The sequence below is a fragment of the Stenella coeruleoalba genome (genome assembly GCF_951394435.1).
Source record: "Stenella coeruleoalba genome assembly, chromosome: X".
Classification (NCBI taxonomy): domain Eukaryota; kingdom Metazoa; phylum Chordata; class Mammalia; order Artiodactyla; family Delphinidae; genus Stenella; species Stenella coeruleoalba.
The window spans coordinates 64585028-64657116 of record NC_137152.1 but is presented as its reverse complement, the minus strand read 5'-3'; positions in this window follow the sequence as shown (position 1 = coordinate 64657116).

Genomic DNA, 72089 nt, shown 5'->3' with positions numbered 1-72089 from the left:
GGCTTTGACTAAACTGAAATACCTTTTCCTATGTGCTTGGAATTCAGACACTTAAAAATAACCAGTAATTTCTATTGGGACTTCTTTACTAGTCTAGTAAATAGTACTTGTCATTGACTCACAGCTTCCTCTGAATTAGGAGTTGAGGGATGTGCTGGTGAGACTAATCACTGCAGCATCACTCACCCCTCTTAGCAAATTCACCTTTGGGCAGCTTTCCAGCAGGCATAGAATGGGATGGAGGAGTGGTAGGAGGAAACATGCTGAAGATATAGCCAGCAGAGATGGTACAAGCCAGATGTCTGTTGTGAGTGTCTTGCTAAGCCCACCCACACAACTGTTTATTTTTGGCAACAAATCTGGCATTTGACTTCTTATCGATTGGTGCCAAACACCTGCCTGCAGCCAATTCAGACAGTTAGGCACAGAGGCAGAATAACCAGCCACCCAATGAAAGTGTGTTTTCAGGGATGACAGGAAGTAATCAACGACAGAAGAATATACACATATGTGTGTGCACATGCATATTCATTCTTTTACAGCCAAGTTCCTTTGCCAGAGTACTTTCACTTCCCTCTGATATATTAGCCTTTAACTGAAAATCCCTTATTGGAGACAGAACACATTTATACTAAGATGTAAAAGACTAATAGCAGAACCTTTCCCCAGGATTATTTTTTGCTAGTCAAAAGCTGCTGAGACACTAAAAAGGGAGAGTTTTAAGCCTCAGAAGGAAAAAAGGTAAAGAAAGTGTACTAAAGTTGTAGTAGGCACACTTCAGCTATTTTGGCAAGGGTCAAGCTTAATGATTAAAATACAATTTAGTAGTATCTGGAAGGAAAAAGAATCTGGCCAATAAACATGGAATATTATGAGACATAAAAATGAGATATATTCAATCTATTGTTAGCAATCTTATAATCTAAAATAATAATGATATTCACTTTATCTTCTTACCATCTGGTAGAAAAATAATTCAAGGCAGGAATAACAATTATAATCCAAACTCATATTTTATCATACTTCATATTTGAGAAAGTTTTTAAATATTTACTCTCTAATTTAAAATGATTGGTAATGACTCATTGTCAAAAAGTGAGTGGAATTATATTTAAAAATAACAAAACCAATTTAATCAATCTTTTGTCTGAGAATGTTTCTAAACCAAGCAGCTTATACAGTCTCCTTTCTTTTAAATTTTTGCCTACATTCTGAACTCTTGTCTATGGTTTTAACCTACAATCATAGATGATGAACTTGTTATTAAACTCGCTTGCAGCTAATATCAGTTTATTCCCAAGCATCAGACGCCAGATGTTTTTGGTAAGAAGAAAATTAATGGCCTAAATAATGAATCAATTGAGGAGCAGTGGCCATAATCCATCTGCTCTTTAAGCTAAGGCCCTGAGTCAGGCTGGCTTCTGGCTACACAGAATATTAATCAGTTGAAGAGTTAAACGGAGGACTCAAAGCCATTGTTTTGAGATGCCTCCGGGCACCCCAAAGCCACTCCTTCTATAGGCTAGTCTTTGTACAGGAAATGAATAGGCAAACAAAAAGCAGGAGACTGAGAGAGAGCTGTATAGGATGAGTAATTTTTATTGACTGCCCCTTGTGTGCCCAAGGAGAGAATGACTAAATACGGACAGTGAGAGTCCAAGCCAAGCCTCCTCTATTTGGATGAAATAATATTCCCTAAACATATAATCCATTTTGATGACAGTGAAATTATTTATTTATTGGGTTTCACCCATTTGCCATTGTTGTCTTTACTCCTTTAACATTCCCTCCCAGTCTATACACTGATATCTTATTGTGGTTTAATGTGAGGAATCAGTTTATATCAAACAAAATTCTTGCATATACATAAATTTTCTGAGGGCTTGAGGCTTCAGCCTATGACTTCTTGTTTTTTATTTCCATTTTTTTCTGGATACTTGAAAAGCAAATTATAAGGGAGGCAATGAATGGCCTAATCAGGCACTTCCTCAAATGATGGTATGTGACTTGATTCATTCCTTTTTAAAGTCCTAAACTAACTTATGTCATAGGCTTTACAGGGAAAACACAAAGCAGCTTTGATACTTCTTTTAAATTCTTTTTTTTTTTTTTCCTGTATGCGGGCCTCTCATTGTTGTGGCCTCTCCCGTTGTGGAGCACAGGCTCCGGACGCCCAGGCTCAGCGGCCATGGCTCATGGGCCTAGTCGCTCCGCAGCATGTGGGATCTTCCCGGACCGGGGCACGAACCTGTGTCCCCTGCATTGGCAGGCGGACTCTCAACCACTGCGCCACCAGGGAAGCCCAACTTTGATACTTCTTTTAACCTTTTGGAAAGATATGTGTTTGAAAGAAGACAGCTAGTAAGCTAGCTAGCTAGATGATAGATACATAGATAGATGGATAGATAGATACATAGATACATAGATGATAGATATTAGTATAGAACAGAATCCAAATAACTTTATCTTAACCTCTATCTCCTCAGTTCTTTCAAAATTTCTCAGAAACATTTGCAATGGTGGTGTGAAGCATACTAGAAAAAAAATATTTGGCAACTAGTGCATACTTTTACCTATTCCTGCTTTTGCCCTTCAACTACATAGGTAGCAAATATAGAAGAAAATTTAAAAATTCAAACCAAGATTGCTAGAGAAGGCCAAAATTCCAGATAATAAAAATTAATATAAACAATTTTGCTTTTGTGGAGCCATTGGCCAGAGGCATGGATAAAAAATTAGCGATTGGGTGCACTGCCTAGTCACCATGACAAAAACATGCCAAACAGGAAGCTGGGTCCCCTGACTATGAGGATAGCTATATAGATTAATTTGTGTATATTGCATCATGTCCTAAAGTGGAAATGATGCCCCTAGACACATGAGTAGAAGTCAGTGGTAACATGAGTTCCACTTTGTAAATTACAACTAATCATAAGGAGGCTTATGCTTTGTCAGGTCTGTGGTCAACTTACCTCAAGTCAGCAAGAGTTTATTGAGCTTCCTTTTTATCCACAACATGTAGCAGTCTGCACTGGTTGAAAGGGATTATTTTAAATAAGACCAGCCTTGCATAGGGATCAATAAGTAGCCATTTATGCCTATGAGAGGTGTTTTTTGAGGGGTCTCAAAAAAAAAACTGCACAACTCATTGCCTCATCATTTTAGGCTTTAATTGCCTACACTTTCCTATTTTCCACTGGGAAGGATCCTACCTAATAAACAATAACTACTCATTATCAGATAGTCCTTTGATAAGAATTAATTGAGAGGCATCAGGAAATAAGAGGAACATGGATTAGGGAAAAGGAAGGAAAGCTCTGTAAGAAATGAAGAGATGTTTATTTATTTTTTTAACATCATTATTGGAGTATAATTGCTTTACAAAGCTGTGTTAGTTTCTGCTTTATATCAAAGTGAATCAGTTATATATATACATATGTTCTCAATATCTCTTCCCACTTGTGTCCCCCTCCTTCTCGCCCTCCCTTTCCTACCCCTCTAGGTGGTCACAAAGCACCAAGCTGATCTCCCTGTGCTATGCGGCTGTTTCCCACTAGCTATCTATTTTACGTTTGGTAGTGTATATATGTCTATGCCACTCTCTCACTTTGTCACATCTTACCCTTCGCCCTCCCCATATCCTCAAGTCCATGCTCTAGTAGGTCTGTGTCTTTATTCCCGTCTTGCCCCTAGGTTCTTCAGGACCTTTTTATTTTTTTTCTTAGATTCCATATATATGTGTTAGCATACGGTATTTGTTTTTCTCTTTCTGACTTACTTCACTCTGTATGACAGACTCTAGGTCCACCCACCTCATTACAAATAGCTCAACTTCGTTTCATTTTATGGCTGAGTAATATTCCATTGTATATATGTGCCACATCTTCGTTATCGATTCATCTGCCGATGGACACATAGGTTGCTTCCATGTCCTGGCTATTGTAAATAGAGCAGCAATGAGCATAGTGTGATTGCTGGGTCGTATGGTAGTTCTATTTTTAGTTTTTTAAGGAACCTCCATACTGTTCTCCATAGTGGCCATATCAATTTACATTCCCACCAACAGTGCAAGGGTGTTCCCTTTTCTCCACAGCCTTTCCAGCATTTATTGTTTGTAGATTTTTGATGATGGCAATTCTGACCAGTGTGAGATGATATCTCTTGGTAGCATTTTTTAAACACCTTTATTAGAGTATAATTGCTTTACAATGGTGTGTTAGTTTCTGCTTTATAACAAAGTAAATCAGTTATACATATACATATGTTCCCATATCTCTTCCCTCTTGTGTCTCCCTCCCTCCCACCCTCATTATCCCACCCGTCTAGGTGGTCACAAAGCACCGAGCTGCTCTCCTGGTGCTATGCGGCTGATTCCAGCTAGCTATCTATTTTACGTTTGTTAATATATATATGTCCATGCCACTCTCTCACTTTGTCATAACTTCCCCTTCCCCTTCCCCATATCCTCAAGTCCATTCTCTAGTAGGTCTGTGTCTTTATTCCTGTCTTACCCCTAGGTACTTCATAATATTTTTTTCTTAATTTCCATATGTATGTGTTAGCATATGGCATTTGACTTTCTCTTTCTGACATACTTCACTCTGTATGACAGACTCTGGGTCCATCCACCTCACTACAAATAACTCAATTTCATTTCTTTTTATGGCTGAGTAATATTCCATTGTATGTATGTGCCATATCTTCTTTGTCCATTCATCCGATGATGGACACTTAGGTTGCTTCCATGTTCTGGTTATTGTAATTAGAGCTGCAATGAATATTTTGATAAATGACCCTCTTTGAATTATGGTTTTCTCAGGGTATATGCCCAGTAGTGGGATTGCTGGGTCCTATGGTAGTTCTATTTGTAGATTTTTAAGGAACCTCCATACTGTTCTCCATAGTGGCTGTATCAATTTACATTCCCTCCAGCAGTGCAAGAGTATTCACTTTTCTCCACACCCTCTCCAGCATTTACTGTTTAAAGATGATTTGATGATGGCCATTTTGATCAGTGTGAGACGATATCTCATTGTAGATTTGATTTGCACTTCTCTAATGATTAATGATGTTGAGCATGCTTTCATGTGTTTGATGGCAATCTGTATACCTTCTTTGGAGAAATGTCTATTTAGGTCTTCTGCCATTTTTGGATGGGATTGTTTGTTTTTTTTTGTTATTCAGCTGCATGAGCTGCTTATAAAATTTGGAGATTAATCCTTTTTTCAGTTGCCTCATTTGCAAATATTTTCTCCCATTCTGAGGGTTGTCTTTTGGTCTTGTTTATGGTTTCCTTTGCTGTGCAAAAGCTTTTAAGTTTCATTAGGTCCCATTTGATTATTTTTGTTTTTATTTCCTTTTCTGTAGGAGTTGGACAAAAAGTATCTTGCTGTGATTTATGTCATAGAGTGTTCTGCCTGTATTTTCCTCTAAGAGTTTGATAGTTTCTGACCTTATATTGAGGTCTTTAATCCATTCTGAGCTTATTTTTGTGTATGGTGTTGGGGAGTGATCTAATCTCATACTTTTACATGTAGCTGTCCAGTTTTCCCAGCACAATTTATTGAAGAGGCTGTCTTTTCTCCACTGTTTATTCTTGCCTCATTTATCAAAGTTAAGGTGACCATATGTGTGTGGGTTTATCTCTGGGCTTTCTATCCTGTTCCATTGATCTATATTTCTGGTTTTGTGCCAGTACCATACTGTCTTGATTACTGTAGCTTTGTAGTATAGTCTGAAGTCAGGCAGCCTGATTCCTCCAGCTCGATTTCTCATTCTCAAGATTGCTTTGGCTATTCGAGGTCTTTTGTATTTCCATACAAATTGTGAAATGTTTTGTTTTAGTTCTGTGAAACATGCCAGTGGTAGTTTGATAGGGATTGCATTAAATCTATAGATTGCTTTGGTTAGTAGAGTCATTTTCACAATGGTGATTCCTCCAATCCAAGAACATGGTATATATCTCTCCATCTATTTGTATCACCTTTAATTTCTTTCATCAGTGTCTTATAATTTTCTGCATACACTTCTTTTGTCTCCTAAGGTAGGTTTATTCCTAGATTATTTATTCTTTTTCTTGCAAAGGTAAATGGGAATGTTTTCTTAATTTCAGTTTCAGATTTTTAATCATTAGTGTGTAGGAAAGCCAGAAATTTCTGTGCATTAATTTTGTATCCTGTTACTTTACCAAATTCATTGATTAGCTCTAGGAGTTTTCTGGTAGCGTCTTTACAATTCTCTTTGTATAATATCATGTCATCTGCAAACAGTGACAGCTTTACTTATTTTCCGATTTGGATTAATTTTATTTCTTTTTCTTCTCTGATTGCTGTGGCTAAAACTTATGAAACTATGTTGAATAATAGTGGTGGGAGTGGGCAACCTTGTCTTGTTCTTGATCTTAGTGGAAATGGTTTCAGTTTTTCACCATTGAGGACAATGTTGGCTGTGGGTTTGTCATATACAGCCTGTATTATTTTGAGGAAATTTCCCTCTATGCTTACTTTCTGTAGGGATTGTATCATAAATGGTGTTGAATTTTTTCAAAAGCTTTCTCTACATCTATTGAAATGATAATATGTTTTTTCTCCTTCCATTTCTTAATGTGGTGTATCACGTTAATTGACTGGCATATATTGAAGATTCCTTGCATTCCTGGAATAAACCCCACTTGATCATGGTGTATGATCCTTTAAATGTCCTGTTACGTTTTGTTTGCTAGTATTTTGTTGAGGATTTTTGACTCCATGTTCATCAGTGATATTGGCCTGTAGTTTTAATTCTTTGTGACATCTTTGTCTGGTTTTGGTATCAGGTGATGGTGGCCTCATAGAATGATTTTGGGAGAGTTCCTCCCTCTGCTATATTTTGGAAGAGTTTGAGAAGGATAGGTTTTAGCTCTTCTCTAAATGTTTGATAGAATTTGGCTGTGAAGCCATCTGGTCCTCGGATTTTCTTTGTTGGAAAATTTTTAATCACAGTTTCAATTTCAGTGCTTGTGATTGGTCTGTTCATATTTTATATTTCTTCCTGATTCAGTCTCGGCAGGTTGTGCGTTTCTAAGAATTTGTCCATTTGTTCCAAGTTGTCCATTTTATTGGCATAGAGTTGCTTGTAGTAAAATCTCATGATCCTTTGTATTTCTGCAGTGTCAGATGTTACTTCTCCTTCTTCATTTCTATTTCTATTGATTTGAGTTTTCTCCCTTTTTTTCTTGATGTGTCTGGCTAATGGTTTATCAATTTTGTTTATCTTCTCAAAGAACCAGCTTTATGTTTTACTGATCTTCACTATCGTTTCCTTCATTTCTTTTTCATTTATTTCTGATATGGTCTTTATGATTTCCTTCCTTCTGCTAACTTTGGAGTTTTTTTGTTCTTCTTCCTCTAATTGCTTTAGGTGCAAGGTTAGTTTGTTTATTTGAGGTGTTTCCTGTTTCTTAATGTAGAATTGTATTGCTATAAACTTCCCTCTTAGAACTGCTTTTGCTGCATCCCATAGGTTTTGGGTCGTCCTGTCTCCCTTGTCATATATTTTTAGGTATCTTTTGATTTCCTCTTTGATTTATTCAGTGATCATTTTGTTAAGTAGTGTGTTGTTTAGACTCCTTGTGTTTGTATTTTTTACAGAACTTTTCATGTAATTGATATCTAGTCTCATAGCATTGTGGTCGGAAAAGATATTTAATATGATTTTAATGTTATTAAGTTTACCAAGGTTTGATTTGTGACCTAAGATATGATCTATCTTGGAGAATGTTCCAAGAGCCCTTGAGAAAAATGTGTATTCTGTTGTTTTTGGATGGAATGTCCTAAAAATATCAATTAACTCCATCTTATTTAATGTATCATTTATAGCTTTTGTTTTCTTATTTATTTTCATTTTTGATGATCTCTCCATTGGTGAAAGTGGGGTGTTGAAGTCCCTTACTATGATTTTTTTACCATCAATTTCCCCTTTTATGGCTGTTAGTATTTGCCTTTTGTATTGAGGTGCTCCTATGTTGGGTGCATAAATATTTACAGTTGCTATATCTTCTTCTTGGATTTGTCCCTTGATTACTAGGTAGTATCTTTCTTTCTGTCTTCTAATAGTCTGTTTTAAAGTCTATTTTGTCTGATATGAGAATTACTACCTCAGCTTTCTCTTGATTTCCATTTGCATGGAATATCTTTTTCCATACCCTCACTTTCAATCTGTATGTGTCCCTAGGTCTGAAGTGAGTCCCTTGTAGACAGCATATATATGTGTCTTGTTTTTTTTATCCATTCAGCCAGTCTGTGTGTTTTGGTGGGAGCATTTAATCCATTTACTTTTAAGGTAATTATGGATATGTATGTTCCTATTGCCATTTTCTTAATTGTTTTGGGTTTGTTTTTGTAGATCTTTTCCTTCTCTTGTGTTTCTTGCATAGAGAGTTGCCTTTAGCATTTGTTGCAAAGCTGGTTTGGAGGTGCTGAACTCTCTAAGCTTTTGCTTCACTGTAAAGGGTTAATTTCTCCATCAAATCTGAATGATATCCTTGCTGGGCAGAGTAATCTTTGTTGTAGGTTTTTCTCCTTCATCACTTTAAGTATGTCCTGCCAGTCCCTTCTGACTTACAGAGTTTCTGCTGAAAGATAAGCTGTTATCCTTATGGGGATTCCCTTGTGTGTTATTTGTTGTTTTTTCCCTTGCTGCTTTTAATATGTTTTCTTAGTATTTAATTTGTGATAGTTTGATTAATATGTGTCTTGTCATTTTTCCCCTTGGATTTATCCTGAATGGGACTCTCTGTGCTTACTGGGTTTGACTGACTATTTCCTTTCCTATATTAGTGAAGTTTTCAACTATAATTGCTTCAAATAGTGTCTCAGTCCCTTTCTTTTTCTCTTCTTCTACTGAGACCCCTATGATTCAAATGTTGGTATGTTTATTTTTGTCCCAGAGGTCTTTGAGAGTGTTCTCAGTTCTTTTCATTCTTTTCTTTTATTCTGCTCTTGGGTAGTTATTCCCACTATGTTATATTCCAGGTCACTTATCTATTCTTTTGCCTCAGTTATCCTTCTACTGATTCCTTCTAGAGAAGTCTCCCTACAATCCACCTTCTCTCATTGTAGTTATGTTTTGCATTTATCTAATGATTAATGATGTTGAGCATTCTTTCATGTGTTTGTTGGCAATCTGTATACCTTCTTTGGAGAAATGTCTATTTATGTCTTTTGCTCATTTTTAGATTGGGTTGTTTGTTTTTTGAAATTGAGCTGCATGCATTGCTTGTATGTTTTCTTGATTAATCCTTTGTCAGTTGCTTCATTGGCAAATATTTTCTCCCATTCTGAGGATTGTCTTTTCATCTTGTTTATGGTTTCCTTTGCTGTGCAAAGGTTTTAAGTCTCATTAGGTCCCATTTGTTTATTTTTGTTTCTGTTTTCATTTCTCTAGGAGGTGGGCCAAAAGGATGTTGCTGTGATTTCTCTCATAGAGTGTTCTGCCTATGTTTTCCTCTATGATTTTGATGGTGTCTGGCCTTACATTTAGATCTTTATTCAATTTTGCATTCATTTTTGTGTATGGTGTTAGGAAGTGTTCTAATTGGATGCTTTAACCTGTAGCTGTCCAGTTTTCACAGAACGACTTATTGAACAGGCGGTCTTTTCACCACCGTATATTCTTGCCTCATTTAGAAAAGATAAGTTGTCCATATGAGCATGGGATTATCTCTGGGCTTTCTATCCAGTTCCATTGCTCTATATTTCTGTTTTTGTGCTAGTACTATACTGTCTTGATTACTGTAGATTTGTAGTATAGTCTGAACTCAGGGAGCCTGATTCCACCAGCTCTGTTTTTCTTTCTCAAGTTTGCTTTGGCTATGAAGGGTCTTTTATGTCTCCATACAAATTGTGAAAGTTTTTGTTCTACTTCAGTGAAAAATGCCAGTGGTCCTTTGATAGGGATTGCATTGAATCTGTAGGTTGGTTTGGGTAGTACGGTCATTTTCACAATGTTGATACTTCCCATCAAAGAACATGGTATATCTCTCCATCTATTTGTATCATTTTCATTTTTTTCATTATTGTCTTACACATTTCGACATACAGGCCTTTTGTATCTTTAGGTAGGTTTCTTCCTAGATATTTTACTTTTTTGTTGCAATGTTAAGTGGGAGTGTTTTCTTAATTTCACTTTCAGATTTTTCATCTTTACAGTATAGTAAGGCAAGAGATTTCTGTGCATTAATTTTGTATCCTGCTACTTTACCAAATTCATTGATTAACTCTTGTAGTTTTCCAGTAGCATACTTAGGATTCTCTATGTGTAGTATCATGTCTTCTGCAAACAGTGACAGCTTTACTTCTTCTTTTCCAATTTGGATTCCTTTTATTTATTTTTCTTCTCTGACTGCTAGGGCTAAAACTTCCAAAACTATGTTGAATAATAGTGGTGAGAGTGTGCAACCTTTTCTTGTCCCTGATCTTACTGGAAATGGTTTCAGTTTTTCACCATTGAGAATGATGTTGGCTGTGGGCTTGTCATATATGGCTTTCATTATGCTGAGGAAAGTTCTCTCTATGTCTTGTCTCTGGAGTGTTTTTATCATAAATGTGGGTTGAATTTTGTTGAAAGCTTTTTCTGCATCTATTGAGATGATCATATGGTTTTTCTCCTTCAATTTGTTTATATGGTGTATCACTTTGATTAATTTACGTACATTGAAGAGCCCCTCTTTTCCTGGGGTAAACCCTACTTTATCATGGTGTATAATCCTTTAAATGTGCTGTTGGATTCCATTTGTTAGTATTTTGTTGAGGAATTTCTCATCTATGTTCACCAGTCATATTGGCTTTTAGTTTTCCTTGTGACACCTTTCTCTGGTTTTGGTATAAGGGTGATGGTGGCATCGTTGAATGAATTAGGGAGTTTTCCTCCCTTTGTTATTTTTCGAAGAGTTTGAGAAGGATAGCTGTTAGCTCTTCTCTAAATATTTGATAGTGTTCACCTATGAAGCCATTTGTTTCTGGGTTTTTGTTTACTGGAAGATTTTTTTATATTAACATCTTTATTGGGGTATAATTACTTTACAATGGTGTGTTAGTTTCTGCTTTATAACAAAGTGAATCAGTTATACATATACATATGTTCCCATATCTCTTCCCTCTTGCATCTCCATCCCTCCCACCCTCCCTATTCCACCCCTCCAGGCAGTCACAAAGCACCGAGCTGATATCCCTGTGCTATGCGGCTGCTTCCCACTAGCTATCTACCTTACGTTTGGTAGTGTATATATGTCTATGTCTCTCTCTCGCTTTGTCACGGCTCACCCTTCCCCCTCCCCATATCCTCAAGTCCGTTCTCCAGTGGATCTGTGTCTTTATTCCTGTCTAACCCCTAGGTTCTTCAGGACATTTTTTTTTTTCTTAAATTCCACATATATGTGTTAGCATACGGTATTTGTATTTCTCTTTCTGCCATACTTCATTTTGTATGACAGACTCTAGGTCTATCCACATCATTACAAATAGCTCAATTTCGTTTCTTTTTATGGCTGAGTAATATTCCATTGTATATATGTGCCACATCTTCTTTATCCATTCATCCAAAGATGGGCACTTAGGTTGTTTCCATCTCCGGGCTATTGTAAATAGAGCTGCAATGAACATTTTGATACATGACTCTTTTTTTTCTTTTTTTTACATGACTCCTTATTAAGTAGTGTATTGTTTAGCCTCCATGTGTTTGTAATTTTTACAGATCTTTTCCTGTAATTGATATCTAGTCTTATGGCATTGTGGTAAAAAAAAGATACTTGATACAATTTCAATTTTCTTAAATTGCCAGGGCTTGATTTGTGACCCAAGATATGATCTATCCTAGAGAATGTTCAATGAGCACTTGAGAAAAATGTGTATTCTGTTGTTTTTGGATGGAGTGTCCTATAAATATCAATTAAGTCCATTTTTTTAATGTATCATTTAAAGCTTGTGTTTCCTTATTTATTTTCATTTTGGATGATCTGTCCATTGGTGAAAGTGGGGTGTTAAAGTCCCCTACTATGAATAGGTTACTGTTGATTTCCCCTTTTATGGCTTTTAGTATTTGCCTTATGTATTGAGGTGCTCCTATTTTGGGTGCGTAAATATTTACAATTGTTATATCTTCTTCTTAGATCAATCCCTTGATCATTATGTAGTGTCCTTCTTTGTCTCTTCTAATAGTCTCTATTTTAAAGTCTATTTTGTCTGATATGAGAATTGTTACTCCAGCTTTCTTTTGGTTTCCATTTGCATGGAATATCCTTTTTCCATCCCCTTACTTTCAGTCTGTATGTGTCTCTAGGTCTGAAGTGGGTCTCTTGTAGACAGCATATATATGCGTCTTCTTTTTGTATCCATTCAGCCAATCTGTGTCTTTTGGTGGGATCATTTAGTGCATTTACATTTAAGGTAATTATCAATATGTATGTTCCTATTCCCATTTTCTAAATTGTTTTGAGTTCGTTATTTTAGGTCTTTTCATTCTCTTGTGTTTCTTGCCTAGTGAAGTTCCTTTAGCATTTGTTGTAAAGCTGGTTTGGTGGTGCTGTACTCTCTCAGCTTTTGCTTGTCTGTAAAGGTTTTCATTTCTCCATCAAATCTGAATGAGATCCTTGCTGTGTAGAGTAATCTTGGTTGCAGGTTTTTCTCCTTCATCACTTTCAGTATGTCCTGCCACTCCCTTCTGGCTTGCAGAGTTTCTGCTGAGAGATCAGCTGTTAACATTATGGGGATTCCTTTGTGTGTTATTTGTTGTTTTTCCCATGCTGATTTTATTATGCTTTCTTTGTATTTAATTTTTGACAGTTTTATTGATATGTGTCTTGGCGTATTTCTCCTTGGATTTATCCTGTATGGGACTCTCTGTGCTTCTTGGACTTGATTAATGATTTCCTTTCCCATAGTGGGGAAGTTTTCAACTATAATCTCTTCAAATAATTTCTCAGTCCCGTTCTTTTTCTCTTCTTCTTCTGGAACCCCTATAATTTGAATGTTGTTGCATTTAATGTTGTCCCAGAGGTCTCTGAGACTGTCCTCAGTTCTTTTCATTCTTTTTTCTTTATTCTGCTCTGCAGTAGTTATTTCCACTATTTTATCTTCCAGGTCACTTACCCATTCTTCTGCCTCAGTGATTCTGCTATTGATCTCATCTAGAGTATTTTTCATTTCATTTATTATGTTGTTCATCATTGTTTGTTTCATCTTTAGTTCTTCTAGGTCCTTGTTAAATGTTACCTGAATTTTGTCTATTCTATTTCCAAGATTTTGGATCATCTTTACTATCATTATTCTGAATTATTTTTCAGGTAGACTGCCTATTTCCTCTTCATTTGTTAGGTCTGGTGCATTTTTACCTTGCTGCTTCATCTGCTGTGTGTTTTTCTGTCTTCTCATTTTGTTTATCTTATTGGGTTTGGGGTCCCTTTTCTTCAGGCTGCACATTCATAGTTCCCATTGTTTTTGCTGTCTGTCCCCAGTGGCTAAGGTTGGTTCAGTGTGTTGTGTAGGCTTCCTGGTGGAGGAGACTCGTACCTATGTTCTGGTGGATGAGGCTGGATCTTGTCTCTCTGGTGGGCAGGTCCACGTCTGGTGGTGTGCTTTGGGGTGTCTGTGGACTTATTATGTTTGTAGGAAGCCTCTCTGCTAATGGGTGGGGTTGTGTTCCTGTTTTGCTAGTTGTTTGGCATAGGGTTTCCAGCACTGTAGCTTGCTGGTCGTTGAGTGAAGCTGGGTGCTGGTGTTGAGATGGAGATCTCTCGGAGATTTTCACCATTTGATATTATGTGGAGCTGGGAGGTCTCTTGTTGACCAGTGTCCTGAATTTGGCCCTCCCACCTCAGAGGCACAGCACTGACTCCTGGCTGCAGCACCAAGAGCCTTTCATCCACACAGCTCAGAATAAAAGGGAGAAAAAGTAGATAGAAGGAATTAGTAGAAGTAGGAAGAAAGAAAGAAAGAAAGCAAGGAAGAAAGAAAGAAAGAAAGGAGGAAAGAAGGGAAGGAAGGAAGGAAAGAAGGAAGGAATGAAGGAAAGAAGGAAGGAAGAAAGAAAGAAAGAAGAAAAGGAAAGAAAAAAGGAGGGAGGGAGGGAGGGACTGAGGAATGGTGGGAGGATGGAAGGAAGGAAGGAAAGAGGGAAGGAAGGAAAAAAGAAAGAAAGAAAGATGATAAAGTAAAATAAGGTAAAGTAAAATGTAATAAAGTTATTAAATTAAAAAATAATTATTAAGAAAAAAATTTTTTTTAAAAAGTGGATGGATAGAACTTTAGGACAAATGGTGGAAGCAAAGGTATACAGACAAAATCTCACATAGAAGCATACACATACACCCTCACAAAAAGAGGAAAAGGGGAAAAAATCATAAATCTTGCTTTCAAAGTTCACCTCCTCAATTTGGGATGATTCGTTGTCTAAAGGAGGGAAGGAAAGAAAGAAAGAAAGAAAGAAAGAAAGAAAGAAAGAAAGAAAGAAAGAAAGAAAGAAAGAAAGAAAGGGGATAAAGTAAATTGAAATACAGTTATTAAAATTAAAAGTAATTATTAAGAAAAAAAAATTTAAAAAAATATGGATGGATAGAACCATAGGACAAATGGTGGAAGCAAAGCTATACAGACAAAATCTCACACAGAAGCATACACATACACACTCACAAAAAGAGGGAACGGGGGAAAAAATCATAAATCTTGCTCTCAAAGTCCACCTCCTCCATTTGGGATGATTCGTTGTCTATTCATGTATTCCACAGATGCAGGGTACATCAAGTTGATTGTCGAGCTTTAATCTGCTAGTTCTGAGGCTACTGGGAGAGACTTCCCTTTCTCTTCTTTGTTCTCACAGCTCCCAGCGCCTCAGCTTTGGATTTAGCCCCGCCTCTGCATGTAGGTCGCTGGAGGGCGTCTGTTTTTTGCTCAGACAAGATGGGGTTAAAGAAGCCTCTGATTCGGGGGCTCTGGCTCACTCAGGCCGGGAGGAGGGAGGGGCACGGAGTGCGGGGCGAGCCTGCAGCGGCAGAGGCCGGTGTGACATTGCACCAGCCTGAGGCCTGCTGTGCGTTCTCCCGGGGAAGTTGTCCCTGGATCCCGGGAACCTGGCAGTGGCAAGCTGCACCGGTTCCCTGGAAGAGGGATGTGGTTAGTGACCTGTGCTCACACACAGGCCCCTTGGTGGCGGCAGCAGCAGCCTTAGCATCTCCTGCCCATCTCTGGGGTCCACGCTTTTAGCCACAGCTTGTGCCCGTCTCTGAAGTTCCTTTAAGCAGAGCTCTTAATCCCCTGTCCTTGCACACCAGGAAACAAAGAGGGAAGAAAAAGTCTCTTGCCCCTTTTGCAGCTCCAGACCTTTATCCGGACTCCCTCGTGCTGCACTAACCCCTTCAGGCTGTGTTCCCACAACCAACCCCAGTCCTCTCCCTGTGCTCCAACCAAAGCCCGAGCCTCAGCTCGCAGCCCCGCCACCGTGGTGGGTGAGCAGACAAGCCTCTCGGGCTGGTGAGTGCTGGCTGGCACTGATCCTCTGTGCGGGAATCTCTCTGTTTTGCCCTCCACACCCCTGTTGATGTGCTCTCCTCCATGACTCTGAAGCTACCCGCTCTGCCACCTGCTGTCTCCACCTGCGAAGGGGCTTCCTAATGTGTGGAAACCTTTCCTCGTTCACAGCTCCCTCTCACTGGTGCAGGTCCTGTCCCTATTCTTTTGTCTCTGTTTTTTCTTTTTTTCTTTTGCCCTACTGAGGTACGTAGGGAGTTTCTTGCCTTTTGGGAGGTCTGAGGTCTTCTGCCAGCATTCAGTAGGTGTTCTATAGGAGTTGTTCCACGTGTATATGTATTTCTGGTGTATCTGTGAGGCGGAAGGTGATCTCCGCGTCTCACTGTTCTGCCATTTTCAGAATACCTCTACTGGAAGATTTTTAATCACAGTTTCAATTTCAGTGCTTGTAATTGGTCTGCTCATATTTTCTATTTTTTCCTGGTTCAGTCTCAGAAGGTTGTGCATTTCTAAGAATTTGTCCATTTCTTCCAGGTTGTCCATTTTTTTGGCATATAGTTGCTTGTAGTAATCTCTCAGGATCCTTTGTATTTCTGCAGTGTCGGTTGTTACTTCCTCTTTTTCATTTCTAATTCTACTGATTTGGGTCTTCTCCCTTTTTTTCTTGATGAGTCTGGCAAATGGTTTATCAATTTTTTTTGTCTTCTCAAAGGACCAGCTTTTTGTTTTATTGATCTTTGCTATCGTTTTCCTCATTTCTTTTTCATTTATTTCTGATCTGATGTTTATGATTTCTTTCCTTCTGCTAACTTTGGGGTATTTTTGTTCTTCTTTCTCTAATTGCTTTAGGTATAAGGTTAGGTTGTACATTTGAGTTGTTTCATGTTTCTTAAGGTAGGATAGTATTGCTATACACTTCACTCTTAGAACTGCTTTTGCTGCTTCCCATAGGTTTGGGTTGTTGTGTTTTTATTTTTTTATTTCAAGGAGTATTTTGTTTTCCTGTTTGATTTTTTTGGTGATCACTTGTTTACTAACTAGTGTGTTGTTTAGTCTCCTTGAGTTTTATTACTTACATATTTTTTCCTGTAATTGATACCTAGTCTCATAGTGCTGTGATCGGAAAAGATACTTGATACAATTTCAATTTTCTTAAATTTAGCAAGGCTTGATTTGTGAACCAAGATATGATCTATCCTGGAGAATGTTCCATGAGCACTTGAGAAGAATGTGTATTCTGTACTTTTTGGATTGAATATCCTATAACTATCAATTAAGTCCATGTTGTTTAATGTATGATTTAAAGCATTTGTTTCCCTGTTTATTTTCATTTTGGATGATCTGTCCATTGGTGCAAGTGCGGTATTAAAGTCCCCTACTATGATGGTGTTACTGTCAATTTCCCCATTTATGGCTGTTAGTATTTGCCTTATGCATTGAGGTGCTCCTGTGTTGACTGCATAAATATTTACAATTGTTATATCTTCTTGGATTGATCCCTTGATTCCTATGTAGTGTACTTCTTTGTGTCTTCTAATAATCTTTGTTTTAAAGTCTATTTTGTCTGATATGAGATTGCTACTCCTGCTTTCTTTTGATTTCCATTTGCACAGAATATCTTTCTCCATCCCCTCACTTTCAGTCCGTATCTGTTCCAGCGTCTGAAGTGGGTCTGTTGTAGACAGCATATATATTGGTCTTGTTTTTGTATCCATTCAGCCAGTCTATGTCTTTTGGTTGGAGCATTTAATCCATTTACATTTAAGGTAATTATTCATATGTATGGTCCTATTATCATTTTCTTTATTGTTTTGGGTTTATTATTGTAGCTCTTTTCTTTCTCTTGTGTTTCCTGCCTAGAGTAGTTCCTTTAGCATTTGTGGTAAAGCTGGTTTTAGTGGAACTGAATTCTCTTAGCTTTTGCTTGTCTCTAAAGCTTTTAATTTCTCCATCAAATCTGAATGAGATCCTTGCTATGTAGAGTAATCTTTGCTGTAGGTTTTTCTCCTTCATCACTTTAAATATGTCCTACCACTCCCTTCTGTTTTGCAGAGTTTCTGCTGAAAGATCAGCTGTTAACCTTATTGGGACTACCTTGTGTGTTATTTGTTGTTTTTCCCTAGCTGGTTTTACTATTTGCTTTTTGTAGTTAATTTTTGATAGTTTGATTACTCTGTGTCTAACCGTGTTTCTCCTTGAATTTTTCCTGTATCGGACTCTCTATGCCTCCTGGACTCGATTATTTCCTTTCCCATATTAGGGAAGTTTTCACCTATAATCTCTTCAAATATTTTCTCAGTCCCTTTCTTTTCCTCTTCTTATTTTGGGACCCCTATTATTCGAATGTTGGTACATTTAATGTCCCAGAGCTCTCTGAGATCGTCCTCAATTCTTTTTATTCCTTTTTCTTTATTCTTCTCTGCAGTAGTTATTTCCACTATTTTATCTTCCAGGTCACTTATCCGTTCTTCTGCCTCAGTTATTCTGCTATTGATCCCTTCTACAGTATTTTTAATTTCATTTATTGTGTTCTTCATCATTGCTTGTTTCCTCTTTAGTTCTTCTAGGTTCTTGTTACATGTTTCTTGCATTTTCTCTATTCTATTTCCAAGATTTTGGATTATCTTTACTATTATTATTCTGAATTCTTTTTCAGGTAGACTGCCTATTTCCTCTTCATTTGTTAGGTCTGATGGGTTTTTACCTTGCTCCTTCATCTGCTGTGTGTTTTTCTGTCTTCTCATTTTGCTTATCTTACTGTGTTTTGCATCTCCACTTCACAGGCTACAGGTTTGTAGCTTCTGTTGTTTTTCTTGTCTGTCCCCAGTGATTAATTTTGGACCAGTGGGTCATGTAGGCTTCCTGGTGGATGTGACCAGTTCCTGTGTTCTGGTGGATGAGGCTGGATCTTGTCTTTCTGTTGGGAAGGTCCATGTCTGGTGGTGTGTATAGGGGTGTCTGTGGCCTTATTATCATTTTAGGCAGCCTATCTGCTGATGGATGGGGTTGTGTTCCTGTCTTGCTAGTTGTTTTCATAGAGTGTCCTGCACTGTATCTTGTTGGTCGTTGTGTGGAGCTGGGTCTTGGCACTGAGATTGGGATTTCTGTGAGTTTTTCGCCATTTGATATTATGTGGAGCTGGAGGTCTCTTGTGGACCAGTGTCCTAAACTTTGATATCCCTCCTCCATGGCAGAGCCCTGACACCTGGCTTTAGCACCAAAAGCCTGTCCTCCGAACAGCTCAGAATATAAAGGAGAAAAAAAAAGGAAAGAAAGAAGAACATAAAGTAAAATAAAATAAAGTAAAATAAAACAAAGAAATTCTTAAAATAAAAAAATAAAAAGTAATTATTAAGAAAAAAAATTGTGTAATTAAATAAAAAACAAAACTGACAGAGAGAACCCTAGGCCAAACGGTGAAAGGAAAGCTATACAGACAAAATTGCATACAGAAGCATACACATAAACACTCACAAAAAGAGAAAAAGGAAAAAAAATATATATATATATATCATTGCTCACAAAGTCCACCTCCTCAATTTTGGATGATTTGTTGTCTATTCAGGTATTCCACAGATGCAGGGTACATCAAGTTTACTGTGGAGATTTAATCCGCTCCTCCTGAGGCTGCTGAGAGATATTTCCCTTTCTCTTCTTTATTCACACAGCTCCCAGGGTTCAGCTTTGGATTTGGACCCACTTCTGTGTGTACGTTGTCTGAGGGCATCTGTTCTTCGCTCAGATAGGACGTGGTTAAAGAGCAGCTGATTCAGGTTCTCTGGCTCACTCATACCAGGGGAAGGGAGGGGTACAGAGGAGTGGCGAGCTTCCAGTGGCAGAGGCTGGCGTGATGTTGCAACAGCCTGAGGAGCATCATGTGTTCTTCCGGGGAAGTTGTCCCTGGATCACAGGACCCTGGCAGTGGTGGGCTGCACAGGCTCCCAGGAGGGGAAATGTGGATAGTGGCCTGTGCTTGCACACAGGCTTTTTGGTGGCTGCATCAGCAACCTTAGCGTCTTATGCCCATCTCTGGGGTCTGCACTGATAGCTGTGGCTCGCGCTCATCTCTGGAGCTCCTTTAAATAGTGCTCTTAATCCCCTCTCTTCGTGCACCAGGAAACAAAGAGGCAAGAAAAAGTCTCTTGTCTCTGTGCCAGCACCACTTTTTGAAGAGGCTGTCTTTTCTCCATTGTATAGTCTTCCCTCCTTTATCAAAAATTAGGTGACCATATGTGTGTGGGTTTATCTCAGGGTTTTCTCTCTTGTTCCATTTATTTATATTTCTATTTTTGTGCCAGTCACATACTGTCTTGATTACTGTAGCTTTGTAGAATAGTCTGAAGTCCAGGAGCCTGATTCCTCCAGCTCCATATTTCTTTCTCAATATTGCTTTGGCTATTCATTGTCTTTTGTGTTTCCATACCAATTGTGAATTTTTTGTCTACTTCTGTGAACAATGCCATTGGTAGTTTGATAGGGATTGCATTGAATTTGTAGATTTCTTTGAGTAGTATAGCCATTTTCACAATGTTGATTATTCCAATCCAAGAATATGGTATACGTCTCCATCTGTTTTATCACCTTTAATTTCTTTCATCAGTGTCTTATAGTTTTATGCATACAGGTCTTTTGTCTCCTTAGGTAGGTTTATTCCTAGGAATTTCATTCTTTTGTGGCAACCATATATGGGAGTGTTTCCTTAATTTCTCTTTCTTATTTTTCATCATTAGTGTATAGGAATTCAAGAGTTTTCTGTGCATTAATATTTTATCATGCTACTTTACCAAATTCGTTGATTACCCCTAGTAGATTTCTGGTAGCATCTTTAGGATTCTCAATGTATAGTATATTGTCATCTGCAAACAATGACTGCTTTAATTCTTCTTTGCCAATTTGAATTCATTTTCTTTTTCTTCTCTGACTTTTGTGTCTAAAACATCCAAAACTATGTTGAATAATAGTGGTGAGAGTGGACAACCCTGTCTTGTTCCTGATCTTAGTGGAAATGCTTTCAGTTTTTCATCATTGAGAACGATGTTGCCTGTGGGTTTGTCATATATGGCCTTTATTAAGTTGCCATAAGTTCACTCTATGCATACTTTCTGGAGGGTTTTTCTCATAAATGGTGTTGAATTTTCTCGAAAGATTTTTCTGCATCTATTGAGATGATCATATGTTTTTTCTCCTTCCATTTGTTAATATGGTATATCACATTGATTTGTATATACTGAACAATCCTTGCTTTCCTGGGATTAACCCCACTTGATCATGGTGTATAATCTTTTAACTGTGCTGTTGGATTCTGTTTGCTAGTATTTTTTGAGTATTTTTACATGTATGTTCATCAGTGTTATTGGCTTGTAGTTTTCTTTCTTTGTGACATCTTTGTATGGTTTCAGTATCAGGGTTATGGTGGCTTTGTAGAATGTGTTTGTGAGTGTTCCTCCCTCTGCTATATTTTGGAAGAGTTTCAGAAGGATAGGTGTTAGCTCTTCTCAAAATGTTTGATAGATTTCACCTGTGAATCTATCTGGTCCTGGGCTTTTGCCTGTTGGAGGATTTTTAATCACAGTCTCAATTTCAGTGTTTGTGATTGCTCTGTTTATCTTTTCTATTTCTTCCTGGTTCAGTTACAGAAGGTTGTGTTTTTCTAAGAATTTGTCCATTTCTTCTGGGTAGTCCATTTTATTGGCATATAGATGCTCGTAGTAATCGCTCATGGTAATTTGTATTTCTGTATTGTCAGTTGCTATCTCTTCTTTTCATTTCTAATTCTATTGATTTAAGTCTTCTCCCTTTTTTTTGATGCATCTGGCAAAAGGTTTATCAATTTTGTTTCTCTTCTCAAAAAAAACAGCTTTTTGTTTTATTGATCTTTGCCATCATTTTCTTCATTTCTTTTTCATTTATTACTGATCTGATCTTTATGATTTCTTCTGCTAACTTTGGGGTATTTTTGTTTTTCTTTCTGTAATTGCTCTAGGTGTAAGGTTAGATTGTTTATTTGAGTTGTTTCTTGGTCCTTGAGGTAGGATTGTATTGCTATAAACTTCCCTGTTAGAACTGCTTTTGATGCATCCCATAGGTTTTTGGATTGTCGTGTTCCATTGTCATTATTTTCTTGTTATATTTTGATTTCCTCTTTGATTTTTTCAGTGACCTCTTGGCTATTAAGTAGTGTATTGTTTAGCCTCCATGTGTTTGTATTGTTTACAGATATTTTCCTGTAATTGATATCTAGTCTCATAGCATTGTGGTCAGAAATGATACTTGATGTGATTTCAATTTTCTTAAATTTACCAAAACTTCATTTGTGACCCAAGATATGATCTATCCTGAAGTATGTTCCATGAGCACTTGAGAAGAAAGTGTATTCTGTTGTTTTTGGATGGAATGTACTATAAATATCAGTTAAGTTCATCTTATTTAATGTATCATTTAAAGATTGTGCTTCCTTATTAATTTTCATTTTGGATGATCTGTCCATTGTTGCAAGTTGGGTGTTAACGCCCCCTACTATGATTGTGTTATTGTTGATTTCCCTTTTATGGCTGTTAGCATTTGCCTTATGTATTGAGGTGCTCCTAGGTTGAGTGCATAAATATTTACAATTGTAATATCTTCTTGGATTGATCCCTTGATCATTATGTAGTGTCCTTCTTTATCTTTTGTAATAGTCTTTGTTTTAAAGTATTTTGTATGATATGAGAATTGCTACTCCAGCTTTCTTTTGATTTCCCTTTGCATGGAATATTTTTTCCATCTCCCCACTTTCAAACTGTATGTGTCCCTAGGTCTGAAATGGGTCTCTTGTAGACAGCTTATATATAGGTCTTATTTTTATTTCCATTCAGCCAGTCTGTGTCTTTTGGTTGGAGCATTTAATCCATTTACATGTAAGGTAATTATCAATATGTATGTTCCTATTACCATTTTCTTAATTGTTTTGGTTTATTATTGTAGGTCTTTTCCTTCTCTTGTGTTTCCCGACTAGGGAAGTTCCTTGAGCATTTGTTGTAAAGCTGGTGGGTGGTGCTGAATTCTCTTAGCTGTTGTTTGTCTGTAATGGTTTTAATTTCTCTGTTGAATTGGAATGAGATCCTTGCTGGGTACAGTAATCTTGGTTGTAGCTTTTTCCCTTTCATCAGTTTAAATATGTCCTGCCACTCCCTTCTGGGTTGCAGAGTTTCAGCTGAAAAATTAGCTGTTAACCTTATGGGTATTCCCTTGTATGTTATTTGTTGCTATTTCCTTGCTGCTTTTAATATATTTTCTTTGTATTTAATTTTTAATAGTTTTAGTAATACGTGTCTTGGTGTGTTTCTCCTTGGATTTATCCTGTATGGGACTCTCTGCATTTCCTGGGTTTGACTGACTATTTCCCTTTCCATATTAGGGAAAGTTTCAACTATAATCTCTTCAAATATTTTCTCAGCCCCTTTCTTTTTCCCTTCTTCTAAGACCTGTATAATTCAAATGTTGTTGCATTTCATGTTGTCCCAGAATTCTCTTTGACTGTCCTCAATTCTTTTCATTCTTTTTATTTTTTCTGCTTGTGGTAGTAATTTCCACTATTTTATCTTCCAAGTCACTTTTCCATTCTTCTGCCTCTTTTATTCTGCTATTGATTCCTTCTAGAGAATATTTAATTTCACTTATTTTGTTGTTTACCATTGTTTGCACTTTAGTTATTCTAGGTCCTTGTTAAAGGTTTCTTGTATTTTCTCCATTTTATTTCCAAGATTTTGGATCATCTTTACTCTCATTACATTGAATTATTTTTCAGATAAACTGCCTATTTCCTCTTCATTTGTTTGGTGTGGTGGGTTTTTTCCTCTCTCCTTCATCTGTTGTATGTTTCTCTGTCTTTTCATTTTGCTCAACTTAGTGTGTTTGTGGTCTCCTTTTCACAGGCTGCAATTCTGTAGTTCTCATTGTTTTTGGTGTCTGGTCCAGTGCCTAAGGTTGGTTCAGTGGGTTGTGTAGGCTTCCTGCTCTAGGGGAGTAGTGCCTGTGGTCTGATGGTTGAGGCTAGATCTTGTCTTTCTGTTGGGCAGGACCGCGTCCAGTGTTGTTTTTGGGGTATGTGACCTTGTTGTAATTTTAGGTAGCCTCTCCGCTAATGTGTGGTGTTGAGTTCCTGTCTTGCTTGTTGCTTGGCATAGTGTGTCCAGCACTGTAGCTTGCTGGTAATTGAGTGGAGTTTGGTCTTAGCTTTAAGATGGAGATCTCTGGGAGAACTTTTACCCTTTGATATTACATGGAGCCAGGAGGTCTCTGGGGGACCAATGTCCTGGACTCGGCTCTCCCACCTCAAAGGCACAGGACTGACACTTGGCTGGAGCACCAAGACCCTGTCACCCACATGGCTCAGAAGAAAAGGGAAAAAAAAAGGAAAGAAATAAAGAAATGTAAAATAAAATAAAATAAACTTATTGAAATAAAAAATGATTATTAAAAATTAAAAAGTAACCAGAAAAAAGGACAGACAGAACCTTTTGACAAATGGTAAAAGTAAAGCTATACAGACAAAATCACAGAAAGAAGTATACACATACACACTAACAAAATGAGAAAAAGAGAAAAAAATATATATCTATATATAGAAAAAAAGGAGTTAGAGAACAACCAAATCAATAAACAAATCTTCTAATGATATTAAACTCTAAATAGTAAACTAAGATAAACATTAAACCAGGAACAAGTTAGATGCAGAAAGCAAACTCCAAGTCTACAGTTGCTCCCACAGTCCAATGCCTCAATTTTGGGATGATTTGTTGTTTCTTCAGGTATTCCACAATACAGGGTACATCTAGTTGTGGAGATTTAACCTGCTGCTCCTGAGGCTGCTGGGAGAGATTTCCCTTTCTCTTCTTTGTTTGCACAACTCCTGGGGTTCAGCTTTGAATTTGGCCCAACCTCTGCATATTGGTCGACTAAGGGTGTTTGCTCTTCACTCAGACAGTATGGGATTAAAATAGAAGCTGATTAGGGGGCTCTGGCTTCCTCAAGCTGGGTGAAGGGAAGGGTATGGAATGCAGGGCAAGCCTGTGGCAGCAGAGGCCAGCATAACGTTTCATCAGCCTAGGGCACACCGTGTGTTCTCCCTGGGAAGTTGTCCCTGGATCATGGGACCCTGGCAGTGACGGACTGCACAGGCTCCCAGGAAGGGAGATGTGGATAGTGAGCTGTGCTTGCACACAGGCTCATTGGTGACTGCAGCAGCACCCTTTGCATTTCATGCCCATCTCTGGTGTCCATGCTTATAGCCACGGATAGTGCCCATCTCTGGAGCTCATTTAGGTAGTGCTCTGTATCTCTTCTCCTCATGCACCCCAAAACAATGGTCTCTTACCTCTTTGGCAGGTCCAGACTTTTTCCTGGTTTCCCTCACACGTAGCTGTGGTGCACTAACCCCCTTCAGGAGGTTTTCATGCAACCAACCCCAGTCCTCTCCCTGGGATATGAATTCTGAAGCCGGTGCCTCAGCTCCCAGCCCCCACCCATCCCAGCGGGTCAGCAGACAAGCATCTCTGGCTGGTGAGTGCTGGTTGGCACTGATCCTCTGTGTGAGAATCTCTCCGCTTTGCCCTCTGCACCCCTGTTGCTGCTCTCTCCTCTGTGGCTCTGAAGCTTTCCCCCCGCCCACCCTCCATCTCCACCAGTGAAGGGGTTTCCTAGTGTGTGGAGAATTTTCCTCCTTCACAGCTCCCTCCCAGAGGTGCAGGTCCCGGCCCTCTTCTTTTGTCTTTGTTTTTTCTTTTTTCCCTACCCAAGTATGTTGGGAGTTTCTTGCCTTTGGGGAAGCCTGACGTCTTCTGCCAGCCTTCAGTAGGTGTTCTGTAGGAGTTGCTCCACAAGTAGATGTATTTCTGTTGTATTTGTGGGGATAAAGGTGATCTCCATGTCTTACTCCTCTGCCATCTTGAAGGTCTCCTCCGTGAAGGAGGAGTCTAAAACTATTTAAATCAGAGTCTAAATCAGAGTTTAAATCAGAGTCTAAAAACCTCAAAATACCAAAAGCAAATTTTACTTCTTCATATAGCACTGCTCTAAGAAACCACTGTATCTCTCACCTGTACCTCCTATCTTCTGCTAAACTCACAGAAATAGGGTCATAGTGAGAATACCCAGTCTGACCCTTGGTTGGAACACTGTTGATAAATCAGCAGTCTCCAGGACATAGAAGAAATGAGGGTCCCATGATCCCTCCTTGGTTCTAGCCATTGCCTAAAGATTGCCTGGCTCCCAGGTGAAAGTGGTCAGTTTTCCTCAACACAACGTGCTGCATGGTTGCCTACACAAACATGCCCACACACACGCACAAACACACATCTCATCCACAAAAGTCGTCAAAACGTCCCTGTTCATGATCAGGATTTTGTATGCCAGTGGGTCCTCGGAAATTATCTGGTTAGAGGTGGACCACATTCCATTGGTCTAAGTAAAGTGTCCCTAACATAACTCCACTCTGCCTACTACTTATGGGTGCAGGAATGTGGAGCTATGACTTTCCACATGCAGAAATTGTACCACCAGATAAACACTCTTTGACATCAGATTTCACTTATTTAGTTACCACTAGCACTTAAAAATCTTTCTATTTAAAAGCTTTCTAAAATATCAGCAGTTTTGGTCACTTTTTAAACTGGTTAATATTTTTCAGGTTTGGTAAGTGAGAAAATAGAGAAAAGGAAAAGATTTAGTAATATTGCTAAATAGAAGAATTCGATACCTGGATGCTATTTTGAGATGTGGAAAGGACAGTGTGACTTAAAGAAGTGAGCCTAACTTCCTTATTCCTCGAGACTGCTACTTTGGGCAGCTCTGCAAGCAGAGCTCATTGTGATTGGCTTCCTAAGAAATAAAAAGCTGTTTATTTTGAAATGCATGTGTACCATTTTCTCATAGAAATATAATCATGTATTTTTTGGTAGGTGGAGGGAGCATCCAGAGAGACTGTTTTGATCACAATCACCCTCAACTCAGGTATTACAACTGAGTTCTTTGAAACTGGAAGTGTTTTTGTTTACATCATGAAACAAGCCTCAACTATGGCAGCAATGGTGTGAGTAGCTTTTCTTTCTTAAAATTCAGTCCAAAAAGCCAAAGTAAAATGTTGTCTCAAAACTTTTTTCAATCATCATATTTGGCTTAGTTGTGTTTCATTTATTGTATGCATAATTCTAAGGAAGATTATGAGTTTGCTTACTTCTAAGTGAAAGAGAAAGAAAGAAAAAAAAGAAAGAAAGGAAGGAAGGAAGGTGCTACAACATCTAAAGGTTTTTTTTTTTATGTTGTTGTTGTTGCTGTTGAGTGACTTCTATATCCATTCTTATATGCATTAACACTTTCAAAACCTCAGTTAGTGTATTTTCCTCTTTTTAATCCTTTGTGTAAATTATCTTCTTTAACACTGATTTTAATGCTTTAAAAATTGAATTTTTCTGATTTGCCTCCTTATCTTGACACATCAGGTAGTCTCCCTGAGAAAATTATATTTTCTTTTAGGAGTTGTCTGTATTTTGGTGAACCATAACAATGTTGAGTGATCTGGTTATTAAAATACAGAATGTGAGTTTAACCAGGGATCTATTTTAAAATTAAACAATCAGGTAAAATGGCATCTTTTAGATCAAATTTGTGATTTGTTTGTACTTTTGATCAGGTGTATAATTTTATCAGCCTATTTTTGCTTTATAAAAATCAACAACTGAGTATAAATGTATGATAAACAGAATGTGAAAAAATTTCCAATCCTAGTGCCTCATTTTGATCTTCATACAAAAAAATTATTTCCCACTCAATTTTACTTGTTTGAAATTTAATGTAAATTCTAAATAATATTCTAGAAGATAAAATACTAATTTTTTCTTTCTACCAATTAAAAAACTAAAATGAGATTATCAGTAGAGAAAAAGAGAGGCTCAATTGCATTAGGGAAAAAAATTCAAACAGTTCTTACAGAAGTCCATTTTCAAGGATCAACTAATTAGATTATCCCCCTTTCATTCACACACCCTGCTCTAGGCACCCCTGAATATCAGTTCACCTTCTGTAATATTTCTATGGGTCTAACCAGCCTAGGGAATGAAAAGGAAAAAAAAAGTTGCTTATAGACATGAATTAACTATTTCAGACCTTGAGATTACCAAGAGGGCACTTAGGAGTCCGTTTTTTATTTTACTCTTCTCTCCTCTTCAAAAGACCAGGTTTTTTTTTTTTATCACAAAAGAATCTTGTTCTTTTTCTAGATATTTCAACCATTACCATTGTTTCCCTGTGAGTTGGTTATTATTGAGCAGAACATAATGAAGTGAGGATTTCTATGTCTACTTCCTTCTGAGGAGGCCTAATCACTTGTCCCACCTCTCAGTGAATATCCCTGTGAGACATGTGTGGTTACACTCAGTCCGCTGACAGAGGAAGGGAGGCACAGTGAAGTGGCTAGTGATAGGCCTAAGAATATGACCCTACGCTCCTAATCCCTTAGCCTGGGTTCTTTTGTTAAACTACATTGGCCAGTGACAGAATTTCTGGAATTTGTTTTCCCTTTCTTTAATTGTAAACTTTCTTGCTAAGAATGAAACTCATCAGCAGCCCTATGCATCTACAGATACATTGAATTTTATTTGTCATCAAGTGACAATACTTCCCTAGTCTTTCAAGGTTAACTACTTCAGCAATAATTTTGTTTCAGTCTTCTCTGTGGCCAGCCAGCAACCCCCTCCTTCCCTGCTCCAGTCTCACCCTACAACAGTACTAAACACTGGAACTGGTTGATTTTTTTTTCTCAGTGTTTGCACACTGACAGCAGTATTGTAATTCTGCTGCTTCACATTGCAATAGACTCCTAAGTAGCCTATTTGGTCTAGACTTCCACCTATTTTAATGCAGCACTACAAACATGGCCAGAAATTTTATCTTTCTATGGTATCGTTTTGATCATATCCTTTATTTAAAGACAGTCGATCTCTCCTCTTTACTTACAAGATAAAATCTGAATTTCTCATCTGGTATTTATGGCCTACTTTTAGAACACAGAGCTTGCACCACAACCACTCACCACATATAACTATTACAGATATTTGTAAAATCATTTAGCATTTTTGGTTCCTAAAGTTCAGAGACTATGTTGTTTTCAACTTTAGACTTCACATAACACCTAACATAGTGATGTGTACATCAGAAATGTACAAGAAATATTTTAGAATGAATATATGAAAAAATACCTAAAGTTTTTCACTTCAACTTACTACTTGTCTCACTATTCTCAAAACTGTAAATCAGAATGGTAAATTTTAAAAGTTTCAAGTGGTGCCTATATAAAGAAAGAAAATAAGTATGTGGTAATACCAGAAACACAATTTAAAAAATGACGTGCTCATCCTACTAATGTATTGTAGAAAATGTAGGAAATTCAGATAAGTACCAAGTACAAAGAAAGTACATAAAGTTACTCAATGTTAAGATTTTGGTGTCTAACCTTCTAACCTTTTTTTTTGTTTTTCTTCTACTGGTAGGCAGAAGCTCTGAGATGAAAAAGATCAGAAACTTCTCTTCTGTTCTAAGTGGAATTAATTATCTCTTTCTATGGATTTTCTGTGTGGTTATGATTTTTAGTAAGGTGAAGTGTTTTTGAGTTTGCAACTAGAAATATAATGAATATATTCTTGTATTCTTACATATAAATCTGTCTACTATTTTTCCTGTCACTGAAATAAATTAGATCTTCAGAGGAGAAAGGACAGAAAGTTGTATTTCCCCATACTATTTCTGATACAGAAAATATTTAAATATTTCAATCCCCCACAGGAAAGCAGAAAACAATCTCAAATTTCATGTAAAGATTGATACTGGCAAGTTTCTCAGGGATGTTTCAAATGGACAGTAGCATTTGTATTATCTTGTTATTCATTTTTTAAAAAGAAGGAAGTTAAATTTTCCATGTGGATAAAGAATGACAACTCTTACTGAAGTAAAAGAAACAGAATTTATTGTTTCAAATATTTCTTTAGTGCTACTTTATCTGAGCATTCCTCTGTTAGTTGGTCTCCTTAAGTTAAAAAAAAAAATCAGTGCAACATTTTATTTTCCCAAACAAGAAGGAATGTTTTCCCTCCTCAGTCACTCTCCCTGCATACTTGTCAGACAACTGCATTACAGGGAAAAGGCAATGGGCTTGGAAATAAGTTGTTCCTCTGCCTCTGGCTATGTGTAGAAATTCCATTTCTTCTTTTTTTCTGTTTCAGATGTATAATAAGTTTTCTTCTCCTTAATAAAAAGTTAGCATCAAATTACCTCATTTAATAAATATCCTCTTATTTGTCTCAGACTGAACTTCACATAGTATTAAGTTCCCTTGAGCCTATAAATAATAATTTTCTTGGTTAAATGAGCAGCAGTTCAGATCAATGACACATGTGTAATTAAAAGGTTTTTGCTGCCGCAGGTAAATGAAAGGAACACTATGGTTTATAATATTAAAATATCTCCTACTACCAAATTATAGGTTTGTCTTAAGTAAGGAGGTACTCATTGTCGATATTGACAACTGTTAAAATACACTTTTTGTCAAAGAATTTGAATCACATGTATGACATAAAAGGCAAGCATTTATTCACTGCAGTGGTATAAAGGCTTTTTGTAAATAGTGTGTGTATTGGGGAGGTCTCTCCTTTCAGATTTCAAAGCTGTAATTTTCCATTTGACTAACAAGGAAAGCAATATTACTGTAAAAAGATAAATGGAGAGAAAAGTTCTATGTTACAGTTCAACTACAAGAGGCTAATTCTTTTCATGCACAAGAAAAATGTTGCACTGAATATTATTTTTAAATAGTCTTTCCCCTTTCAACATGACCTGGGACTTGGACGATGTCTCATTGTATTGAGATATAAGTAAGTTTTAATGCTATTTCTTTTAAATGCCCCCATGCTCTGTGAAGCCTTCCTATAAAATCTCACATTATATCAACAATTAAGAAATAAATTTACCTCTCCTCAACTATCACCCCTCCCTGAAATTTTTGTTAAAACAATACAAATTTAAACCTATGGTTAAGTCAAGATTTGTATTTAAATCAAACCAAGAAGAACTGAGAAAATGTTCTCACAATCTGAACACTTCCCAGACCACAGTGTGTAAAGGATTAGGAAAAAACACATACAGTATAATGCATGTTACATAGCATATTCATACTTGATGAGCACATATATAGCTGACCAAATTAAATCCTTCCTCCCTGTAGTCTAACTCCAAAATTCTTTTTAAAACTGACCCTATAATGCAATAATGATTCTGATTCCTGCACATTGGATGAACATGTTGTCCTATAAATATAATAGATGATGGTGTGTGTGGTCAATTTGCTTGAAAGCCTTTGAAACAGAGACCAAATGGTAAGCTCCAGTTTCTTGATATTTTGATATAAAGGGTATAGGTTTCAAAGTTCTATGTTCATGGAAACCAGCATGCATGCTGGGTGAAAGAAGTTTTGAAAAATCAGAATTTTTTTTTTAATATAAATGATCTGGAGAAAAGCAGAACTGTCCATTTGTATTACCCAGGGTACTTAGCTGCTCTGTTGCCCTTGTGTAAATAACTTTATCCAGAAGCAACTATTTGGATGTGCCTCACATCTGTCAGTGAAGCATTTGGATCCAATCTAAACAAAAGACTGAAACAGGGTAGCAGCAGCACACATGAAACCTACCAAATTCCCCTATTTTGGAAACTCAGTTTTTGTTTTGAAATACACAACTGAAGGGAAAATGCAGACATTTGACATTTCAGTCTCTGTGCTGTTTTGTTTTTTTTTTCTTTGATCTCTCAAGTCACCAGAAAAACTCTGGTGTTACTTGTCCTCATAGGTGAAAGCCAAGTCATTGTATAGTAGAGTCAACTGCATGGAAGGATCCTCTCTCTCTGTATCTCTCTCACACCGACACATACACTTGAAATGTAGAATATTCTTATACGTGACATGCATTTTTGTGACAATTTTTTTAAGAAGGGGATTGGGGGTTTAAGTAAATAATTTTCAGAACCTGAAAGTCTAACAGACTGCTAATTCTTTTCACTTTATTGTTTTTGTTTATAATAAAATTATCTATATGTTACCTTCAGAATCTTGCACTTTTCTTCTCTGGTTCCCTGTGCTCAGCGATGTAGGGAAATGTGTTGACTTGAAATAATACTGCAGAAGTATCTACAAGTCTAGTGTACATTTTAAATATACAACTCAAAAACCATTTCTGATTCCAAAACTGCCCCACTTGAGGGAGAATCAAAAAATTTAACATTCAACTATGTTGTTTTATGAGAAAGAGATAAACAAGTATATAAAAATTGATATTCAGGATGTGTATTTCCCTACCACCACCAAGTATCTACTAAAATAATGTGTTTCAAAATTGAGAAAATCATCTCGATCTTAAAAGCCCATTGCCCTTTAAAGTGAGAATTGATGTTTAGAGTGATGGCCCTGAGTTTTGCACTGGCTCAAAAGTGGTTATTTTATTTTATTTTTTAAAACATTTTTCTTGCAGTATAATTGCTTTACAATGCTGTGTTAGTTTCTGCTTTATAACAAAATGAATCAGTTATACGTATACATATATCCCCATATCTCTTCCCTTTTGTGTCTTCCTCCCTCAAACTCTCCCAATCTCACCCTTCTAGCTGGTCACAAAGCACTGAGCTGATCTCCCTGTGCTATGCGACTGCTTCCCACTATCTATCTATTTTTAATTTGGTAATGCATATATCTCCAAATATATACTCCTATTCTCTCAATTTGTCGCAGCTTACCCTTTCCTCTGCCCATGTCCCCAAGTCCATTCTCTACTACATCTGCGTATTTATTCCTGTATTGCCCCTAGGTTCTTCATGACCTTTTTTTTTTTTTATGATTCCGTACATATGTCTTAGCATATGGTATTTGTTTATCTCTTTCTGATGTACTTCACTCTGTATAACACACTCTAGGTCCACCAACCTCATTACAAATAACTCAATTTCATTTCTTTTTATGGCTGAGTAATATTCCATTGTATATATGTGACAGAGCTTCTTTATCCATTCATCTGTTGATGGAGACTTAGGCTGCTTCCATGTTCTGGCTATTGTAAATACAGCTGCAATGAATATTATGGTACATGATCCTTTTTGAATTATGGTTTTCTTAGGGTATATGCCCAGTTGTGGGATTGCTGGATTTTATGGTAGCTCTATTTTTAGTTTTTTAAGGAACCTCCACACCATTCTCCATAGTGGCTGTATCAACTTACATTCCCACAAACAGTGTATGAGGGTTCCCTTTTCTCCACACCATCTCCAGCATTTATTGTTTGTAGATGTTTTGATGATGGCCATTCTGACCGCTGTGAGATGATATCGCATTGTAGTTTTGATTTGCATTACTCTACTAATTAATGATGTTGAGCAGCTTTTCAGGCACCTCTTGGCCATCTGTATGTCTTCTTTGCAGAAAGGACTATTTAGCACTTCTGCCCATTTTTGGATTGGGTGGTTTGTTTTTTTGATATTGAGCTGCATGAACTGCTTGTAAATCTTCAACATTAATAGTTTGCCAGTTGCTTCATTTGCACATACATTCTCCCATTCTGAGGGTTGTCATTTCGTCTAGTTTATGGATTCCTTTGCTATGCAAAAGCCTTTAAGTTTCATTAGGTCCCACTTGTTTGTTTTTGTTTCTATTTCCATTTCTCTAGGAGGTGGGGCAAAGGGATTCACTTGCTGTGATTTATGTCATAGAGTGCTCTGCCTATGTTTTCCTCTAAGAGTTTGATAGTCTTTGCCTTACATTTAGGTCTTTAATCCATTTTGAGTTTATTTTTGTGTGTGGTGTTAAGCAGTGTTCTAATTTCATTCTTTTAGATGTAGCTGTCCAGTTTTCCCAGCACCACTTATTGAAGAAGCTGTCTTTTCTCAATTTTATATTCTTGCTTCCTTTATCAAAGATAAGGTAACCATATGTACATGGGTTTATCTCTGGGCTTTCTATCCTGTACCAATGATCTATATTTCTGTTTTTGTGCCAGTACCATACTGTCTTGATTACTGTAGCTTTGTAGTATATTCTGAAGTCAGGGAGTCTGATTCCTCCAGCTCCACTTTTTGTTTTCAAGATTGCTTTGACTATTCGGGGTCTTTTGTGTTTCTATACAAATTGTGAAATTTTTTGTTCTACTTCTGTGAAAAATGCCAGTGGTAGTTTGATAGGGATTGCATTGAATCTGTAGATTGCTTTGGGTAGTAGAGTCATTTTCATAATGTTGATTCTTCCAATCCAAGAACATGGTATATCTATCCGTCTATTTGTGTCATTTTTAATTTCTTTCTTCAGTGTCTTATAATTTTCTGCATACAAATCTTTTGTCTCCTTAGGTAGGTTTATTCCTAGATATTTTATTTTTTTGTTGCAATGGTAAATGGAAGTGTTTTCTTGATTTCATATTCAGATTTTTCATCGTTAGGGTATAGGAATGCCAGAGGTTTCTGTGCATTAATTTTGTATCCTGCTACTTTACCAAATTCATTGATTAGCTTTAGTAATTTTCTAGTAGCATCTTTAGGATTCTCTATGTATGGTATCAAGTCATCTGCAAACAATGACAGCTTTACTTCTTTTCTGATTTGGATTATTTTTTTCTTTTTCTTGTCTGATTGCTGTGCCTGAAACTTGTAAAATTATGTTGAATAATAGTGGTGAGAGTGGGCAACCTTGTTTTGTTCCCGATCTTAGGGGAAATGGTTTCAGTTTTCACTACTGAGGATGATGTTCGCTGAGGGTTTGCCATATATGGCCTTTATTATGTTAGAGGTAAGTTCCCATTATGCCTACTTTCTGGAGGTTTTTATCATCAATGGGTATTGAATATTGTCAAAAGCCTTCTCTGCATCTATTGAAATGATCATATGGTGTTTCTCCTTCAATCTGTTAATATGGTGTATAACATTGATTGATGTGCATATATTGAAAAATCCTTGCATTCGTTGGATAAACCCCATTTGATCAAGTTGTATGATCCTTTTAATGTGCGTTTGGATTATGTTTGCTAGTATATTTTGATGATTTTTGTATCTATGTTCATCAGTGATATTGGCCTGTAGTTTTCTTTCTTTGTGACATCTTTGTCTGGTTTTGGTATCAGGGTGATGGTCAAATCATAGAATTAGATTGGCAGTGTTCCTACCTCTGCTCAATTTTGGAAGAATTTCAGAAGGATAGGTGTTAGCTCTTCTCTAAATGTTTGATAGAATTCACCTGTGAAGCCATCAGGTCCTGGATTTTTGTTTGTTGGAAGATTTTAATCACAGTTTTAATTTCAGTGCATGTGATTGGGCTGGTCATATTTTCTATTTCTTCCTGGTTCAGTCTCAGAAGTTTGGCATTTCTAAGAATTTGTCCATTTCTTCCAGGATGTACATTTTATTGGCATAGAGTTGCTTGTAGTAGTCTCTTAGGTTGCTTTGTATTTCTGCAGTGTCTGTTGTAACTTCTCCTTTTTAATTTCTAATTCGATTGATTTGAGTCTTCTCCATTTTTTTCTTGATGAGTCTGGCAAATGGTTTATCAGTTTCGTTTCTCTTCTCAAAAAAACAGCTTTTAGTTTTATTGATCTTTGCTTTTGTTTCCTTCATTTCTTTTTCATTTATTTCTGATCTAATCTTTATGGTTTATTTCCTTCTGCTAACTTTGGGTATTTTTTGTTCTTCTTTCTCTATTTGTTTTAGGTGTAAGGTTAGGTTGTTTATTTGAGATGTTTCTTGTTTCATAAGGTGTGATTGTACTGATGTAAACTTCCCTCTTAGAACTGCCTTTGCTGCATCCCATAGGTTTTGGGTCATCATGTTTTCATTGTCATTTGTTTGTAGGAATTTTTTGATTTCCTCTTTACTATCTTCACTGATCTCTTGGTTATTAAGTAGTGAATTGTTTAGCCTCCATGGTTTTTTTTTTAACAAATTTTTCCTGTAATAGATATCTCATCTCATAGGCTTGTGATCACAAAAGATACTTGTTACAATTTCAATTTTCTTAAATTTACCAAGGCTTGATTTGTGACCCAAGATATGATCTATGCTGGATAGTGTTCCATGAGCACTTGAGAAGAATGTGTATTCTGTTGTTTATGGATGGAATGTCCTATAAATATCAAGTAAGTCCATCTTATTTAATATATCATTTAAAGCTTGTGTTTCTTTATTTATTTACATTTTGGATGATCTGTCTATTGGTGCAAGTGGGGTGCTTAATTCCCCTACTATTATTGTGTTACTGTCAATTTCCTCTTTTTTGGCTGTTAGTATTTGCCTTATGTATTGAGGTGCTGCTATGTTGGGTACATAAACTTTTACAATTTTTATATCTTCTTCTTGGATTGATCTCTTGATCATTATGTAGTGTCCTTCTTTGTCTTTTGTAATATTCTTTGTTTTAAAGTATTTTGTCTGATATGAGAATTGCTTCTCCAGATTTCTTCTGATTTATATTTGCATGGAATATCTTTTTCCATCCCCTTAATTTCAGTCTGCATGTTTCCCTATGTCTGAAGTGCATCTCTTGTAGACAGCATATATATGGGTCTTGTTTTTGTATCCATTCAGCCAGTCTATGTCTTTTTGTTGGAGCATTTCATCCATTTACATTTAAGGTATTTATCGATATGTATGTTCCTATTACTGCTTTCTTAATTTTTCTTGGTTTGTTAGTGTAGGTCATTTCCTTCTCTTGTGTTTCCTGCCTAGAGGAGTTCCTTTAGCAGTTGTTTTAAATCCGGTTTAATTGTGCTGAATTCTCTTAGTTTTTGCTTGTCTGTAAATGTTTTAATATCTCTGTCAAATCTGAATGAGGTCCTTGCTGGATAGAGTAATCTTGGTTGTAGGTTTTTCCCTTTCATCACTTTCAATATGTCCTGCCACTCCCTTCTGGCTTGCAGAGTTTCTGCTGAAAGACCAGCTGTTAACCTTATAGGAATCCCTTGTGTGTTATTTGTTGTTTTTCCCTTGCTGGTTTTAATATTTTGTCTTTGTATTTAATTTTTGATAGTTTGATTAATATGTGTGTTGTGTTTCTCCTTGGGTTTATCCTGTATTGGACTCTGTGTCTCCTGGACTTGAATAAGCATTTCCTTTCCCATATTAGGGAAGTTTTCAACTATAATCCCCTCAAATATTTTCTCAGTCCCTTTCTTTTTCTCTTCTTCTTCTGAGACCCCTATAATTCAAATGTTGTTGTGTTTAATATTGTCCCAGAGGTTTCTGAGACTCTTTTAATTATTTTTTCTTTATTCTTCCCTGCCGCAGTTATTTCCACCTTTTTATCTCTCAGGTCACTTATCCATTCTTCTGCCTCAGTTATTCTGCTATTGATCCCTTGTAGAGAAGTTTTAATTTCATTTATTGTGTTGTTCATGATTGTTTGTTTACTCCTTAGTTCTTCTAGGTCCTTGTTAAATGTTTCTTGTATTTTCTCCATTCTATTTTCAAGGTTTTGTATCATCTTTTCTATCATTATTCTGAATTATTTTTCAAGTAGACTGCCTATTTCCTTTTCATTTGTTAGGTCTTCTGGGTTTTTACCTTGCTTCTTCATCTGCTGTGTGTTTCTTTGTCTTCTCATTTTGCTTAACTTACTGTGCTTGGGATCTCCTTTTCACAGGCTGCAGGTTTGTAGTTCCCATTGTTTTTGGTGTCTGCCCCCAGTAGCTAAGGTTAGTTCAGTGAGTTGTGTAGGCTTCCTGGTGGAGTGGACTAGTGCCTGTATTCTGGTGGATGAGGCTGGTTCTTTTCTTTCTGGTGGGCCTATCAACGTCTGGTGGTGTGTTTTTGGGTGTCTGTGACCTTATTATGATTTTAGGCAGCCTCTCTTCTAATGCATGGTGTTGTGTTCCTGTATTGCTAGTTGTTTGGCATATGGTGCCCAGCCCTGTAGCTTGCTGGTCGTTGAGTGGAGCTGGGTCTTTGTGTTCAGATGGATACCTGTGGGAGGTTTTCACCATTTGATATTACTTGGAGCTGGGCAGTCTGTTGTTGACTAATGTTCTGAACTTGGCTCTCCCACCTCAGAGGCACAGCCTTGACATCTGGTTGGAGCACCATTGCCCTGTCATCCACATGGCTCAGAATAAAAGGGAGAAAAAAACGGAAGAAAGAAAGAAAAAGATAGAATATATAAAATAAAATATTATTAAATAAAAAACAAAAAATAATTTTTAAAGAAAAAAGTTTAAAGTAATTAAAATGAAAGAAGAGAACAATCAAACCAAAAAACAAATTCACCAATGATAACAAGCACTGAGAAATCTACTAAAGAAAAAAAAAAGAAAATGACAGATAGAACCATAGAACAAATGGTAAAAGCAAAGCTATATAGACAAAATTAGACACAGAAGCATACGCGTACACACTCACAAGACGAGAAAAAGGGAAAATATATATATATATATATATATATAGTTACTCCCAAAGTCTACCTCCTCAATTTGGGATGATTTGTTGTCTATTCAGGTATTCCACAGATGCAGGATACATCAAGTTGACTGTGGAGATTTAATTCTTTGCTCCTGAGCCTGCTGGGAGAGATTTCCCTTTCTCTTCTTTGTTTGCACAGCTCTTGTGATTCAACTTTGGATTTAGCCCTGCCTCTGTGTGTAGGTCGCCTGAGGGAATCTGTTCTTTGCTCAAACAGGACGGGGTGAAAGGAATAGCTGATTCAGTGGTTCTGGCTTACTTAGGCTGGGGGAGGAGTACAGAATGCAGGGCGAGCCTGCAGCAGCAGAGCCCAGTGTGACATTGCACCAGCCTGAGACGTGCTGTGTGTTCTCCTGGGGAAGTTTTCCCTGGATCATGGCACCCTGGCAGCGGTGGGCTGCTTAGGCTCCCGGGTGGGGAGGTGTGGATAGTGACCTGTGCTTGCACACAAGCTTCTTGGTGGCTGCAGCAGCAGCCTTAGCATCTCATGCCCGTCTCTGGGGTCTGCACTGATAGCCGTGGCTTGTACCCATCTCTGGAGTTCCTTTAAGCAGCACTCTTAATCCCGTCTCCTTACGCACCAGGAACCAAAGAGGCAAGAAAAAGTCTCTTGCCTCTTCGGCAGTTCCAGACATTTTCCCGGACTCCCTCCTGGTTAGCTGTGGTGCACTAGCCCACTTCAGGCCGTGTTAATACAGCCAACCCCAGTCCTCTCCCTGCGATCTGAATTCTGAAGCCGGAGCCTCAGCTCCCAGCCCCCAGCATTCCAGCGGGTGAGCAGACAAGCCTCTCGGGCTGGTGAGTGCTGGTCGTCACCAATCCTCTGTGCGGGAATCTCTCTGCTTTACCCTCTGCACCCCTGTTGCTGTGCTCTCCTCCATGGCTCTGAAGCTTGCCCCCTCCGCCACCCACAGTCTCCACCCGAGAAGGGGCTTCCTAGTGTGTGGAAACCTTTCTTCCTTCCCACTGGTGCAGGTCCCATCCCTATTCTTTTGTCTGTGTTTTCTCTTTTTTCTTTTGCCCTACCCAGGAACGTGGGGAGTTTCTTGCCTTTTGGGAGGTCTGAGGTCTTCTGCCAGCGTTCAGTAGGTGTTCTGTAGGAGTTGTTCTACCTGTAGATGTATTTCTGATGTATTTGTGCAGAGCAAGTTTATCTCCACGTCTTACTCTTCCGCCATCTTGAAGTTCCTCCAAAAATTGTTATTTTAATTAGCAGCTACTACTTTTTAAACCCACAAAATGTTTTTATTAACCTGTCGATCTCCTTATATACATTATGTAATTTAATATACCAATAAATATGTGTAAATTACTTGATCAAATAAACAACAGAGTCAGGATTTGTTCTTAGGAATGTCTGACTTAAAATGCTAACTCTTAAACACCATTCTTTAGTGGTATAGTATCTAATACTTCCTATGATATACTAAGTATAAGAACTTTATACACTAGGCCAAGCATTTTAATATGAAGATAAGATAATTCATGGAAAACCCCCAGCAAAATATCTGGCACAGAGTATGCATTCCTTAAATGTTAAAATGTAACTAGTAAAATTCATAAGTAAATAGTAGACCTCTTTACAAAAAAAAAAAAAAGAAAAGAAAAGAAAAGGAATTTACAGCTTAATGGGGACAGAAGACAAGCTAGTAAAGTTTTACATAACAGAATTTGCATCAGTAGTTCAAGATAGCAATAGAGATGTGATAAGGTAGTACATAACTCATTATATAGACAATATTTCTTTAAAAGAGAGAGTATTTTAAAGTGAAAGAGCCATAAATTTTCAAAGGATAAATAGAATTTGAGATTTTCTTGAATGATAGGTAGAATTTGCATAGGGAAGATAGATAACATTTGCCTGTGGTTCCCTGACTTCTTCTGAACGATAGGTAGAATTTGCATAGGGAAGATAGATAAAAAGAGATTTTAGATGGTTTAAGTTACCTGAGCAGAGGGAGGGAGGTGGAGTTTTTAAAAATATTGCTATGATCATTACATTTTTTAGAATTCTGTATTCTCTCTTAAAATTTGTGATTCATTTATAGCAGACATAGTAACCATTGAATGAATACACTCTAGTTCATTTATGAGACCTGATGGTATAATAAAACTAATATCAGTGTTGAGGCCAGAAGACATTTCCCTCGGTGTTTTGCAAAAGCAACATAATATTCTACTTAGAATCCAAGAAAATTGAATTTATATTTGTCTGGAGGTGGAAGCTTTTCTCCACCAAATTCAGAATATAAACAGATAAATTGTGCTTACACATCTTGAAAAGCATAGTCTACTGGGCTATGAGTCTGCATGTTTTATGTGTTTATGACACATATATTTACCTTAAGAGAGAAGGAGGGGTATAGCAGATGAATTGAAATAATGGGTCATCTCACTTTTCTTTCTAATAAAAATTATGGAAGCTACTGCAAAAGTAGGAAGGATCAGAGAACATGAATCAGAGAAGCAGTCATTTAGCCTTATCCCCAAACACAAGCATGGCATGTCAGTTAATAAGTATGATTATCGTTACAGTTAATGCCCTCAGAAACAAAGCTTTTTTGTATGTCAGTTGCTCTTGTAAAATATTGCTGTGCTGTTAGGTCCTTCTGATGAATTACTAAGGATTCTAGGCCTTAAAGAAAATTATCAATAGAGTATCATAAATCTCCTGCTTTACACCTGGAACTCAAATGTAGCAATTCTTTTATCCTCAATCTCAGGGTATGTTGTACACTTGTCACTAAGAATATCAACATAATGGGATCTTAAACATTCCAGCACATTTTCATCATTACTACCAGGTGTGGGTCTCACCTAAATGAATATCCCTGTAAGCAATGAAGCAGCTTTGAGGTCACAAAGATACCCAGGTGAATTCTCAGCTCTCTTTATTATAGAGCATCTTCAATTTATATCCTAAAGTAGTGATTGTGCTGTATTTTGTAATCCAAAGGGGATTGGTCAGGCTTCCTCTCTTAAAAAGAATCAATTATTTTTTTAAAATTAGTTAATATTGAAACAAATAAAAATAATGAATATATTTATTTATTATTTTGGCATAGTATTTTCTATTTATCTACTTTTATTTTTTACTTATAATACAATTTGTAATACAATTGCTACAGTTAAGAATGTGATGGTAACAGAATTATGGTATCATGATTAACACAACATGGCTAGGAAAACATTTGCCTGTGGTTCCCTGACTTCTTCTGAAATGTACTGCACTCATTTAAAAAAACTACACTGTTCAGCTGTGAGAGGAACTAAAACATAAAGTAGTTACTATATAGCTAATCTAAAGAGAGCCACATAAACCAAACACAATTCTTACTTTCTATGGTGTTGTTCTCCCAGTTCATTAGAACAAAGAATTGTATATACAATTAAGAGAAATGGAGAAAATGAAATTAAATAACTGCAAATATCCAAGTATGTTAAATACTTTTATTTTTACTTATCTATTTACTTTTTATTTGCTATTTTTGGTAGGTTGTAGTGACTTTAGATGGAATAGAGCCATAAAAGTCCCTCTAAGTAGTGGTGAGACAAATAATAATACCTTGCCAATATACAAATTACTCTTTTCTGACTTGTTTCCCAAGGAATCCAGCTTGGCTATGTTTACCCTCAGTTGGTATTTCTGACTATACACCCTATAATTTTGAACATGTTGAATGTTTTTAATATGAATTTGAATGAAGTCCTCTCATTTGACAATACTTTAATTTTATGAATATAAATGATGTCAAACAGTTTACACAATGGCCAAAAGAAGAGAGACTTCTATTCTTGGCCCTTAAGACAAATGTTAGTAAATTTGACCATTCCTTATATGAAAATAACAAAATTTTCAGATGTTAGCAGAGAGAAAAATCCATGTAAGAGTAACAGAGGCTTTTATTAGGACAACCCATTACTTTTCTTAAAAACATGGTCAGTATGGATCAACAGGTTAGAAAAATATATTATCCTAAATCCTAAACATGTTTCAATCAATTGTATTTGCTTCTAGGTATATAATTATTTACTCCTAAATTTATTTATTCTAAACTATTTAAATTGCTTCTAGCAGCAGACTAAAACAAAGAGAAATTTTAAAAAAATCTAGCTTGTGTAAAATTGTAAAGTTGCTGATTTAAAACATAAACAGAAGACAACATCATCACAATACAGAATTTAAACATACCTGAAATATCACTAATCAAGTCCATATCAATTGAACAAAGAACATGTGCTATGGCCATCCTATCTTTTGAACTAGTATTTATATCAGAGGCTACTTATTTCCAACTGCTCATGTTGAAACTTCTTGGCAGGATGTTTCTTTGGTTTTTCAAAATTCTGTCACAATAAACATTGTTATGTGATTTAAATATATGAGCACATCAAATTCATTTTCCTAGAATGTCCATAAAAGCACCCCCTGCCTCTCCCCCCTCCCAAAGGATGTAAACTATGGTTACTCCAAATACATAGAATATATATATATATTTATATATATACATTTATAATGCATACATATATATAATTTACATATATGAATATATAAGTATACATTGTGTATATATATATTTAAATGTATATATTTTTAAAGAGTAAGAAATATAACCCACAATGCAGAAGACCCTCTCCTTATATTTTTGTATGTGTTCTTTAATTTAAACCTGTTGAATTGGAGATTGAATATGTAAGCCATTTACACAGGCAAGAAAGCATTCTGTACCCAATTAGCACAAGAAATTCAGGAGTGAAAGGTTTTGGTATTCTACAGTTTGGTTAACATTGTGGGGAGGCTAAATTGGGGAAGGGTAAGAAACAGCTATGGAAAGAATATTCCTTTTTAATTTACTCTTGAAAATCGACTTCAAATTCCAGACAGAAGTACAAAGTGAATGTAGATTCCTTATAGTACTAGGCTAATAATAATACTTCAAAGCAGCAGTCTCCAACCATTTTGGCACTAAGGATGAGTTTTGTGGAAGACAATTTTTCCACTGTGTGTTGTGTGTGTGTGTGTGGGGGGATTGTTCAGGCAGTAATGTGAGTGATGGGGTGCAGTTACCTGCCACTCACCTCCTGCTGTGCAACCTGGTTCCTAACAGGCCACGAATGGGTACCGATCCACAGGCCGGGGGTTGGGGACCCCTGCTTTAAAGACATCTTAAAGAATCTTGACAAAGTGAAATAACATTTCATTTACTTCAGGTTGATTTCTCCATTTGTATGCCATGCTACTTTGAGCAGGCCATATTTAGAAAAACAACTAAAACTACAAAAATGAGTCATATATGAAAATTCAATTAGATGCTGACTATTCACATTACAAAAAGACTGTTCAATTTTCTAAAAAGTTCCTCACATCTCAGTACACACACCTCCCCACACACAGACCATTAGCGCTTATCTGGAGTCTGAGAAACGTAGAGCAAACACTTTAGGAGCAACTGTCTGTTGAAGACCTGTCAGCTATAATGATAAAGCAGCTCTGAAATTTTAATGTGAGTTGATGGGAAAATGGGATTTGATTTAATAAAATAACACCTTGACTTTGTATCATACTTTTCTCCTTTTTAAAGGTACTTGCAAAGAATCCTCATAACAGATCTATGAAATTGGTTGTAATTATGAATTCATAAAATGTCAGACCTGAAAGAGTTCTGTGTTTTTATCTGTCATTTCTTCATATTAAAGGTAAAGAAACCAAGGTTTAGAAGTTGGGTAGAAAACCTTAGGCCACATGTGCATAGTGGAATAAAAACTGATCATGGCCAGAATGTGGTGAATTTGAGATTCAGCTCTGCCACTCTTGAACTATATAAACATCCTTGAGCAAATAATTTAAGTTCATTGAGTCTCATTTTGGTCACCTGTAAAATATGAAACACTGTACCTAATTTTCTGACATGTTGTATAGATTAAGTGAAACTAGTTAAGTTTCACTTAAGATTAAGTTTCAAAAACACCTAGCACAGTATCTTCTACATTGTAGGTGCTCAATTAAAGAAAGTTCTATTCCTGCAGGACAGTCTACAATGCATACACACACACATATCATCAGGAATATACTTATTACTAGAGGCAAGGTGTACCAGCAGACAAAGAAGGGAGAACCTTGGCAAATCTTAAAAAAAAAAAAAGAGTTTACAGTCTTTGATAATAAAACTGGGTTTAGGTTCTGTTGGTTGTCATACATTTTAGCATAAGCCACTTAGAGCAGACTCACAATTGAAACAGAAGTAGCCTTGTCTCTATGCATTTGCGTAGGTGATATGACTTTGGAGGTGAGAGGATACCCTTTCTGTACCATGTACTCTTTTACTCTACTCTTATTGAAATCCCTTTATTTATTTTTCAGGTTTAGCATGCCCAGTACAATATAATTATGACCTTTTCTGATTAAAAAAGCAATATATTTTATTGCAGACCTGTTAAAAATATACAGAAGAATATAAGTAAAGTTAGCTAACTTACCACCTACAATAAATGAATGCAAATATTTTGGTATATTTCCTTAGTCTTTTAGTTTCCATGAGTGTGTCCATGTATTGGGATTGTAATATATATATACATATATATATTGAAAAGGTTCTGATAAAACTCTCTCTCTCTCTCTCTCTCTCTCTCTCTCTCTCTCTCTCTATATATATATATATAGAGAGAGAGAGAGAGAGAGAGAGAGAGAGTTTTATCAGAACCTTTTCAATCTTTATCTTGTAAGAATTTCACATGTCATTAAATATTCTTTGAAAACATAATTTTAGCTACATACTATTTTCATGATATATTTCACATTCTATTGTAAATACATGTATTTCTTACAAACTGTTTGTATTTCTTACAAACAGTTTAATTGGACTTAGTGCAGCTATCAACAGTGTTACTTGTCTGCATAGGCAACTCTGTCCATAAAGTTTATAACTTATTTTCTTCCAGGGAGGTAGAATCCTGATACCCTAGGCAGGTGACAAACAATATATTGGTAGATAGGGTATATTAAAATAATTGTAAATTTTAAGCTTTCAGGTAGGACAAGTTCATTTATGTTTTATCATGATCCCCACAACTTCCTATCATTCTATTACTAGTTAGCTTACCTTACCTGCCTGGCCCTGGAGGGTATTTGTTTATGACTTTTTATAAAACTATCAGATTGATTAAGTTGTAATTATTTCAATAATTTTCTCCTCTGCCAGCCTGTGAAATATTTAAAGACAGATAATACAGCTAAATTCATCTTTGTATGTTAATTAATGCCTTTAATCAAGACTAAATCCCAGGAATAATAGAAAAATTTCTGATGTTCAACATCAGCCCGGAGACACATCTAGAAACTAATTGACATTTTGTCTGACTTAGGGCAACAGACCTTTTTACCCTGATCTGTAATGTTCTCACTTGCATTCCATTGAGCTACATTAGTCAAACAACATAGCTTCACTGCACTCCTACCATTACTAAACTGTCCGGAGATTAGTAATGGGAAAAACACACAGGAGGGTCAAAATGTTACAAAAAGAATAGAGAGTAAGGACTTGCTAGTCTTAACCTTTCAAGCATTTAGGGATGAAAAGTGCCTTCTTGTTCTATCGCCAATCAGGCCAAATAGGTAACCATCAAATGAACTGTGCAAAGCTGAATCTTATCAATAGTAAAGTGACCCTTCTAAATCTAGAAGGCAAAACTCATTTTCTTTCTGAAGTGTGTGAACCTTCATCCCTTTTATAGTTTTATTTTAGCCAGTGCTTACACAGGGAAAATATAGCCCTAAAACTAATAATCACCTATTGACACATTTTTGTAATACGTTCATCAGTGGGGAGTGTGGGAATGCAGCTATCATATAGATATCCCTGAGCCCATCCATTTCTGTATAGAGTGTCAGCTAGGCCAGCTGTAATCAGGCCTGGTGGAAAAGCACACAGTTGACCAGATTTTACATCAAATATTAACAGCACTGACTTTGTCACACTACCTCTCTTTTGAGTTTTCTATAATAGAGCAAATTCTTTGAAGAGATCTGGAAACACCACTGTAACAGATTCCTCTATAGCATTCATCTATAACATGCATCACTGAATTAGTACATGTCCCACTCTAGGGTCTCTGGAAAATCTAGTAAAACTATGCATAAGTAGAAGCATTGTCAAATGTAGAACTCCATTGGAGTAGGAGTAAAAATTTCCTTTCCATATGCATTGCTCTTTTCTCCCTCCCTAGATATGACCTTCACAATAGTGACAATTTTATCTTTTCTGTCTGGTGCTCCCTCCACCACTAAACTCAGTACAGGGTATGCCATAGGAATGAAGTGAACTCATATTGACTGACAGATGTAGTTTGGTAAGATGAAAGCAAGATCGTTACAAAACCGTTTAGAGAGTTCTGTGACCCCCAAGTCAGACAAAATGACGATTTGTAACTAGCTGTGTCTCCAGGCTGATAATGATCATCAGGACTTTTCTATAATTTCTGGAATTTGGTCCTTGTTAGAGGCATTAAATGACATACAGAATCCCATTTCAATTTCATGATTCCTCCTTGAATTTTAATTGTTCTCCTATCCTTAGCCCTGTTTTTAAAGACTCAGGCATCATGAGAAGTGTGCATTTCTGCATGATAGAAGACAATGACTCTGACTGCTGTCTTACCAAAAGCAAAATTAAAGTAAGTATTTAATCCTTAATCTCCTCTTCTGTCTACTCCTACACATCCACACAGGAAGGTTAATCGGGGATCAGAGAGGTCAAGGGATAGTTCATCTAAGCAACAGTGAGAAACAAGGCCCTGACAGTTCATTCAAATTAGAGCTCCAAAGGGCATGGTTCTGAAAGGAGTAGCTGGAGGCCCAGCTGACGTCAGTCACCTCCCTGAAGAATATCACATTACAGCTCTGCAATCCAGATGAATAATTGCAATCCATTTGGGGGGAGTGGTGGGAACCAGCACTGAATTTGGAAGTGGCAAGAAAGGGGTATTTAGAAAGTCCCTTTGAAAAGTGTATTTAGGCATGATCTAACTAAGATGATCTCCAAGACGATCATCAGAATATGATTTCCAGGGCTATTGGTAAAATCTTGAGGAGTCTCTGAAGGGATTCCAACTGGTCCTTTAGTCCCAAGTTATCCTAACACTACTTGTCAGAGGATCTAGGATTGCAGTATTAGAGATACTTTCATTTGGGCTTTGTGGGACCATAAGTCAAGGACAAGAAAGTGGAATCTAGACTTTAGAAGCATTTTACTTGGTCTTACAGTGTTTTTAGACAAATGAATTGAATGCTATTTGGTGATATATACATTATCCAGTTATCTACACCACTCGTCTTGTCACACTCTACCATCTTCCTGCAGTTATGATACCTCGAGCCCCCTGAAGAAAACCTCTCAGGTGCCTTCCATCTCTGATAGACCCATGATCTGCAGTTTTGAGAAGTTAGGTCTCAGAAAAGCCTCCTAGTAGAATGCTAGTATTTACACTGGAAATCTGTGTTTTTTTAAAAATCGTTTTAAGGAATTGCTTCCAGTATGCTGAAGATAAGATAAAGTGGAAATGTTGCAGGAGTAAGAGATGCTGTCTATAGATAGAATTGTTGATATGAGAGAAAAATGGGGAAATATAATGTGCCTTGGTAAAGGCACATTTCTGCTTAACATATTTTGCTATATCATTTTTCCTTATGCAGAGCTGAGGGTGAGTGGAGGCTAGAAATCTCATTGTAAGTTTTCTAGTTAAAGAAACAAACAAACAAAAAAGCAATGTCAATCTATTGCACATAGAACCTAAGAAAGTGGTTCAGGTGACTTGTCTGCCTGTGATCACTTGTTCTCAAGTGCTTTAGGTTATAAAGATACAAGAGTAGACACTATCGACCAAAATTATCACATGACTTCTGTGTAACCCAGGTAAATATAAGCTGAGAATCCCTGTCACACAATCAATGAGCAAAACATACTCATCTCTGATGTAGCTAAGAGAGATTCCCATGGAAACTTTCTGGCCTACTATGGCAGCCACTCTTCATACCAGTTTCATTCTCATAAGAGACATGATAAACTCTAAGGTATTCAAGGGAACTTGATGCACAGTCAAGTTCACAAAGGCATGTACAAGTGCCTTTATATAAATAGATACAATTTACACCAAATTGGAAAATAGATGCTCCAATGGTTCTCACTTTTTCTTGATCTTCCTCAATACTCAGGTTACAATGATAATCAAAATACATATGATAGTAGCGTTTGTAGCTAATATTTGCTGAGCTTTTATTATTTGTTGAGAATAATGCTTTATCTATTTAATAATCCTTTGTCCTAAGTGCCATTTCTATCATCCGCATTTTATAGATGTAACAACTGATTTCTGATTTCTTAAATAAATTATCTAAGTTATCTAAGAGCATGAATATAGGGAAGGCTGGAGAAGTGAGCCTTTTTTTTTTGCACTCAATCTACCATAATATCAGATTAGGGTGTTCTTAAAAGCAAAAACTAGAGATTACATTTTCCTTGATTCCAACAAATGAGTAAAAACAAAAACCAATAAAACCTTGTTTAGAAAGCAACAGTTGTGACTTTGCATTCCTCATCATTCAAGATCTAGTGGCAGAGCTACTCTATGCCACAGCCCTGGACCAATGCTGCCCAAATACCATATAGAGTCCAATTAGAATGCTGCAGCTGCCCCCAGAGAGAACAACTGAGAGACAGGGAATCACCTTCTCTCCATCAGGGAAACCCAGTGAGGCTTGACATCTTTTTGTCCTATAGTCTGAATTCTTACACATGGATAGAGAAGACAGTGATTCATCAAGATAACAAGATTTAAGGAGCACCAGGAAAGTCACATAGTTCCAAAAGTCTAGTGTGCAGTGCATCAGGGCTATGCCAAGATAGACCTCAAACACTGATCTTATAGTGCTAGAAAATTCACTGAAGTTCATTCCTAAGCTCCTTCATTCTGAATTAATCGAGTTGATTCTTTATGAGGTGACATGAAAAACCTGAAAAAGAAGAACACTGGGGACCTAGGTGAAGAGGCAACTTTGAAAACTTTGCAGAATTATTTAAGTGCAGTGGCTTTCAATCCTGGTTGCATATAAGATTTGCCCAAGGAGAATTAAAGAAAATATTGGTTCTCAGGGCACCAGTTGCCAGGGATTCTAATTCAATTGGTCTGGATTGGAACATAATGAACATTTTGTAAAAGCACCTCCAAGTGATTTTAATACCAACTTGGGTTGAGAACTACTAGAAAATCTAGCTGACTTAGAACTATTTCATTTAAATATTAATTATATTGAGATCTACTATTGTTTCTTGTCAGTCCTGACATCTATATTGGCACAACCTAGAATGATGACACTTTCTGGTCCCAGCTAGATATACTAAGTGCTTACCTTAGTGGCATAGATACCCAGCGTTTATAGTCTACTTGCCGAGCTCTCACAATTTCTTCCATGTAACTCCTCAGATTGAGCAAGAGTCTATGAAGCAAGCAGCAATACATTATCTAATTTAATCTTCACAATAACTCTGTATGAGATAGACATCATCATTCTCATATCACTTCTGTGAAAAAACTGGGGTTAAGGGTGGTAAAGAGATTTGCAGAGTAACAAAAAAAATAAATGAGAGATGTGTAATTTAAACCTAGGAAAGAAAAGCAATCAGTATGTAGATCATAAAATATATACTTGTATTCATTTATTCCCAATCGGCCACAAAAAAATTCATGCAAGCATCAATTAAGGGGTGCCAGTGTAGAGTGCTTTAGAAAACACCAGTAAAACTCCTTATTCCCAAATATTTTCATCTGTTCTAGAACTTGAAATTTTCACCACTAGAGATTAATAGAATTTTAGAATCACACACCTTAAGGAGCAGCAGTGTTTTTGTTTTTAGTATTCACTGGTTTGTCTCACTGATCTGTGAGAAATGTAATAAGCATTTTGTTACTGATAATGAATATTTATTATTATTTTTTATTGTTAATAAATTGAATAAAGAGTTAACATACACATTGAAAAACTTACTTTTTATATATCAAAGCAGACTCAATACTTTACCTACAGAAACATCACTCTTATATGTATTTCTACATTTTTCTTGAGTCACAAACCAGCATTTGAGTGAGACACAAAAATATGTCTTAGTATACATTATCCATCCTGTATTTAGTGGCAAAAATGCCTTCAAAATCTTTAAGTCTAGTGATTCTCATCTGGGAATATATACATGTAGAGGGAAGAAAATCCCAGGGGTGGGGGTGTTTCAGGTTAACTGTATAAATTTTTTTTGGCTTTTTAAACAAATTATTGAAATATAGTTGATTTACAATGTTGTGTTAGCTTCAGGCGTACAGCAAAGTGATTCAGATATATATACACACACACATATATATACATAAATATATATATTCTTTTTTTATTCTTTTCCATTATGGTTTATTACACGATTCTCTGTACTATACAATAAATCTTTATTGTTTATCTATTTTATATATGGTAGTGTGTATCTGTTAATGACATACTCCCAGCTAAGTAGACGTTTCTCCAAAGAAGACATACAGATGGCCAAAAGACACATGAGAAGATGCTCAACATCACTAAGTATTAGAGAAATGCAAAGCAAAACTACAAGTTATCAACTCACACAGGTCAGAATGGCCATCATTAAAACATCTACTAGACTGGAGAGGGTGTGGAGAAAAAGGAGCCCTCTTACACTGTTGGTGGGAATGTAAATTGGTTCAGCCACTAGGGAGAACAGTATGGAAGTTCCTTAAAAAACTAAAAATAAGGTTCCCTGTATGATTTTTGAAAGCTACCTCCACTCACATTTTTATATACTCCTCCCATCATTGAGGCATGATAACCTCCATTGAAAATAACCAATTTGGTTCAAAAATACATAGGTGGGTGGGGCCTTATCCAAATCCGTAAAGCAATTTAGTGACAAAGACAGAACATAATTCACATTCCCTCCAAGATTATCTGATCAATACCAATTGTTCTATTAAACAACAAATTACCCTGAAAGGAAAACATTCTATCTCATATATCAGAGTTAGGATCAACTTGAATGAATTATTTTAGATACAGAAAGAAGACAGCAGAAAACTTTCTCATATAAAGGTATGTTTAAGAAGAATAGTAATAAGGTATGGACAGAAGAAAAGAGCAAAGAAAGCTAAGAAGACAAGCTTCAAATATTTTTCCATCTTGCCTAGATTCTTGTCTGATTCAGATGAGGATTTTGTTCTGGTACTTAACAATGCCTGGAGGTACCCCCTTCTCCACTGTTATATACTCTTAAAATAACCAAGGAAGAACAGAAAACATGTATAATTTTTCAATCTATCTCTATAGTGGAATTATAGATATTCATTGGGATCTGTAATACACGGGCCTTGGAACTTTAAAAGAAGAGTGATTCATTTGGTGTTTGAATGTTTTTTTTTTTTTTTTTTTCTCAAAATGACTGCGGATCTCAGAGTTAATCACTGTTTTAACCTAAGGAGATGGTGACAGTTGTAATACTAAGTACTTTTGTTTTTAATGTGTAAATTAGTTAAATGAATAAATAGTCTCATAAAAATGCATGTTTATTGTAGTGCTTATTTTACTGCTGCCCTGAGCTATAGAACTTCCTTTGTAAATGTCTTTATGGTTATGACTTCATTATATTGAAATGCATGGTATGTTCTTCCCTATTTATGCACTGAACTTGGTAAGCTCCTTTGGGCTGCATATGCCTAGAATACAGTGAGGTGAGATGTTTGCCTTGTATGGAGGGGACATGTCAATACTCATAGATAACTGAAATAGAAATAGTCCTGAAAATTGTTTCAGTGTATTCAATTTGCCAAATCGCCTGAAGAGTAGCATTCCATTTATTCAGTATTTAATAAGTGCAGAGACTTCTGGAAAGGTTGAAAAAAAAAAAGGAAAATCACTTTCAAAATAAGTAAACTAAGTGTATAACTCTTACTGTGTCCAAAATAGACTTTTAAATTACTTCCTATATTTGAGGATGATACCATCTTCCTGTACTGGTAACCTGAGATTCTGATGTTCTGATGTAGAAATGGAGAGTGAGTGGTCTTTTCAATGATTATTTCTTTCTCTCAAATAGTTTTTAATATCCTTTAATATGGCATTTTCCATTGATCTCCCTTTGTTTCTTTTGTGTCTCCCATATGCCCCATCTCCATTTGCATCTAGCACATTGTAGGGTATTTTGTAGATGCTCAGTAAATGTTTACTGGCTGCAGAGAGGAAGGGCACAAAGAAGGAAAGAAGGAAAAGATGTAGTAAAGAAGGAAAGGCAGGACAAAAAAGGAGAGAGGAATGAAGAGAAAAAAGGAAGGAAAAGAGGGAGGAGAAAAGGGCAAAAATACTTCCCCTATGATAAACTAATAAAATCATTATCAACTGTTTGTATAAAATGACAATGTAGGAATTTGGGAAAAGTTTTATTATATTGAATTAACATTTAAAAAGAAACAAAAAATTGAAGTTGCAATATGACTGCTACTATTTTATTGTTGTATAATATGTTGATAAATAATAAGCTTCACTGACATCATTCGTTAGTGAATTTGTGTTTACTTTAAGGAGATATTATAAAAAGAATTTGAAAAAGTATAGATACATGTATATATATAACTGAATCACTTTACTGTAACATGAAACTAACACATTGTTAATCAAATATGCTCCAATATAAAATAATTTTTTAAGAAAGGATGTATTATAAAATTTAATATATATATATAATCAATAGTTGCTCATTATTATATTTAAAATTTTCAACATTTTATTTTTAATTTTTATTGAAATATAGTTGGTTTACAATGTTGTGTTAGTTTCAGGTGCACAGCAAAGTGATTCAGTTTAAAATATATATATATATATATATATATATATAGGTTTCTTTTTCTCCACACACTCTCCAGAATTTATTATTTGTATATTTTTTGATGTTGGCCATTCCGACTGTTGTGAGGTGATACCATATTGTACAGTATGTTACTGGCACAAAAACAGAAATACAGATCAATGGAGCAGGATAGAAAGCCCAGAAATAAACCCACACCCATATGGTCAATTAATCTATGACAAAGGAGGCAAGAATATACAATTGAGGAAAGAGAGCCTCTTCAAAAAGTGGTGCTGGAAAAACTGGACAGCTACATGTAAAATAATGAAATTAGAATGTTCTCTAACACTATACACAAAAATAAACTCAAAATGTATTAAAGACCTAAATGTAAGACTGGATACTGTAAAACTCCTAGAGGAAAACATAGACAGAATAATTTTTGACATAAATCCCAGCAATACCTTTTTAGATCTGTCTCCTAGAGTAATGGAAAATAAATAAAAAAATAAATGGACCTAATTAAACTTAAACACTTTTGTACAGCAAATGAAGCCATAAACAAAACAAAAAGGCAACCTACAGAATGGGCGAAAATATTTGCAAATGATGCAACTGACAAGGCATTAACCTCCAAAATATACAAATAGCTCATGTAGGTCAATATCAGAAAAACAAATACCGAAACACAAAATGAGCAGAAGATCTAAAAAGACATTTCTCGGGCTTCCCTGGTGGCGCAGTGGTTGAGGGTCCGCCTGCAGATGCAGGGGACGCGGGTTCGTGCCCCGGTCCGGGAAGATCCCACGTGCCACGGAGTGGCTGGGCCCATGAGCCATGGCCGCTGAGCCTGCGCGTCCGGAGCCTGTGCTCCGCAATGGGAGAGGCCACAGCGGTGAGAGGCCCGCGTACCGCAAAAAAAAAAAAAAAAAAAAAAAAAAAAAAAAATTAAAAAGACATTTCTCCAAAGAAGACATACAGATGGTCAAAAGGCACTTGAAAAGATGCTCTACATAACTAATTATTAAAGAAATGCAAATCAAAACTACAATGAGGTATCACCTCAAATTTTTATTTTAAAATAAATTCAAAATTACAGAAATGTTGCAAAATACTGCAAAGATATCTGTACATTTTCCACCTGGATTTCCCAAATGTTGTTAACATTTTCCTGTTTGTTTTATCATTCTCTCTCTCTCTCTCTCTCTCTCTCTCTCTCTATATATATATATATATATATATATATATATATATGTGTGTGTGTGTGTGTACATATACATATATATGTCTATATTTATGTGTGTATACAAAAATATACATATATATATTTTCTGAACCACTTGAGAGTAAACTGCATGATGCTCTTTTAGCTTTATATTTCACAGAGCTAAGGTCATATTCAAATGTAAAAAAGTGAAACCCATTACTCTAAAATGATGAACAAGACAAGGGTGTCCACTCTCACTACTCGTATGCAATATAACTTAAAGGAATTAGGCAAGAAAAAGAAATAAAAGGCTCCCAAATGGGAAAGCAGGAAGTAAAATTTTATCTATTTGCAGATTAAATTATATTGTATACAGAAAACTCTAAAGACAAAAATAAAATCTCTTAGGGCTTTTCTGGTGGTGCAGTGGTTGAGAGTCCGCCTCGGGTTCGTGTCCTGGTCCGGGAAGATCCCACATGCCATGGAGCGGCTGGGCTCGTGAGCCATGGCCACTGAGCCTGCGCGTCTGGAGCCTGTGCTCTGCAATGGGAGAGGCAACAACAGTGAGAGGTCGGCATATCGCAAAAAAATAAAATAAAATCTCTTAGAACTAATAAATAAATTCAGTCAAGATGTAGGGTACAAAATTAATGTACAAAAATCAGTTACATTTCTATGCTCTAACAATGAGCTATCAGGAAAAGAAAAAATCCATATACAATAATAACAAAACAATAAATTACTTAGAAATAAATTTAACCAAATACATGAAAGACACGTACACTGAAAACTGTAATATAGTGATGAAGTATATTGAAGAAGACCCATGAGTGGAAAGATATCCCATATTCATGGATTGGATAAATTAATATTGTTAAATTTTTTATATTACCCAAAGCTATCTACAGATTCAGTGCAATCCCTATCACAATTCCTATTGCAAATCCCTATCACAGTGCTTTAAAAACAGCATTTTTTAAAGAAATAGAAAAAGTATTCCTAAAATTTGTATAAAACCTCCAAAAACTCTGAACACCCAAATAAATCTTGAGAAAAAGAGAGACAAACCTGAAAGCATCATACTTCCTGATTTCAAACTAAACTACAAATCTATAGTAATCAAACTAGTATGGTGTTGGCATGAATACAAACTAATAGAACAGAATCACAATCCAATAAAGAAGACAAGTAACTAATATTTGACAAGAGAGCCAAGAATACTCAATAGGGGGAAGAACAGTCTCTTCAACCAATGGTACAGCAAGTCCCCTACATATGGATGAGTTCCGTTCCGAGAGCACTTTCCTAAGTCCAATTTGTTTGTAAGTCCAACGAAGTTAGCTTAGGTACCCAACTAACACAATTGGCTACATAACACTGTACTGTAATAGGTTTATAATACTTTCCATACAAGTAATTTTTAAAAAACAAACACAAAAAATAAAGAAAACATTTTTAATCTTACAGTACAGTACCTAGAAAATACAGTACAACAGCTGGCATACAAGGGCTGACATTGAGTAAACAGGCAAGAAGAGTTAATCACTGGAAGAGGGAAAGGAGGTGGGAAATGGTAGAGCTGAAAGATTGTCAGCAATAAGAGACAGAGGGCAAGCTGCAATTTCACTCACACCTGACGTTGATGGAACAGGTTCTGGTTCCTTGCTCAATTCAATTCTATCTACCCTCTTGAATAAAGGATCCAGTAATGTCTGGATAGTAGCTCTTTTTTTTCTCATCTTACATGACACAGTAGCACTGGATTGCATTCTGAACAGCTGCTGCAACCTTCATATACCATTTGGGTCCTGTGCCTCAAAAACTTACAGTTCCTCCTCAAATAAAGAAAATCCCCTTGCCATTTCCTGCATCCTGAATCTCTTCAGTTTTTCAGTTACTTCTTCCTCTTGTCTCTCTTCATCCTTTCTCTGGGCCTTCAATTCCATTAGGTCTTCATTAGTTAGCTCCTCGAGTTGCACAGAAAGTTTCATTATTATCACTTGGTGCTTCTTAACAGTACGAGTTACATCACTACTGCTTTTACTCTTGCTTCTGGGCATCCTGAGCTTGAAATAAAGATACTGTACTACTGTACTCTATACAGAATTGTACAGTAAAGTACACAAAAGCACAACCACTTGTAGAGGATATATGCATGTGACAATGTACACCAGACACATGAACTAACTTACATGGTTGGACATGCAAATGCACATTTGCATCTTTGTAAGTTCACAACTTGAAGGTTCATATGTAGGGGACTTACTGTATTCAGAAAACTGGATATTCACATGCAAAAGAATAAAATTAGATTCCCATTTTGCACTACTCACAAAGATTAACTCAAAATGAGTTTAAAACTTTAAAAAGTAAGGCCTGAAACTGTAAATATCCTAGAAGAAAACATAGGAGAAAAGCTCTTTGACATTGGTCTTGGTGATGCTTTCTTGAGTATGATGCCAAAAGCATATAATTACAAAACAAAAGCAAAAATTAACAAGTGGGACTATATCAAAGTAAATATCTTCTGAACAATAATCATCAAAATAAAGATACAACTTACAGAATGGGAGAAAATATTTGCAAACCATATATTAGATATATGGGGTTAATATCCACAAAATATAAGGAACTCATAAAACTCAATAGCCAAAAAACTAATAATCCTTTTTTAAAAATGGACAAATAAACTGACATTTTTCCAAAGAAGACGTCCAAATTGCCAACACGTTCATAAAAAGATGTTTAATATCATCAGGGAAATGCAAATCAAAATCACAATGAGATATCACCTCACACCTGTTAGAATGGCCATCATCAAAAAGACAAGAGGTAACAAGTGCTGGTGAAGATGTGGAAAAAAGGAACACTTGTGTACTGTTGGTGGGAATGAAAATTGATTCAGTCATTATGAAAAACAGTATGGTGGTTCCTCAAAAAGTTTAAAAATAGGACTACCATAGGATCTGGCAAACCCACTTCTGGATATATATCTGGAGAAAATGAAATCACTATCTCAATGAGATATCTGGACCCCAATGTTAATTGCAGTATAATTCACAATAGACAAGAAAGAAATGGAAACTAAGTTTCCATGGATGGATGAATAGATACCTAAAATGTGGTATATATAATGGAATATTATTCAGCCATAAAAAAACAGGAAACCTTGTCATTTGTAACAACTTGGATGGACTTCAAAGGTACTATGTGAAATAATTCAAACAAAGACAAATATTTTTATGTTGAATCTTAAAACAAACAAACAAACAAAATCTTAGAAAAAGTCAAATTGCTTTCCTAAAATGAAAATAATTCTCTTTCATAAGAATAATACAATTATCAAAATCAGAAAATTAATATTGATGTATTCTATATTGATATAAGTAAACAAAAAATAAACAAGTGAATGGGTAGAGGAGAAATTTTCTCTTTATAGTAGAATTCCAACTAATAAATGTAGAAGGAATAAGAGAATTATAAAATCACCACTTGACAGCCACCACAGTAATATTGGCTTGAGGCAAGAATCATCAATGTATGTTAAAACTATTGAGTGAAAGTATGATGAGAAACAGGATATTTACATGCTGTCAAAGTCTCTCTCCATATGACACTTACTAACAAAAAAGGTAAAAAAAAAGTAGTTACAGTGGAGAACCCCTGCAGAAATCAGTTTAACAAGGGATGAAAGTTATAATTATCAGTAATAGGACTGGAAGGTGTCATGTGTCCCCTATATGATGCAATTAGAAGGACACAGTGATGCAATTAGAAGGACACAGATATTCCTGCCAAAAATACAGAAGCTGAATGTCATCATGGAGAATCTGTAAATAAATCCAAATTGAAGGACTTTCTACAATAATTGTCCTGAACTCTTTAAATGTCAATGTCACGAAAGTCAAAGAAAGGCTAATGTTCTAGATCAGTGCTCATTAAAGAGATAATGACAACTAAAAGCAACAGAAAATCCAGATTTTCTGTTGGTAAGAAGAATATTATTGAGGTAATATTATCCTGATGTTTTCTTTGAATGTATTGCTCTTACAATATTATTTTAATGCCTACAAATTGGAATACTCCCCCGGCCAAAGTCATTCCTTCCTTTTCTATTTCTCTCCCTCATGTCAAAATAGTACAAATGGTAACTACAACCTTAGGATCTAAGAAATACGAATTGGTTTTGTGAAATTGAGAGACTTAAATTGAGTTACCCTGGAATAGGATGCTATTTTTCAGAATGCTAATCACCTAAAGATTTCAAAGACATTTTGGTTTTGAAGAAATCCCTCACATTGCAGTGGAAGAGTATCCAAAGACATGATTAGTGTTATTTGAAGGGCAACAATGTCTACCAATACCCAACTTCTTACTACTTTTATTGACTAATAGCTGAAATGTTACAGGAAATATTTTATCTTTTAGTTTAAGAAAATTCCCATTTAAATGTTATTTACTTAGTTTGCATTTCCTTGTAACCTTAGTATAAATGAAGGTGCTGACCATGAATGTGGCTTGGAGAGATGGGGAAAAAAATTATTAATGACTCTGATAACTTGAATTAAGATGTGTAGTGAAGATAATGGGGGGGAAGATACAGAACCAAAAGAGGGAGCAAAGGCTCAGCCATCACACTGTATAAATTTATCATTTATCCTAAGAAGGGTCCTATCTTTGCAGCAGTTGGGAGACACAGTTCATTAGTACGTTTTAAGATTTCAACTATTCTGAAAGTCCCTAGTGAAGCAAGAACTGTAAGGAAGCTACAAATAACTAAGTTGTAGTAGTTACACTTTATAATTTTGAAATAGAGGATGATATTTGCTTGGTGACTAGAATACCATAGATTGGATTAGCTTAGGTCACAAACTTAGTGCTGCTTTTTAAATTAATTCTAATTCTTAATACAGCTAGTTTCTCCATGTAGGATGCTCATGACAACCAGATTTCTATACTTGATGTTCTTATTAAACTCTTAGTGGTCTAATGTAAACAACGGATATTTAATTAACATATGATCACTTGACTAAATTTTAAATAAATGCTCATTTAAAACACCTCTGATGTTATCTATTCCAGTTAAAGTAGATTCGCTTCTTTATAAACCTATTTAAAATTTATCCTCTCCTGTTTGACAATGAAATACAGATTCATTAAGACCTAGCATAGCAATATATTCTATAATAGTTTGTAAGGCATTGAGTAATCATTGGTAACAATAATAATAATGATATAGCATCATTTTTTATTTATATTTATCAGGTGAAATTTTGCTATAAGACACATTTCCTTAGATATATAAGAAATACAATCAAGGAAGCTATCTTAAATTGTATTTCAGATTTTATTGTTGTATGATCCAACTTCACTAGCTACCACACAGTTCTCTCTTCTTACAGTTTCTTGCTTCTCCAATCCACAATATTCACATTAATTCGTTTCTTCTTTCACCCACTCATTTTTACCAGTTTTTATTAAGTATTTATTTAAGCACAAGGTAACATGCTCACTGTTGTGCAGGATACAGAAATGAGCAGTGCACATCTCAAAAGCTTATGAGTATATTATTTAGTAGAGGACATTAGATGAGAATATGAAGAATTATAAGTGACTCAAGAAAGTAAAAAATATTTAATGAGGAGAAAGAAGAGTTTGACTTCTAATTTCCACACTAAACTTTTGATTCCACAAGTACTTAGTTGAGTTACTTAGGGGAGGCACTTGTGTCAGGGAGCTTTGGAACTGCTCCTGGAAACTCATTTCAATAAGCATTCTTGGAGCGGAAAGTAGTCCAAGCACTGGATTCAGTTGTTTGGGTGTAGAGAAAGTTGTCAAGTTTGACTATAGTAGACAATTGTAGAGCAGCGTAGATTAGAAGACCAGATTTGCCTAAAATGTGGCAAACTTAATTGAGAGTGAAACACATCTCTTATATTATTTGTACCATTCCTTGAAATGCACATACTTTGGGTCAATTAATTCTGCTTAAATCCTTGTAAAAACTTGACATTTTACCTAGGATGTAGCACAGGAAGATAATTTACGGTTTCAGTTTTCTGTTTCCTTGTTAATTTTATACCTAGTTGTACTATACGTTACTGAAAGTGGAGTATTGAAGTTTCCTACTATTACAGTTGACTTGTCTATTTTTCCTATTAATTATGACAGTCTTTGCCTCCTGTATTTTGGTGCATATGTGTTTATAGTTGTATGTCATCCTGATGTATTGACCCTTTTGTCATTATAAAATGTCCTTTATCTAGGAATATTTCTTTTCCTTAAAGTCTATTTTGTTTGATATTAGTATGGTGATTCCAGCTGTTTTGTTCCTCGTTTTCATGGTATAACATTTTTCATCCTTTTACTTTCAACCTATTTGTGTCTTTAAATCTAAAATAAGATCGAGTGTATAATGCCTTTTGTAGAAAGCATAGAGTTAGGTATATTTTTAATCCATTCTACCAATCACTGCCTTTTGATCAGAGTGTTTGATCCATTTACACAATATAATTATGAATAAGATAGAGACTACCTCTGTCATTTTGCTATTTGTTTTCCATATGTCTTATGTCCTTTTTTGTTCTATTGCTGTATTACTGCATACTGTATTTCTATGTTGACTGAGGTTGTCTTCTTTTAGCCCTCATTTGAAGGATAGTTTAACTGGTTGACCGTCTTTGCCTTTCAGAACTTTAAATGTGTTAACCCACTGCCTTCTGGCCTACATGGTTTCTGATGAGAAATTGATAGTGAATGTTTTGAGAATATCTTGTCTGTGATGAGTCACTCTTCTATTGCTGATTCAAGACTCTCTATTCATCTTTGTCTTTTGAAAGTTTGATTATGATCTGTCTAGGTATGAATTTCCTTTGAGTTCACTCTACTTAAAGTCATTACACTTTTTGAATGTGTAGATTAAAGTTTTTCATTAAATTTGAAAGTTTTCAACCATGTTTTCTTTAAATAGTCTTTCTGCCCCTTTTTTTCCTCTCCTTCTGGGATTCCCATTATGCATATATTGGTATGCTTATAGGATCTCACAAGTTACTGATGATCTTTCATTTTTCTTCTTTCATTGCTCTTTCTGTTCCTCAGATTAGATAATCTCAATTGACCTATTTCTAGTTTCACTGATTCTTTCTTCATAAACAGTACAAACCTTTTGATTATCCCCTTTAGGGAATTTATTTTTATTTCAGTAATTGTATTTTTCAACTCTAGAAATTCCTATTTAGTTCTTTTTTCAATATATAATTCCTACCTCTTTAGTGGTAGTTTTTATTTGGGAAAGCATTGCTTTACACTTTTCTTTAATTCTTTGGACATGGTTTGTTCTAGTTTTTTGAACATATTTATGATAGTTCATTGAAAATTTGTATCAAGTAAAACCAACAAATGATGTTCATCAAGGAGTTTCTATTGACACTTTTTCCCTTTTTCTTTGAGTGTTTTGCAGCTTATTCTGAAAAGTGGACATTTAAAATAATATAATTTAGCCATTTTGGAAATAATATTTTCTCTACCCAGAGTCTGCTACAATTGGTGTTTTGTTGATGTCATTGTTGTCAGTTTTTGCTTGTTTGGTGATTGAAAGAAAATGCTTGGTTAGTTTAGTGCTCAGGTAATGACTGTTCAGAAATTTCTGTCAGAAATTTTAGGAATGCCTAAAACCAATAAATTTTCTATCCTTTGCCAAAGGACTTTGTGTGTTTTGGACACAACTTCAATACTCAGGGAGTAGATGACACTATTTTAGATTTTACTTCCTGTTTTCACAAGGCATCAAAGTCAATCAGGGGTGAGAGATCAAGTGTTAGAGAATGTTCTAACTTTATTCTTTTACAAGTAGCTGTACAGTTTTCCCAGCACCACGTTTTGAAGGGATCTTATAGATTAATTGACCATAACAGTGTGGGTTTATTTCTGGGCTATCATGTTCCATTGATCTGTTTGTCTGTTTTTGTGCTAGTACCATACTGTTTTGAATACAGTAACTTTGTCAGAGAACATGATCTTTCAGCTCTGAATTGGGAGATTAGGATTGACATACATGCACTACCATGTGTAAAATAGATAGCTAGTGGGAACCTGATGTATAACACAGAAAACTCAGCTTGGTGCTCTGTTATGACCTAGATTGGTGGGATTGGGGGGTGAGAGGGAGGTCCCTGAGGGAAGGGATATAGGTATATAGCTGATTCACTTTATTATACTGCAGAAACTAACACAACATTGTAAGGCAACTATACTCCAATTAAAAAAAAAAGTTGTTTTGGCTACTTAGTGTCTTTTGTGTTTCCATACAAATTTTTTAATTATTTTTTCTAGTTCTGTGAAAAATGGTAAATGGGTTTGTTGCCTTAATTTCATATTCTCATAGTTCATTATTAGGGTATAGATTTCTATACAACAGATTTCTGTATGTTAATTTTATATCTTGCAATTTTACCAAATTCATTGATGAGTTCTACTAGTTTTCTGGTAGTGTCTTTAGGGTTTTCTATGTATAGTAACATGTCTCTGCAAACAGTGACAGCTTTAAATTTTTCTTTCCAACTTGGATTCCTTTTATTTATTTTTCTTCTCTGATTGCTGTGGCTAGGACTTCCAAAACTGTGATGAATAAAAGTGGTAAGTGTGGGCATCCTTATCTTATTCCTGATTGTAGAGGGAAAGCTTTCAGATTTTCACCATTGAGTATGATTTTAGCTGTGGGTTTGTTACATATGTCCTTTATTATGTTGAGGCATGGGACTTTTTGAGGAAATCTAATTTTGATCTGCCCCACTTTCATGGTTGCTAGGCCACTTTCTAGTTTGGCTAACTAGTTACCATGTTTAGGAGGCTGATGGTTTTTAAGATTTTCGTGAAACTGGAGACAGTTTGATGGTTTTCCTGTTATTGGATATTTTCTCTTGAATAAATGCTTCTTGGATTGTTTCAAGACTTTAGTTAATTTACCAAGTTATGAAACATTTGATTTGACTTTTTTTAGTGTTATCATTGCTTTATTGAAGGAGTGCGTTTCACAGGTCTTTATACTGCCATTGAGGAAGTTTGACCTATCCAATTTACTAAATAGGTTTTCATCATTGATTGAATATACATATGATAAAATATTGAAGAAGAATTTCAATTCAGGAGGTGGGATATCAGTAAAATAAAACCAAACAGCTATACTGTTATACTTATTGTAAGGACTGAAGTTCATAAAACACAATGACAGGAGAGGGACAGTAATACTCTTGGCAAATATACAGGGTGAAACATTTTTTGAAATATAATTCAATGTGGAGGAGTGATCAGTAACAGGAACAAAAGTAAATAGGGACAAATGAAGAGAAAATGCCAGAGTTGAGAAGGTAGTGCTGGATGATATCAATAAGAAACACAGAAGCCTGATCAAAGGAAGGAAATGTTGAACAAAAGGGGAGATAAAACTGAGCTGGTCCTTTAAATCAACAGAAAAGAGACAGCTTACAAGATACAGTTTGAGGTTTTTGGGCATGGCACACCTCCCCTGTCCAAAAGGATCTCCTCCAAACAATCTGACATGACTACCACTTAGAAGACTTGGCTGTATTAGGCTTTCCAAATTATCTAGATTCCTTTATAAGATATTAAAAGACCCATGGGCAGGATCAAGACAGTAGAGAAGGAAGACCTAGAACTCACCTCTGCACATGGGCACACCAAAATTACAACTACTTGCAAAAAAACTATCAGTGAGAATGATTTGAAGACTAACTGAAAAGATTTTGTACAAATAAAGATGTAAAAAGCCACAAAGTAATGGGTAGGAGAGGTGGAGATGTGGTCTAGTGAGGACTCACGTCCCCAGGTCAACAACACACATATGGGAGGGCTTTCACAACTGAAGTGTTCTTCCTGGGAATTTAGTTGTCCAAGCCCCACAATGAGCTCCCTATCCCAGAGGTCCTGTGCAGGAAGACAAGCCCTCAGAACATCTGGCTTTGAAAACCAGTAGAATTTGTTTGGGAGAGCTAGAAGTCTATAGGAAATAGATACTCCAGTCTTAAAGGGCACACACAAAATCTCACATGCTCTGAGTTCCAGTACATAGGCAGTAGTTTGGAAGATGTCTGGTTCAGACCCACTTGCTGATCTTAGAGAGCCTCTCAGAGAGGCAAGAGGAAGCTGGGTCTCCATGGAGACTGAAATGTTAGCAGCAGCCATTTTGGGTATCTGGCTCTACAGTGCTGATACCTGCACTAGGAAGTGCCATTTTAGACCCCTTCCTCTAGGATATTAACATTGGGTTCTTGCTCTACCCACCAGTAGGGTCACAGCAGTAACATGCTGACAGGTTGCATGGCCAGCTGAGTAAGGGCCTACCCAGGCCACCAGTGGGGCTTCAGCAGTCAAATGATGCCAAGTAACGTGGCCAGTGGAGTGGGGAGCCTGGCCCACGCACTTGCAGGCCCACAGCTGTTGTGCCCAAACTGGTATAACAACCAACATTTGTGGGTTCTGCCTCACCCACTAGCATTCCTACAGAAACCACACAAGGAAAGGCCTCATAAACTACCAGGTCTGGGACCAAAACCACCTACCACTTCTCCTAAAGTAGCCCCATCACAACAAATGTGTGTATGCAGCCCACATAGTGGACACCCCTGAAGCATACAACTCTGTTAGCCAAAGGACATCATGATGCTGGGAGTCACAGGACAACCCCCCTACATAAGGCCACTTCTCAAAGATTGAGAGATATAATGGACCTACTTAATCATAGAAATAAACATAAAGCATTAGACAAAATGAGAAGAGATAGGAGTATGTTTCAAATGAAAGAACAAGTCAAACCCTCAGTAAAAGATCTAAAAGAAATGGAGTTAAGAAATCTAGCCAATAAGAGTTCCAGTTAATGATCATAAAGATGCTCACTGAACTCAGAAGAAGAATGTATACACACAGTGAAAATTTTAAGAAAGAATTAGAAACTATGAAAAAGAACCAATAAGAACTGAAGCTTGGTTCTTTCTGACCACCTAGAGGGGTGGGAGAGGGAGGGTGGGAGGGAGGGAGATGCAAGAGGGAAGAGATAAGAGAACATATGTATATGTATAACTGATTCACTTTGTTATAAAGCAGAAACTAACACACCATTGTAAAGCAATTATTCCCAATAAGGATGTTAAAAAAAAAAGAACTGAAGAATACAAAAACTAAAATAAAAAATACAGTAGAAGGAATCAACAGTAGATTATATAACACAGAAAAGTTCATCAGTGATCTGGAAGACAGGATAGTAGAGATCATCCAAATAGAACAGAAAATAGGAAAAAAGAATTTTTAGAAAATAAAGATCATTTGAGACCGCTGGGACAGCATCAACCATGCTAATTTGCATTATAGGTGTCTTAGAAGGAGAAGAGAGAGAGAAAGTTTCAGAGAATGTATGTGATGAAACATTGGATGAAAAATTTCCTAGCCTGTGGAAGGAAACAAATATCCAGGTCCAATAAGCTCAGAGAGTCCCAAGCAGGATAAACCCTAAGTGGTCCACACCAAGAAATATTATAATTAAAATGGCAAAAATTAAAGATAAAGAGAGAATCTTAAAAACAGCAAGAGAAAAGCAACAATTTATGTACAAGGGAACATTCATAAAACTATCAAATGACTTTTAAGCAGAAACTTTGCAGGCCAGAAGGGAGTGGCATGACATATGCAAAGTCATGAAAAAAATAATACAACTAAGAATACTCTACCCAGAAAGATTATCACCCAGAATTAAAGAATAAGTAATTTTACAGGCAAACTAAAGCTGAAAAAGCTCATCAGTACTAAACAGGTCTTAAAGGAAATGTTAAAGAAACTTCTCAAGGTGGAAAAGAAATTGCCATACTATAAATAAGAAAATTATGAAAAAAAAACCTCATTGGTAAAGGCAAGCATACAGTAAAGATATTGGATCAACCACTTAAAAAGCTAATAGAAAAGTTAAAAGACAAAAGTAGTAAAATCCTCTAAACCTACAATAAGTAGTTAAGAAATACACAAAATAAAAAGATGTAAAGTATGACATCAAAAGCATAAAACATGACAGAGTAAAAATTAGAATGAATTTGAACTTAATAAATCATCAACTTAAATATATATATATATATATATATATATATATATATATAATGTTATATATAGACAGTATGGTAGCCAAAAACCAAAAATCTGTAGTAGATACATAAACAAAGAAGAGAAATGAATCCAAACATAACACTAAAGATGATCATCAAATCACAAGGGAAGAGAGTAAATGATAAAGAATGAAACAAGAAATAACTACAAGAAAAGCATACAGAAAATAATTAACATAATGGAAATTAGAATCTACTTATCAAAAATTTATTTAAATTTAAATGGACCAAATCCTCCAACAGACAGAGTGGCTGAATGGGCAAAAAAAAGAAGAAACAACTGTATATGTTGTCTAGAGGAGACTCACTTAAGCTCTAAAGACACACACATAGACTGAAAGTGAGAGGATGGATAAATGTATTCTATTCAAATGGAAAATAAAAATAAAAAGCTGGTGTAGCAATACTTATACCAAACAAAATAAACTTGAAAGCAATGATGGTAATGAGACAAAGAAGGACATTACATAATGATAAATGGATCAATACAACAAGAAGATATAACAATTGTAAATATATATGCATCCAAAATAGGGGCAACTAAATACATAAAGTGAATATCAACAAATGTAAGGGAAAAATTGACAGTAACATGAAAATAATAGGGGAACTTAACACCTCACTGACATCAATGCACAGACCATTCAGAAATAAAATCAATAAGAAAACAATGGCCATAAATGACACATTAGAATTAAGAGATATATAGAGAATATTCCATCCAAAAACTGTAGAATGCACATCTTTTCAAGTGCACATGGAATATTCTCCAGGATAGATCAGATGATAGTCCACAAAACAAATCTCAATAAATTTAATAATACTGATATCATATTAAGGATCTTTTCTGAACACAATGGTATGAGATGACAAGACATTAACTATAAGGACAAAAAAAGAAGAAACAGCACAAACAAATGGAGTTAGAAAAGTAGGCCAATAAAAATCAATTGTAATTGAAATCAAAGAGGAAAACAAACAAAAGAATTGAGACAAATGAAAATGCAAATACAATGTTCCAAAATCTATGGGACATAATGAAAACAGTTCTAAGAGGAAGTTTTATACAGGTCTACATAGGAAATTTAAAAATAAACTCAAATAATGTAACATTCTTAAAGGAGGTGGAAAAATAACCACTAACCCCTCAAAGTTAATAGAAGAAGAAGAATAATAAATATCAAAGTATAAGTAAAAAAAAAAAAGAGAGACAAAAAACAATAGAAAAGATCAATGAAACTAAGAGCTGGTTCTTTAAAAAGATAAACAGAATTGAAAAATCTTTATCTAGAATCATCAAGAAAAAGAGACAAGACCAAAATAAATAATATCAGAATGCTGTGCTAGTTTCTGTTGTACAACAAAGTGAATAAGCCATATGCATACATATATCCCCATATACCCTCCCTCTTGAACCTCCCTCCATTGAGACCCCATATTTTACTGTGCCAAATATATTAATAAATTCCTAAACATCAAAAATGAAGGAGAAATTACAACTGACACTAAAGATATAGAAATGACCATAAGGGATTGCTATGAACAATTACATGCCAATAAAATGGACAACATAGAATAAAGGGACAAATTCCTAGAAAGGTACAATCTCCCGAGACTAAAACAGGAAGAAATAGAAAATATGAACAGGCCAATTACCAGTAACAAAACTGAATTAGTAATTAAAATAACAAAACAAAAATACAGGACCAAATGGCTTCACATATGAATTCTACTAAACATTTATAAAAGAGTTAACACCTATTCTTTCTAAGATAGTCCAAAAAATTAAAGAGAAAGGAACACTTCTTAACTCATTCTATAAGGCCAGCATTGTCCTGACACAAAATCCAGACAAACACACCACAAAAGAAGAAAGTTACTGGCTAATATCACTGATGAACATAGATGTAAAAATCCTCAAAAAAATTAGCAAACTGAATTCAACAATACATTAAAAGGAGTTCCCAACTTTTATGGAATTGGATTTGTTCCATGGATGCAAGGATGGCTCAGTATCTGAAAATCAATCAATGTGATACATGATATTAAAAAAAGGAAGGATAATAATCATATGATCATCTCAATAGTTGCAGAAAAGGTTTTTGACAAAATTCAACATCTATCCATGATAAAACCTCTCAACAAAATAGGTATAGAGGGAACATAACTTAACATAATAAAGGCCATAAATGACAAGTCTACAACCAACATCATACTAAACAGTGAAAAGCTGAAAGTGTTTTCTCTAAGACCAGGACGCCCACTCTTGTCATGTTTATTCAACATAACATTGGAAGCCCTAGCCACAGCAATCAGAGAAGTAAAATAAATAAAAGGAATCCAAATCATAAAAGAAGAATTTAAACTGTCACTGTTTGCAGATGACACACTATATATAAAAAAAAGCTTTAAGGATTCCACCAAAATACTACTAGGTCTAATAAATGAATTAATTAAAGTTGCAGGACATAAAATTAATACACAGAAATGTGTTGCACTTATATACACTTATAACAAATTATCAGGAAGAAAAATTAAGGAAACAATCCCATTTGCAATTCCTTCAAAAAGAATAAAATATCTAGGAATAAATTTAACTAAGAGGTGAGAGACCTGTACTCTGAAAACCATAAGATATTAGTAAAAGTTATTGAAGATAATATAAATGATAAGATATATTGTGCTCATATATTAGACAACAATATTGTCAAAATGTCTATACTATCCAAGGCAATTTACAGACTTAGTATAATCCCTATCACACTACCAAAGACATTTTCCACAGAGCTAGAATAAAGAATCCTAAAATCTGTGTAGAACCAGAAAAGACTCCCAGTAGCCAAAACAATCTTGAGAAAGAAGAATAAAGCTGAGATGTTATACTCCTTCCTTGATTTCAAAGTATGCTACAAAACTACAGTAATCAAAACAGTATGCTACTGGAATAGCACATAGATCAATGGAAGAGAAGAAAGAGCCCAGAAATAAACCCACACTTATATGATCAATTAATCTATGACAAAGGAAGCAAGAATATACAATGTGAAAATACAACCCCTTCAATAAATGGTGTTGGGAAAACTAGTCAGCTACACACAAAATAATGAAAGTGAACCAACTGATCATGTCATACTGAAATATAAACTCAAAATGAATTACAGACTTAAGTATAATATCTGAAACCATGAACTTCTAGAAGAAAATGGTCAATACGTTCTTGACATTGGTCCTAGACATATTTTTTTTTGGATATGTCTCCTCAGACAAGGGAAACAAAAGCAAAAATAAACAAATGGAACTATATCAAACTAAAAATCTTCTGCATAGCAAAGAAAACCATCAACAAAATGAAAATGTAGCCTACTGAATAGAAGATATTTGCAAACAATATATATGATAAAGGGTTAATATTCAAAATATATAAAGAACCCATATAACTCCACATCAAAAAAAAATGAACAACCCATTGAAAAATGAGCAGAGGAAGTGAAAAAATATTTTCCAAAGAAGACATACAGAAGTCCAACAGACATGTGCAAAGACATTCACCATCACTCATCATCAGGAATATGCAAATCAAAAAGAAAAACAATGAGATATCCCCTCACACCTGTCAGAATGGCTGTAATCAAAAAGACAACAAATAGCAAGTGTTGCTGAAAATGTGGATAATCCCACGGTTATTAGGAGTGTAAACTAGTGCAGTCACTATGGAAAACAAAATGGAGGTTTCTTGAAAAATTTTAAATAGAAGCATTATATGACCCAGGAATTTCACTTCTGGGTATTTTCCTGAAGGATATGAAAAAACACTATTTCAAAAACATGTATGCACCCATTTGTTCATTGCATCTTTATTTATAATAGCCAAGATATTGAAGAAATCTAAGTTTCCACTGATAAATGGATGGGTAAAGAAGATGTGATATGAATGTATGAATATTCCTCAACCATAAAGAATGAAATCTGGCAATTCGTGACAACATGCATGGATCTAGAGGGTGTCATGCTACACGAAATGAGTTAGACAGAGAAAGACAAATACTGCATTATCTCACTTTTATGTGGAATCTAAAAAACAAAACAAACAAAATAAAATGAAAACAGACACATAGACAGAAGTTACAAGTGTTTGTTAGAGGGGATGATGTTAGAGGTAAGGTGAAATTGTTGAAGTAGATTAAGAGGTATAAACTTCCAGTTATAAAATAAATAAGTCATGGGGATGTAAGATATAGCATAAGAAATATGGTCAATATTATTTTAATAACTTTGTATGGGGACAGATTGTCACTAGACTTATAATGGTGATCATCTTCTAATGTATTTAAATGTCAAATCACTATATTGTGCAATGTATTTAAATGTCAAATCACTATGTTGTGCCCCTGAAGTTAACATAATATTGTACATCACTTATATTTCAATAAAATGATACAAAGTCCCCTACAATAAACAGGGAAGTGTTCATATAAAGATTATATAAATAAAACAGATTATTTCAACTGAAAACTAGAGCTAACATCTTAGCAGGATTAGTTATTAGGTACTAACAAAAACTGTAAAGCTCTAAGAAGACTAAGAAGCCTATTTTGGGCTGGGGTAAGGATTGGCAATAGCAAAGACAGTGCATAAAAGACTGAAATTTCCCAAGACAATCTTGGCTAGATACATAATATAGGGTTGGTCAAAACATTCAATCGGATTTTTCCATAAAATGTTATGGAAAAACCTGAACGAATTTTTGGCCAACACAATACTAAGACACACTAATCTTGTAGTGATTGTTTAAGTATAAGGGACGGTTAATTGAGACTCAAGAAGATCTACGAGTTTGCACACTGTACAGTGATTAAACAGATACTGTCAAAAATGTTTAAAATAAAAAAATGAGAGTAATAGGGTGAAATTATCCACTTCGTAGAGGAAACAGTGATGTAAACTATCTCAACTAGGGTCTTTCCTTTTCTAATCCTTCACATTATGAGTGGTGAAGCTTCAGAGACCACAGAGGAGAGTGAAACAACAGGGATGCAGAGGGAAAAATGGGGAGATTCTCGCAGAGGGGATCAGTGCCAACCGGCACTCACCAGACGAGAGGCTTGTATGCTCACCCACCGGGGCGGGTGGGGGCTGGGAGCTGAGGCTCGGGCTTCGGAGGTCAGATCCCAGGGAGATTAATGGGGTTGGCTGCATGAACACAGGCTGAAGGGGGGTAGTGCATCGCAGCTAGCTGGAAGGGAGTCCGGGAAAAAGTCTGGAGCTGTCAAAGTGGTAAGAGACTTTTTCTTGCCTTTTTATTTCCTAGTGCACAAGGAGAGAGGATTAAGAGCACCACTTAAGTGGCTGAAGAGATGGGCGTGAGCCATGGCTATCAGCATGGACCCCAGAGACGGGCATGAGATCCTAAGGCTGCTGCTGCAACCACCAAGAAGCCTCTGTGCAAGCCCACGTCACTATACACACCTCTCCTCCTGGGAGCCTGTGCAGCCTACCACTGCCAGGGTCCCGTGATTCAGGGACAACATCCTGGGAGAACACATGGCATGCCTCAGGTTGGTGCAACGTCACACTGGCCTATGGCACCACAGGCTCAACCCACAATCCATATGCCTCCCTCCACATGACCTCAGTGAGGCAGAGCCCCCTAATTAGCTGCTTCTTTAACCCCATCATGTTTGAGAGAAGAACAGAAGCACTCAGGGGACCTACATGCAGAGGAGGGTCCAAATCCAAAGCTGAAACCCAGGAGCTATGGGAACAAAGAAGAGAAAGGGAAACTTATCCCAGCAGCCTCAGGAGCAGCGGATTAAATCTCCACAATCAACTTGATGTA